Source organism: Wolffia australiana, chromosome 7 (assembly GCF_029677425.1).
Source record: "Wolffia australiana isolate 7733 chromosome 7, ASM2967742v1".
Classification (NCBI taxonomy): Eukaryota; Viridiplantae; Streptophyta; class Magnoliopsida; order Alismatales; family Araceae; genus Wolffia; species Wolffia australiana.
In genome coordinates, this window is record NC_135841.1 from 16,084,505 (window position 1) to 16,155,097 (window position 70,593).

The window sequence follows — 70,593 nt, forward strand, 5'->3', positions numbered from 1 at the left end:
TCTATAACTTCGTTTTTTTAGAGTAAATATACACGCAAGGAATGAACGTCTATCTCCTTTTTCTATAATTTTTTTATTCATAAAATATATTTTGTTAAATATATAGAGTAAAAAACCTACACCATGACTTAATAATTAAATATTATCCTAGAAAACCTCTCTATCATGATCTTGAAATGGATGACCTGAAAAATATCTTAATGAAGAATTTTTAATAAAATGACCTTAGATTATATTAAGTAGTCAAAATTATAAAATAACATCAATAATATGTTATTGAATCAAATTAAGTTGTGCGGCAATGTCTATTGCATCTCAATCCCCATGTGAGGAGTTGCAAACAATTGTAAAATCCTGTTTGAGCTTTGTCACATCCTAAACCAGAGTAAGAGACTCAAGCCATGGGCCAGATCATAACAAGAGGCCAGATACACAAGAAGATCTTTCTTAAAGTCCATTTAAGCTATTTTCAAGAACCAGATCAAATAAGGGTAAGAATGGTGGAACTAACCAAAAAAACATATTTTGACAATTACATTTTCAATAAGAAGACATGTGCATCAAAGATGGAAATAAAGTGATCTAAGCACTCAAAAGCCCTAGAATTAAATCCCGAGGCTAGGAGAGTTATGGTACTTATATTTAAACTCCTCTCCCCTAACTTTGTGTCTGATGTTTTATTTCTATTCTCAACTTGTTGGCCATCTAGTGCATCATATTTATTTGACCCATTCTTTTTTTGGATTATGGGAGAGAGTTCAAGTTTGATCAGGATTGTATTAGGAAAAAACAGTGTTTGGCCCTTGGGGAAGTGACAACAAGGTATGTGTCGGTATGTTTGATTTGGACTAGTAGCCTCGATGACAAGGTTTCCAACACATCAATCATCTTAAAAATTCCTTATGTAGAAAAAAATATAGTTTTTTTGTTCACTACCTGTTGCTGCCCATTCTGCCGCCCACAATTTCAATACATGCCAGCGTAATTGCTTGCAGATTTTGCTGACCAAGGGTATAACTACTTATTTTAATTTATTTTATGCTCTATTAAATCTCAAAAAATCTCAAAAAATCAAAATGGATTAATACTATCTATTAAAAAATATTGCATTTTAAAAAATAGTTTTGATAAGTTTTCCTTTTTGTGATTTTTCTCAAAAAGAAATATATTTTAAAATATATTTTTCTCAAATATAAAACCACCTCAACAAATATTTTAAAAATATATTTTAACCATAATTTACTTCTCATTTCCTGCTCCTTGTGGATTCTACCTTTACTTTCCCTTTACTAAGTAGGGAAAATTTATGAATATTGTTGCATAAATCAAAGCCTTAAAATATCATATTTTAGCAAAGTTTCTTGTTTATCAATATCTTATCAGCCACAAGTGTCTGCACATCCACACCAAGGGAGTGATGATTCAGACAATTTTAAAAAGCCTAAATGTTAATGGACAATATCAGGTTGGCGTTAGGAAAATATATGTTTTAGGGATAGAAAAATCTGTTAGTTAATGTGACAATGAGAAATCCTTACCTAGCAAAATTTTTTTTTATATAATTCCCAAGAATTGGCCATGGGAGTAGACCCGTCGTTCGCGGATGGGGTGAGACCTCGAGTCCCACTGCGGGATGCAGTCAATGCCGGCGGGCGAGCCACCATTTTTAACGGCTGCGGATTCCCTGGTCGACGGGTGACTCACAAGCAGAGACACAGGGGGGTCGGACGGCTTTCCCTGGCTTCCTGTTGCCTCGCGCAGCGGGTGCAATTTTCAACTTGCAAACACCCCAACGTTTGGTGTCGACGGGAGAGTCCGCCTGTCGTAACGACTAATGACTCCTAAGGGGCTGGCGGATCACAAACAGAGGCAGTCGCACGACGGGGCAATCTCCAACCCACGAGCACGGGCGGTGATTGGAGTCGGGGGGCAAGTAACGCTTCATGGGGGGGTGTCGGTGGCTCCTGGATTGTTGGTGGTTCACGGGAGGGGCAGGGAATGGGGTCTGAAGCTTCTATCGTTAACCCATAACAGCCTCCTCTCCCGGCTCGATGCCTCACCCTCAATCTCCTCCCCTCTAGATCTTCCTTTTCTCAAGGGGGAGGTGCGACCAAGAGAGAACAAACAACAACGAAATTTTCCTTCTTCCTGGTCTGATTGTTAAGGGCGCCCTCTCTTCCCTTATAAAGGGGAGAGGTCAATGGGCCCCCAAATTGGGTCAAAGGGGAGGGAAGAAGGGTCCACTAAGGGGGCCCTTATATAATGGGCCCCCTGATTACAAAATAGAAGGGGAAATAAAGAAATAAAAAGAAGAAAAGAAAACAGAGAATACTTGAGCACAAGGGAGGGGTTCCAAATTGGCTAAGGATCCCTCCCCGTGATGACGACGAAGGGGAAATAAGTACAGTACGTGTCACGAATGCGATGAAAACACACAATGAGATGAGAAAACATAAAACACGAGAAAGAAGGACGAAAACAAAACATGATAAATCAAGAGATTTCACCCGATCTTCAACGATGGTGGCAGACGGCGGGGACGATGTCGTCTACGATCTTTGATGGTGTGCGCCATTAGAACCCAAAGAAAAACTTGAATGAGCAAATCATTATGTTAATCGTAAGAAGGAATAATATCCAAGGGTGTCATTTTTTACAAGGATGGGATATTCTATTTATAGATCTGAGGTGGTAGATAGGTAGAGGAGGTAAAGATGAAACTACCCTCAAATTTCAACCCAAAATTCCTATTACTCCAACACGTGTGATGGATTTCTAGCATGGCATGAAATTTTAGGAAGTCTTGAGAAATATTTAAATAAAATATAAAATTACATTTTCTGAATTATATAATTATTTTCTTTATGAATTTAATGTTAGAAAAGTATATAAAAATACCATAAATAGAGAAAATGTGAACTTCATTCTAAGAAATATAATACATAAAATTACTATCAACCTTAGAATGTTATTTGTGATTAACACATGGTGATGAGGATTGAGAATGAACTAAATACTAAGAAAGTCACGTAAAATTAATCACATAGACTAAACTAATCTTTTGTGCCAAGTCCTTCTATACTCACATAACCATTATGAGAATAAAATTTAACAAAAATATGATAATATTTTTGGGATTTGTGGCCTAGGTCAACTTTATCTGAAACTGATACTGTTGATAAAGATAAAATCATATACAAGTCTTATGATAAAAAGGTTGGATTGATCATATTACATTTGTACAGATCAAATCCACAATTTATTGGTTCCTTATACGAATCTGTTTTAGGCGTTCATATCTCCGGACTCTAGACATATCCATGTGATATTTAGAGCATTGGATCTCTTTGTCCTTCCCTCAAACTGTGCTGTTTGACTAAGATTTCCTCACCATCTCGTCTCAATAAAAGTAGCACGTGGAAAGATCAAGAGAAGAGATGGGAAGGAAATCGAGAATGACTCACATGAATATAAAAAAGTTGTTGACCTTGACAATTTATACTCTCTGAGATAATTTCATAAAGTCTTCAAGTAAACTTCGTTAAAGTCCCTGAACTTGGAGTATAAACACCAACATCCAAAAATCTTGTGTGTGATCCTAGGCTCATGTATCAGTCTAGTTATTAATTATAATTGTCTAATAACTTTTATCGCTCGAACATATTAATTAACTATATCAACATGAAGCGTAATCACTCAAGAATTGATTTAACCCAATCAAAAGGTTGATCTCCCCCACGGGGATGCCAACTTTCTCATGGAATATTCTTCTATGCCAACTTATGGTATGAGTAAATGAAGAAAATCTAATAAATAAGTCTAGCTATTACTAATATGTGGAGAAATCATCAAATAACACTTTATATGATATATTTATAACATAGTCCAAGGATTTGAGGATGTCTTATTCGTTGAGTCAATGTCCTCTTAAACCACTGGTAAATAATACCATATTGGCCACTCAACTACCTTGATGAACTTCTTGTTTCATCCAAGTGAGGATTTATTTGGATCTTGTCATCAAACACCCCCATGTCATAGTCAAAACACAATTGATATTAAGTTTCATACCATTCAATGAATTATACACATTTATTACATGAACTCTCTCCCCAAAGATAGGTTGTTATCTATCCGTATTGTCTCAACCCTAATGGTTAAGGGATCAATCATTTTCATCATATGAGTGGGACTGAAAAACCATTTCCTTTGAAGATATTATGGTCCCACTATTATTCCTTTAGTCGTTGCATGCATTGATGAACTTCATTTATAATCATCGCAAATGCATTACAAGGTACATCGAAAAACCTGAATGTAAAAGGTAACTATAACACACATATATTAAGTAATCACATAATGATATAACTCAATCAATAGGTACTCTGATAACTCAATATAAAGGTATTAAATAAGAGTTTACAAAGGCACATTTTATTCAAATTTCATATTAAATCATAACTTGGAGCAAGTGCATTTAGTGAAATATCATGTTAGAACTCTCCACATATATTCAAATTTTGAATAGTATAAAGATATAGTTTTTTGTCCTTAATGCGACCCACTTGGCCAATCAGCCAAGTGGGCTGAATCTAACCTCTTCTTTGGAGAATTTTGGACCTTTTTCAAGACTAGGAAAATTGCTCTCATGAAAGGACCAAGGGACTCTTCATAAAGCCAATGGAGATCTCATTGGACTAATGGGCCTCCCTCTTGAGAGAAGACCCAAGAAGGAGCTCCAAGAGACCCTTTAAAAGGATTCAAATCTTCTGAAGGGACACTAATGGGCCTATGGGTTGGCCCAAATCTCACCCATCAAATTGATCCATTATCTAAGGCATGCCTATAAATGATTTAGTCTCCTTTTTAAAAGACATCCTGATTTTTCATTTGGAATTTTAGTGAAAGGGTGAGAAGATTCTTTTGTTGCTCTCTCTCGCTATCTTTAGAGTTCTGAGAGTTAGTAAAGGCCAAGTGGAAGGTGAGGCCTACGAGCTAGGTAAGCCAATTCTTTCTTTCTCTACCCTTCTCCATGACTAATCTTCATTTCTTGTGGTAGAAATCAATATTAGTGGTTCTTTCTCTCTAGACCATGTGTCCTGTGGGAATTGGGTGTTCTTAGTCCAAGAACACACCCAATTCCATTCACAAGACTTGGCGGATCCCACAAGTGTGGGGTGAAACAGAATCATGTAAATCTTGGTCGAAATTCATTTTCGACCAATATTTGTTCAAGAAAACAATTGGAAATTCATTTTCCTCTGAGTCTCTTCCCGATTTGATTCTGACAAATTAAATCAGGCAAAGAATATGGAAAAATACCTAAAAATCACCAAAAAGTATTCTGAACTTATCTGAATTTTTTTACACTCATTAAAAATCATTTAAATGGATAAAGTCATAATTCATTGTCTTTCACACTCCATTTAATCAAAATAATTCCTTCAATTCTTATACACCTCCTTTTAGCTTAACTCCACTCAGATTTGGTCTAGTGCTCTCTGTGGTTCAACCCTCACCTCCCTATCAGCGAGGAATATAAATTTGTTTATTAATCAAGGGAACTCCTCACTCGACCGAGGTTAGTGATACCTGGGTATGAATTTGTTTATAAATTTGTTCCTTCAAATATCTGATACCCATTTGATATATGTCCAATATTAGACAACTATTCTTATATCCAATATTTGATATCTGGCAACAATCAAGGCGGTTTCTGATATCAAATATCCATCTCATATTAGATATCGGGATGGATATAGTACACCTTTGGATGTGGCGGATGCCTATGCCAGATATCGAATCTGGCATTCGATATCAAAATCTGATATCTGGGTAGCAGATATTTGAAATTCATACCACAAATTTGTATCCAAATAATGATATACAATATCAGGATACTAGTAAAAAAGTAAACATATAATGTCCCATATGGAAAAAATATTAAATTTAGAGCAGTATAAATAGTTTAGATCATTTTATTAGTAAAAAGAATCTTGCACTCTACCCATTGTAGTCGCAAAATTTTAATGGACATATATTGGGCCCCACAGTGGGAGTAGTTTGGCCCATCTTGTTATGTTTCAAACTGATGGAGATTATGTGGCCGTCAAGCCAAATCACACCACCATGTTTATTTAAGTTCATTGAATAAAATATTACATTCATTATTATTCCAATGTGATATTTATAATGAAGTCCATGAATACGGTCAATGACATAGTGAATTATGATGAGATCATAATACAGTGATCACTAGTCTTTAAACATGTACTCGAAATATTCCTATTCGATGGATAGTCGAGATGGACATCGAATTATCCTGATAGAGTAACACTAACATACCCTACTTATTTGATAAGTATAGCTGATCCTGTGGCTATTACTATGGCGACACTAAAGACATATAATGGGTGCTCTTTCAAGAAATAATTCACTGAATTGATCCATATGAATCCCTGAATGGTATTATACATAAACGTCATTCAGGTTGATTCATGGCACGATGGTATAAGTGATCCATTGACCTAAGATTCCAAGGACATCTTGTAGATGGATGACTACATTTTGACTACAACTTACAAGCCTCTAATCATGGGATTTAAACAAGTCATAGCTCGGATGTAGTGTGAAGCTCACAGAGGTGATTGAGTAGTCAAAACGGGATCATCCACCCTCGATATAATAGGAGATTGACTCATGGAAGATGATGCAGTAAATATCTGGCCAGGATAGTGAGGATATTAGACAAGGTGTTCTTCAATGATCCCCGTTACGCACTAGTACTAATCGAATGACGGATTAGGGTTTGACGATCAACCATACCCTAAGTCATTTGAGAGTCTCGTGCAAATGATAGATTATACATATATGGTAACCGATGACAGTAAAGATTCTATGAATTAGAAACATAACCTATAGATTGGGTCAAATCTATCCTTAATTAATCTATTTATTGTTATAGTGAATTAATAATGTTGGTCAATAATTGTCATTTAGCCACTAAAGTTATTAACTAGAATGATACAGGGGCCTAGAGAGTCACACACAAGATCATAGGGGCATTGGTGAATATATTTTACTTTATGGATTTTTGAGAAAATTGAAGTAAAATATAAACAGGGAAGGGGCACTCATTTCAAGCACCCAGGCCAGTCAGATTTGAGACCCCCCTTTCTCCGCTCTGTTCTCTTCTCCACTCAACCAAGGACATTGTCTCATGGTGAGAAGATCTTGAAGGTTTTCAAGGAGAGTTGAAGAAGAAGAGGTGGAGATCCTAGTGCCACGTGATCACGTGGATACTTCTAGAGGCCAGCCACATGAGCGACTTCAGAACGATCTCAACGAGAGCAGGTCAAAGGTGGAACAAGTTCTCCATAAGGTACATTTGATGTATTAATTTTAAAGATCTATTAAGAATCGATTCATGCTTCCGCATCATGAAACCATGTTTTCCATGGTTGAACCAAGGGAAATAATCCAACATAGACTAAGTTCTAATTTATAAGCGTAATATCAATTGCTCACCTAAAGGATATGAAAAAAATGCACAAACTAACATTATATATGGCTCTCATTAGCTTAGTTAATCATCATAATATATTGTAAAATAATTCATATGTCAGATATTTAAGAAACTGATATCTGATGTTGATAACCAATATTTTCCTCCAATCTTTCATACGAGGATGGATACCGATATCGGGATGGATAAACGTATCGAACATTGGTACTGTAGAAACCAATATTCAGTATCATCATCCGATATCCAGATAATGGTATTGACTAATATCAGATAACCCATTTCTGAGATCTGATTCAGCATCTGTCCTCCAATATTGTCATCCAATATTTTGCTCGAGATCTAGCCAATCAATAGGTCAACTTGTCAAAACGTGAGGTGCCAAGCTACACGACATGATTTAGGAGCAACTAGGGGTTCATCAAGCCTTTAATGAAACCTTTTTATCATTAATGATTGATCTATGTGAAACTCCTAGAATGAACTAGGGCATGTTCAAATATCAAAACCTAATCAATCATGTTGATTATTACTAATGTGTTTGCAAAAAAACTAGAGAACTCTTTCTATCATATTTTTATCACCTAGGCCAAAGACTTCATCATATCACCTTCCTTGAGTTAGTCTCTTCCTATATAGAGAGCAAACGATTCCATCTTGACCATAGAATCAACTTCGTGGACTTTTTTTTATATCAGAGCAAAACTATTTGGGATCCGATGATTTGAGGTTCATAGGTCATAGTTAAAATACACTCATTTATCTACAAGATGTCTTTGGTGTCTCAATTCAAAGGAGCCTAATATAATCATGACACAGAGAGAGGGAGAGAGAGTAAGAAGGAGAGGGAGAGGGATGAAGAGAGGAAATGAGAGATAAAGAGGGAGAGGGATGCAGAGAGGAAATCGGAGATAAAGAGGGAGAGGGATGCATAGAGGAAAAGGGAGAGGTAGAGGAAGACATGGAGGAAGAGGGAGAGGGATAGGGCGAGGAAGAGAGAGATAGAAAGAGAGGGAGAGACATATATATAGAAATAGAGATAGAGGGAGAGGAGAGAGAGAGGGAGAGAGGGAGAGGGAGAGGGATAGGGATAGGGAGAGGAAGAGAGAGATAGAAAGATAGGGAGGGACATATATATAGAAATAGAGATAGAGGGAGAGGAGAGAGAGGGAGAGAGGGACAGAGAGGGAGAGAGAGAGGACAGAAGAGGAGAGATGATGCTTGTCATAGAAAATGCTAGAAATTTCAGGGATAATTGATTTGATGGCTAATACTCAATAATTATGCTTGCGACATAATACAAATACATATAGATAGAGAGAAACACATATATAAGTACACTTCAGTTGACACAATGTTTTTACTCCATTAAATATATATTCTATCAACTAGGTAAAAACCCCGTAAAACTTAAAATCATTTATCCTGAAGTATACATATTTTCTATGGTAACAATGTGAAAATAAGATGAAGAAATAAATTAAGAGTTAACCGTCCCCTTTATTACCCACATTCTTGCATGTTTTGAGTGAGTTGTCCAACATATTTCTTTAGAGTGAAAGTCTAGCTCTCGAGAACCAAGACACGGCTGTGGGATCTAGCCAATCATGATGTAAAAGATGGACACATATATTCCACTTCTCTCAGATTCTCCCCACTTTATGATGACATTATTTCTACACCCTTATCTCTCTACTAGATATTCTAACTAATATTTTTTATTTCTCTTGCTTGGCCTAGCCTCATGGTTCAATCACCTTAATTTTTATTTTTCTACTTATAGAGCTTGGTTTCTATACATGTATTTATAGAATATAGGATTTCATCGTAGATTATGTTTTCAATAAGGTAAAATTTTAAAAACTTTAATACATTTTATGAATGGTTATCTGAACTTAAATGATACAGCCTTAGTAGCATATTTTTTATAAATATTCATTTTTTGGGGGAAAATGCATACATTGAAAAAAAATCAGTATACTGAATTAGTTTGTAAATAATTTCAATAAATATTCTAGTACAAAAATTCCATGAAAATAAAACATGATTTTGGAAGTTGAAAGAATAAAATTAGAGCTAATTTTGTAAACATCACTTGATTAAAAAAAAGTACCTTTCTTTAAAAACAATTCATCTGGACCAAAATTATGATTTCTTGCTATTGGAGTTTTCTTCACAGGGCCCTTGCCAGCTCACCGGGCCTGATGACCTATCCAATCTCATGGTTTGGTCAGCTAGATTATAAACGGTGCAGTGGAGCTCATTATCTGGTTAAGTTTCATCTATGCCTAGGCGGGAAGACAATCAGCTTGAGATAATCAAGGTCCTAGTTCGTTTTGATTTATTTCTATTCAACAAAAAATAATATTTAGTTATTCTTGACAGAAAAAACCATAAAAACTGAATCTAAAATACAAAATAATTCAATAGAAATATGAATTATTATTGTCAAACAAGGCCTAGTATGGGCATGTGTAAGTGGGCTCTAGCCCTCTCTCTCTGTCTCTCTCTTTCTCCTCTCTACTTCTATTTCTCCCCCAACGTGAACGTAGTCACATCAAGAATTATGACCTAATTTGTAACTTGGTATCAGAGTGGTGATCGCTGCTCCTCCCTGAGAGTTCCGACGACCCAACGACACCAGAACTCTTTGGCGCCCAATCTCCTTGGCGCGGCTTCTGCCCAGGTGCCAACCTCTCCTAGGCTCTCTTAGGCTCGCCCAGGCACCACCCTCGCCCAGGCTTGCCTAGGCTTGCCTAGGCTCGCCCTCTCCTTGGCATCGTCTTTCGCCCACGCACTACCTGCGCTTAGGCTCACCCAGGTGCCGCTACTCGCCCAAGCTCACCCAGGCGCCGCCCTCGCCCAGGCACTACCCTCGCTCTGGCACACCCAGGCTCACCCAGGCGCCGCTCCTCGCCCCTCCTCAGCTTTGCCCTCGCCCTAAGCGTTGTCCGCCGAGCCTTCTCCCAAGCGCTGCCGAGCATCGTCTATCGGGTGTTGTCCTCCCTCGGCACCGCTCCTCCTCAATGTCATTCTTTCCTCGGCGCTGCCCTCTCCTCGGGGTCGTCCTCCTTGGTGCTGCCCAACAATCACCTCCTCGGCACTGCCATCCCTTGGCATCGCTCTAGGGCTGCCCGTCCAGCTTATCTAGCCCATCCAACTCATCCGCTCTCTGTCTTGAAGTATGGACAACTTGAGCGACTCAATTCCCTTGACATGAATTATTTCTACAGTCGAACAACCTGCTCCGAGACACCCCATCACAGTGAAACTTACCCGGCTGACGTACATCTTCAACGACAACAACTACGGTTCATGGGCATCAGGATTCGAGCACTTATTGACGTCTCAAAACTTGAGTCACCACCTGACGATGGAGCCTCCCAGTCCGACATCACCAGAATATGCAGCGTGGAAAGTATCTGGATTCAACTATCTTATTGTGGATGCTCCAGAGTATGGAGAAGCCAATCGCTGAACTTCTCACTCGAATCCACCCCGCCAAATGACTCTAGGCGATACTGGAGAGTATGTACGCAAATCGGAGTAAGTTTGGCCGCACAGTGGAGATCTTTGAAGCACTCATATCGTGAAAGCAGGGTGATTCGATGCTCTAGAACCACTTCAAATGCATTCAAGCGATAATCCAATAATTGGCTATCTATCAACCAATCACAACAGACATACAGACACTAGAGCGTTATCGCCAGGAGTTGATCGTAGGTGCGTATCTAGGCAGACTAAATCCATCTATCTCCTCACAAATCATGGGAACTATTCTCTCCATAGAGAGCATTCCTGATATCACTTAGATATTTTTTCGCTGCACTTCGAGTGTCTACTGGAGCACCACAGGTCTCGCCAGGGACTTCTCCTGCTCCATTTGCACTAGTCGTGTCTACACCGTCTTCTCCACGGACGAACGGTGGTCAACCACCTCATGGAAAGGGACACAACTCCTTTCCACCATGTTCCTATTGCAGCGAATAGAATCATACTTTCAACAAGTGATGGAAGCAATTTGGGTGACCTCAATTCACTCAAGCAGCAGTGGAGACTCCGGCCACTCTAGTCGCACCTCCACCATCAAGCCTCCTCTCACCTGCCTTTCAAGTAACACTCACACCAAGCGAGATGGATGCAGCACGACAGTATCGAGGACTCTCTGGATCTTCTCTTCCCTCGGCGACGTCTGCTCTGTCCACTTCAGGTACACACGCCTTCCTTGTGTCTTCATCTTCGTCGTGGATTATTGACTCATGGGCCTCAAAACATATGACCGGTACATCCTCTATCCTCTCCTATACTCCTACCTCTCTCTCTCTCTCTCTCCCTTTGTCACCATTGCTGACGGTTGGACATGTCCGATCAAAGGTCACGGTGGTACCATGGCCACACTCACGTACTTCATGTTCCCAATTTTCCGATCAATCTCCTCTCTGTTAGCAACATCACTCGTGCTCTCTAGTCCTTCGTCACACTTTATCCCACCTATTGTGCTTTACAGGATCTGCATATCGAGCTGAGGATTGGCTTGGGCAGTGAGAACGGAAGGGGGGATGTACGAGCTCGTCACTGATGATATACACTCTAGCCCTCGGGCATTTTTGTCTACCCCTTCTTCAAAGTTATCTTCTCTTTTGTGGCATCAACTTTTAGGGCATCCATCCTTAGACAAATCACAGAAAATAGTTCCTTCTCTCACTAAATCCTTGTGTGAGTCATGTCAACTAGAGAAACATCATCGTTCCTCCTATCCACGTTGTGACGAACCACATATCTCCTCTCCATTTGATCTTGTCCACTGTGATGTCTAGGGTCCTTCCCGCACTCCATCTATTGCTGGCCAACAGTACTACATCATCTTTATTGATGACCATACCTGAGTCAGTTGGATCTATCTTCTCCACGACCGCACCGAAGTCTCAACTATAATAACTCAGTTTTTCAATGAGGTACAAACACAATACTTCACTACCCCCAAAAGTTTTCCACAACGATAATGCCTTGGAGTTGGTTCAATCTTCAAGTCAAAGCTTCTTTGCTGATCGTGGTACCATTCATCAGATGTCCTATCCTCACACCTCGTAATTGAATGACATATCTGAACGAAAACACCATTCTCTTCTTGACATCGCTCGCACATTCCTCATTGAGATGCATGTCCCTCCGTATCTATGGTCAGATGCCATCCTCACTGCCACATGTCTTCAAAATCGTCTTCCCTCTTCAGCACTTAATGGCGACATCCCACTTTGTCGTCTTCATCCCACCACCACTCTTTTCCCTTTGCCTCTGCAAGTGTTTGAAGTGTTGCCTTCATCCAAGATCACTCACCCTCTCTCTCTAAACTCGTGCCTCGTGCTAAAAAGGGGATCTTCATCGGTTACTACCAAGCGCAAAAGGGGTATCGGGTTCTCTTTCCAGATACTCGGACCTCCGTTATTTCAGCCGATGTGACATTCCATGAGGAGTCTCCCTTCTTTTCTCCAAAAATGGCTCCTCCTCGTGTTCCCATAACACCTCCATCAGGCTTCTCTCCTCTGTTTGATGTTACAGATACCCCTCATTCTCTTCTCATCTATCCAGATTCTACTTCGTCGGCTTCCTCTCGTTCATCCTCGACTCAGCCCCCTTCACCAGCGCTAGATGAAGATCCTCCAGCATACGATGGTGACTCGACCATGGCCTCTCCGGCCCCAGTGCCTGCCTCTTCAACCTCATATCCATCTCCTCCCGCCGATGATGTTCACCTTCCCATTGCCTTGCACAAAGGTACACGTACATGCACTCATCACCCCATCTCTAATTTCCTTGCGTATGACCGCCTTTCCCCCTCCTTTCGCACCTTTGCCCTGTCTGTGGCCTTTGAGTCATTACCTAGGACGTATGATGAAGCCACACAAGTACCTGCATGGAAAGTTGCCATGGATCTTGAAGTACATGCACTCGTCTCTTGAGGCACATGGAACTTAGTCCCTCGCCCTCAAGATGCCAATATTGTCACTTGCAAGTGGGTGTTCACGTTGAAACACAATCCCGACGAGTCCATTGCCAAACACAAAGCTCGATTGGTCGCTCGCCGCTTCACACATGTCTATGGGATTGACTACTCAGATACTTTCTCTTCGGTCGTCCATCTGAGTTCCATTCGTGTGATCCTCTCTTTGGCGTTCAATCAGCCATGGAGTATGCATCAGCTGGATGTATCTAATACTTTTCTATATGGTGATTTGGAGGAACACCTGTTCATGTAGCAACCTCCGTGGTATGTTGCTCCGAGGGAGTTATCCAAGGTGTATCATCTACGGAAAACTATTTATGGTCTCAAGTAGAGTCCTTGGGCATGGTTTGCCAAATTCGGTGGTCTTCGCAAAACCTTTGGTTTCACTCAGTGTCAGGCTGATCCCACTGTGCTCACCAAATGCACACCTATATGTATTATCATCCTTGCCGCCTATGTGGATGATATGCTTATTACAAGCAACGATACCGCGGACATTCTGACAACGAAAGCTTATCTCCAGTAGCACCTCAGTCTTCGTGACTTGGGAACTCCTCAGTATTTTCTTGGCATTGAGTTCACTTATCAAGGCGATAAATTTTCACTCTCCCAACGCAAGTACGCTCTGGATATACTTCAGGAGACAGAACTTTTGGGGTGTAAGCCTGCATCCTCTCCGATGGAGGCACGTCCCTCATTCTGGGACACATCTTCACCATTCCTACCTCATGCTGACCAGTATCGACGACTAGTTGAAAAGCTCATCTATCTGACACTGACGCGTCCTGACATTGTGTATGCGATTAGTGTTCCCAGCCAATTCATGCAGGAACCACATCAAGTTCATTGGGCAGGAGCTTTACCCATACTTGCTTACATGAAGAGTGCACCTAAGCGAGGGCCTCTTTATCGAAGACATCATCACCTTTGCATCGAAGTTTATTCAAATGCATGATATGCAGCTGACTCAGGGGATTGCAAATCCACAACTGGCTATTGCACTTATATCAGCTGTAATCTGGTTACATGGCGCTCTAGGAAGCAGAAGGTGGTTGCTTGCTCGAGTGCGGAGTACGAGTATTGTGTCATGGCCTCCACAATGCGAGAGATGGTATGGCTTCAATTTCTGTTGCAGGAGCTCGACGTAGAGGCTCCGACACGTATGTTTGATGTGCTGTGACAACCAAGCTGGTATCTTCATCGCTAAAAATGAAGTGTTCCACGAGCGAACCAAGCACATTAAGGGAGACTGCCATTATATTTGTGACAAAGTAATGGCAGGGATGATATCGACTCCATTTGTTGCATCGTCCCAACAACTTGTGGATGTCTTCGCCAAGAGCTTGTCGGGCATCTCCCGTGACAGGATCAGCACCAAACTGGGCATGTTCGATTTAAATGCTCCAGCTGGCGGGGGAGTGTCATATAAGGCCTAGTATGGACCTGTGAAAGTGGGCTCTAGTCCACACACACACTCTCTCTCTCTCTCTTTGTGCCTCCCTCTTTCTCCTCTCTCTATTTCTATTTCTCCCCCAACGTTAACGTAGTCACATTGAATCATCACTTCAAGACCTAATTTGTAACTACTAATCATCAACACAGTCACTGAACTTCAGTTAAAAGGTCAAGAAAAGTATAGGTAAATTGAATCATCACAATTGAATATAACATACAAAAAATTCAATAGAAATATGGAAAACTTTTATCAACATAGTCTTCAAATTTCAGTTAAAAGATCAACAAAAATAAAGGTAAATTAAAAACATGGATTTATATTTAATAAAATGTGCATTTTAAGTTATAATGTATGCATTTTACTAATTAAATAATTAAGATAGTTAAGTCGTGAATTTTGAATGTTTTAGAATAAAAATCTTGTGAGAAATGAATCTATTGTTTCAGAAATCATATTTTACCATCTTTTATTTAGACTTTGCTAAAGATAAAGCCATATGGGCTCCAGGGTTATTATTTTATGATGATTAAAATATTTATGTCATGATAAAGGTAAAATTAGCCCACAAATGCAGCACCAATAATTTAAAATAAAGGAAAATTAAACATCACTTGGTAATTGATAATCCTAAATTTGGTGTTGTTAAATACAAGTTTAGAAGTGTCGTTTTGATTTAAGCTTATTCAATAAATTTATAGAATTCCATTTTCCAAAATATAGAAAGTTTAGGATGAGAAAGGGGTCTAAATACAGGGAGGCACTTTGCAAGAATTTTTATCCTAATTCCAATGAACTAATTCAAGAACGAATTAATTTTTGCATTTAATGGGCCTTTATTTTATTAAATTTTGTTTTGTAATTAAACAAAAGCTTAATAATGATCTTAATATTTTCGGTCCAGACACTCTAGATAATATAATTTTGATTCTTATATCAGATTTATTCGGAATACTGAGATTTAAATCAATCTGATTTATCAACATAATTTTTTTGTATTAAAATTGGGAATTTATAAGCAAGAAAGGGGTTTTGAAATTGGGCTTGAAGATGGACGAATTTTTGGATGAAAATTTGGATTAAGGTATTTTAAATGTTGAATTGAATTTTCAAACAATCAATTTCTAGATATAGAGAGATAAAGTAGGCAAATTAATCTAGAGAGAGAAAGTAGAAAAAATTGGGGGAAAATGAATTAAAGATGAAATTTGACTCTAATCTAGGGATCTAAGATGCAATATGAGATGAAAATGAATGTATGACTAAGAATTGAAGTTCAGATCCTACAGATTCAAATTGGAATGCTAATCACCATTCAAATCAACTCCAAGGTCATGTACATTTTGCCCATACCTTGGCATTTGAAATCGTTCAAGAAGAAGTTAAAATAGTGAAGAAGAAACTTACAACTTTGATGCTTGAACCAAGATCTGTCGACTTCAGAAGCAGCACGTGTCCTTCCTGGCCAAATTCTTGAGGGTGAGCTTCCTCAGTGCATTTTTCCTTCTTCCCGACCTCAATTAAAAGATCCAACAATATGGATCGTAGAGGGTTAAAAGATAAACCTACCCTCAAAATTTGGGCACAGTCGGACGGCTAGATCTCAAGAAATTACCATTTTACTAGTGCTTAATCCTAGCCATTGGATTTTTTATCTCTCCACACATGTAGAAATGGCATTTTCTGATTTGTCGCCTTCTTTTCACTGCCTCGGATCACGCGCTGCCACATTTTTGCGCGTTTCCACAGGGCGGAATAATTTTTTGATTTTGATTCCTCTTGATTGGCTAGGATGGCACCACGTCTCCTAATCCGTGTTCCTATAAAAAAGTTAGAAAAAAGAAAAACCGTTTTCTTACAATAAATGCACACGGGTAATCAAGTCCGCGTGTATTTATTACGTGGAATAATCAAAAGTACAAAAGACAAAATTTTACCTTTTCTCCTCATCGTCCGCCAGGTTATCGACATAATGATTTGCTCATTATGGCATGGCACATTGCGATGCCATAATGAGCCAATAAGTGCTCGTTGGACGCATCCAATCATTTGCCCAAATTTCGGGCGAATGACGTGGATGCTTCGTAATTTTAACTAAAAAAGATTTTTTAAATGTCAAATAAATTCTAAAATATATTCTTTTAATTCTAAAAATTATTTTTTGGCTATATAATGGTTAGAAAATATAAGAAATTTGGAAAAATTCCATAAAAATTAGCAAAAGCATTAACAACCTCTAGGCAAGTATTTTATGCCCTGAAAAAAATAATTCTTCAATGCACTGAGGTTAAATGTCATGTGAAAAAAACTAAAAAATTTAAAAAATAATCATAAAAAATAGTGCACGCCATTTATGTCCATTTAATTATGAAATATGGCTAGTAAAACACATATATGTAATGTAATTTTCATCAATTTAACATTATAATTTGCAAGTTATCAGTAACTCAAAATCTATTCAATAGATCTATAGCCTTATTTCCAGTATATGAAGCATATCAGCTCAACAAACTACTTGCAACTGAAGTGACATGATGTAATGGAGTTGAAAGTTAAATTAAATCTAACCACGCCATTTGTGTGCACCTTATAAGACAAGATTTTCTCCATCTTATCACTGATCCTCCAATAATAGATCCCATGGGACTTTTGTAAATGGCATCATGATATTGGCATCTTTCCTAAAGTTAAGATTTTTTTTTTGGGTACAGAACCAGTCTAAAATCATGATAAGGGAAGTGGGTCACCTTAACTAGGAAGGTTATTGTGCATCATAAAAATAATGATGATTGGAAGACATTATGGGCCACTTCTATAGAAATGAAATCACCTACAAGGGCATCGTACTGCTTACCTGTTCTTCCAGGTCCTTGATTCATAGAGGGTGTACCTAATCTTATCGAAGTCCAAACAGAAGACAATGATCAAAGAAGCTTCACATTTGTTCTGGCAGTTCATGTTCATAGGTCTTGATGAGGCCATATTACCTTTTGTCGTATCTCCCAAGTTCTCAGATTCTTGTCTGCTAATTGCAAAAAAAATTTTGCTGCTGTTTCATGAAATAATGAATCTCTTTCAAAATTCCATGCTGATTTTTGGGAGCTTATTTTTATTCACTTTCCCAAAAGCCCTCCACTTTCCAGATGCCCTGCTATCCTGAGGCAGTTGGAAACCTCATTCCATTTCCCAGTGGCTTTCCTGTTTCTCTCACTTTTGGGCTGTGCTCACCATGGGTCTAGAGCACAGTCCAACGCACCATTTAAACACATTGAAGCCAACCATGAGCCAGTCGAAGGGCATTTGGGGTGAACTTTGGGTCAATTTTGATGGTTACTGGCCAAATTTTCCCTATTTTAATAATTTCGGCCCTGTGTTAATTTAACCATGAAATTAGTTTCCAGATTAAACATAATATCAACCCATATGGTTTTAAATGATTCAATGGCTTATGAGAACAATATAAAATTCTGAGTATGGGAGTTCGGCTCATATTTTATTCAAATATTTCCAATTTTTTATTTCTTTTTCATGTTTTCAATCTCATATTTTATTTAATTTTAGCCTGAAAATTTTGCTTAAGTTCATTTCATGCAATGAACTTGATAGCTTGTGGATTCTTCTAAATGTTAATGTTTATGTTTACCCTAGTTGCAACATACGGGCATGCATGGTTGCAAAATTTGAGAGGACATGTAATTTTGGCATTTATTCAAGACAGTTTAGGAGATCACCTACCTGACATTAAAAATGAGAAATTATTTGTAGAGCAACATTAAATATATTTACCATATTCCAGGATTTTAACTAAGCATGCTACTAATTGAGATTAGTATGTATGTGGGATTCTTTGCTTGTATTAAGGTGGATGGAATATTGAGCATGCACACTAAATACAAAATAGCTTGTTACCCAATAGCTTGACGCCTTACACATTTTTGCAAAACCCAATAAGCAAAAACTCAAATTTCCCTATTTACTGATAAGACCATGTAACATGAGTTATTCAGTTTTTTTGGCTCACCCTATGATCGCCCTGCTATTGCATTTCCAATTTTTGTAAAGGGTGGGGATAAAAAAATACTAACTGAAAATCCCTAACCCCTAAACCTTAACAAACCAAGCCGATTCCGTCGGATGCAATTAACAGCTTGAAAGAAAGGGACAATACTGTTTTGCAGTGTGTCAGGAACGGCTCAACTCTCTTCCTCTTTCTGTCACAAAATTCCAACGCTCAAAACAGAGTAGAGAGGAGGATATTTTAGGTAAATCATTACTACACCAAGCGGAGGACTTAAGCATCAGTAGCTAAACAAACCAAGCCGAGGACTTAAGCGTCGGTAGCCAAACAAACTAAGCCAAGGACTTAAGTGCCAGTAGCTAAACAAACCAAGCCGAGGACTTCAGTGTAAGTAGATAAACAAACCAAACTATTCTGCCATGGATGATCAACAATTCACATGTATGAATCGGCAATCAGGAAAAAGAGAGACAAGTTATTTACAGAAAGAACAAACTGCTCAGAAATGGCAGTAACTAATATACAACCCAACACCGAACATGACCACGGATAGACGGACATTAAAAGCATATGGGCAAATAAAGAGGCAAACCAATGAATGAATATGCCATGCTGGTACATGGTCCTGTATGAGCAACCAAACCTACTCCGACTTGTCAAAACCATCATCTATTATAGGATTCTTAGTTTCCTCTTCTGCCTGCTGTGTGCACATGCAATCCGGCATGGGGAATGTGTAAACTGATGCGTCCTGTCTCCTTATCTCAACACCCTTTGCATCACTCCTGCGTAGAATCTCCTGCATCTCGTGCTTGAACTTCTCCCATCTGTTTCCCACAAGTGAATTGGTCAGGTCACAATTAGCGAACTGCGATCTGATTATGATAAAATTGGATTGCCTTCAATCGTCAGCGCCAATAAAAAATTTTTAAAAGTTGATCTGATCGATCGGTCCATCCATTAGATGGGTCGGATCTCGATAATATCATTGACCTGATCAGAATACTACATTTAATTGATCAAGGACTGTGGTCTGATCGAACTTGTTCTACCTCATTGGTCCGTCAGTGGATTACATGGGAGGACTGTGTTCATCTAATGGTGCCATGTGCCAATTACACTGCCATGCATCAATGGAAAGCTACCACATGTCGATTGATAAATAGCATTTCCTTTGTTTTGAAAACATTTTACCTCTCAATGGAGCCCACCAATTGGGGAATCTGATTGCAGATCCCATTAACTTGTGATTGGCTTTCTCGATCAAGCCAAGCAGATTGATCGAGATAGCCAATTGATCTCAATGGCCCTGATCATAGACCAGACCCACCCCGGATCGACATGATTGAAGACTGGATCAGATCGTCAATCCAATCAATAAGTTCAATCAGATTGAAACCCTGAGGAATAGTTACAAAGCCCAGAATTTTCTTTTTTCATAAAAATGATACGGGAATTTAACCTGATCTTGGGGTCGTCAAGGGTCACCACCAGTTTCCTTTTATCAGGCTTGATTGTCTTTGCATGGCCGTAACGATACCTCCGGTGGCCCATCATGAAATGAGGAAAGTTGCCGCCTTGGGTGGTGAGGAACACTTCACTCTCAAGGCAAACAGCATAGTCCAGCGCTGCCATTCTTGAAGAGTGGCCCTGCGTCACAGAGTAAACTTCAATTGTTAAACCAAAAATGTCAACTGGGTTGATTTTGGACCATTTCTTAATTTACGTGTGCTATCCTTGCTCAGGTGTCATGCAAATCTTCTCTGTATTTTCCCAATTTTATTGTATGTTCCCAAAGGGACGGGTTGGCTTTGTAGAGGAGGAGATACCTCAAAAGGGGCGAGCTCTTCAGGGAACGCCAACGTGTACTTAGTCTCCAGCCGGGGGAATAACTGCCTGAGCGGCGCCATGTACTTTTCCTCCTTGTAAATCTTCCCAGATGCCACATAGACTGATGTGGTGTTGTCAAAGCCCATGCCCCTGAGGATCATACCGACCTGCAAAAATTGTTGATTGTTGTTTGAAGTAATTTCTCTGTTTAGGAAAAAAATATTTTGGCGGTGGAAGAGAGTTTTACCTCCAATGGGGTGAGAGGACATTTCCCATCTTTGCGTACAGCGCCAGGCCTGACCATGCGATGTGGCCGCCTGAATTTCCCTCTCCAACTCCATTCCCGGGCATCATCCATTTCTTTCTTCTCTTCCTTTCCCCCGTCATAAGTACAACAGGAGAAGGCAACCATGTCCTGAGAAAGATGAAGGCTACATGTTAATGTTTGAGAGACAAAGAGGGGGGAAAAGAGAGAGGGAGAGAGAGAGAGAGAGAGAGAGAGAGAAGATAACTACGTGAATTGACTGAGGGAGAAAGAGAGAGAAAGATACAGAAGATAACTACGTGAATTGACTGGGGCAGAGAGTGAGAGAGAGAAAGATATAGAAGATAAGTACGTGAATTGACTGAGGGAGAGAGAGAGATGGAAGATAACTACGTGAATTGACTGAGGGAGAGAGAGAGATGGAAGGTAACTACGTGAATTGACTGAGGAAGAGAGAGAGATGGAAGATAACTACGTTAATTGGCTGAGGGAGAGAGAGATGGAAGATAACTACGTTAATTGGCTGAGGGAGAGAGAGATGGAAGATTACTACGTTTATTGACTGAGGGAGAGAGAGAGATGGAAGATAACTACGTGAATTGACTGGGGGAGAGAATGAGAGAGAGAGAGAGAGAGAGAGAGATATGGAAGATGCCTACATGAATTGATTGGGGCAGAGAGTGATAAAAACAAACAAAAGATAAAGGAATTGATATATATATATACATAGAGAAAGACCTTTTCAAAACGTAGATGCACTGAGACAAATTTCCCACCACTGATGGAGCTGTTCCTGACCATTCGATCTATCATCTTGTCGGAGAGCGCTCTAATTGGCTCAGAGAACTGTAAAGCTTCATAATTGGTAAAGCATCTGAGCCGTTGGATATTTGCAGGAACAGTATGGGCCAATCTACTGGAGAAAGGTGCAACACGGACAGCCCTTCAAAAAGAATAAAGTAAAAGAAGACAATAAGAAAAAATATAAACTGGAATATATCACTTGAATCTGAGGAAAAGTAAGCGACTGTACCCAAACTCTAGCAATTTGGGAAGAACCTTCTGCATGTAGTAGGCTTTCGATGACCAAGCTTTGACTCTCAAGTTCATGATGTTGCTTAGATTCCTGTCAAATTTCTGAAATACATCGTCGGGAAGCGCCCTCACCACCCGAACTTGGTTCTTCAACGAATCGATGAAGTAATCTTCATCAAAAATCTCTCCAAATTTGCTAAAAAAGAAAAGAACTATTCAGATAATGTATCCCGTTCCGTGTCGGTGACTGAAACGGTTCCATATTTCATTAATTAACCATTTTATAAAAAATATAACCTAAAAAAGAAAATCTAAGAGTACCTGGAGTCACGCCAAACACTGTTCAGATGGAACATTGGACTGACCAGAGTGGCATTCAATAGCCCTGCCACGGCAACTGCATCACAAATCTGCAATAAGAACAAACAATTAACATGACTAAACTTTTCTTATCCGCAATGCATAATTTTTGTGATCATCAGACATATCAAAAAGCATATGAAATCTTTCTGATCCAGTCGCCGTATTCAAATAGAAGAATGATTTCTAATGGTACTTACTGATAACCGTTGCTGATTCAATCCTCCATTAGCCTCCACGATCAGATATCCAGTCGAGACGGGCAATTCTGAATGAAACAAGATTTTACCGATAAGGCTCGCCAGAAACGCATCGGGACATTTTCAAGAAGCCGAATGAAAGCAATTAAAAGGTCAGAATACTAAAATAAAACTAATTGAAAATTAGTGAAGAACCCATCAAAAGATTCAGAGTTTGGAAGGCGAAACGAAATTGGAAATGTGATCTTTGCGAGAGTACCAACCAGCTTCAGATATTGCCTGTGAGATGCAAGGCTTCCATGATTGATCTTCTTTAACGTGCCACGCAGTCATCATCTGCATAAATCATTACGACAAAAATAAACGACAATCAAGACGACACCCATTTCGTTTTGTTTGTTCACGAAATACCGTCTCCTAAGGCCTACATAAGAAATTCAGAAAGTTGTTTTGCCCCACTATCTTGTTTATTTAACAGCTACATCTTATGCGGGAGGAAATTCAGTGCCAGGTATAGAGTTATCGGGATCGACGATCCAATTGAGGTTCAGATCTTCTCGATCGGGACTGCCGGGAAGCAATTCTTTGAAGAAATACAAACAACCGAGGAATTCCGAAGAAAAAAACCTCATTTGAGACGGAAAATTACCGCGAGAGAGCTGTTGCCGCCGTCAGCCTGCATAAACGGCCAGAGATGCTCAAACAACTTAGGACTCCGGTAAACAGAACCCGCCGGCGCCCTTCTCAAGATCGAATTTCCCACGCCTTCCTGCACAGCTTCGAGATTGAACGTACCCATATACATCAACATACCCGTAATGTACATCGCGGGCGCCAATAACAGCACACTCTTCCTCCGAAACGCAGTCGAAATCACAAAATACACGATTCTCTCAACCAGTTTCTCCCCGCCGACTCTGATTCTTCCTCTTTTGAAAATCGAAGAATCCTTGGAGAACCCATTGGGCTTCCCGTTGCCCAGACGACCGCACCCATTCATGCCGGCCTTCGAATCTGAACCCCGATTTCCTCATCGACGCGTTCTCTTCATAGCTCACCGTTGGCAGTGAAAACGCGCGCCGCTGCCGCCAAACGGAATTACTGCTCTTCGCGGTGCGGACTTCGAATCGAAATCAAGGAATTTAAACGAGTAAGAACGCGGTCGGAGCTTCAGAAATCCTGCAGATTTGAAGAAAATCCCAGTCTAACACAGATCGAAAAGCTTCGTTGCAGGTAGAAAAAAAATTCACTTCCTTCCAGCTAACCGCTGACCTCAGCGGATTAAACAAGGCGGGCCAGCGAAGAACCCGGTGTGGTCACCTCCCTTTGTCACACGTGTCTTCAATAGGCCTCTTACAACTGTTCCGGTCACCTCCCCCAACTGGATGAGACGGATGACGGATGACGATGTCGGATGGATCTCACCTAGAAGCCTTTAAGATGCCTAGAATGAAGGTTCCAATTGTAGGGATGGATGACGGATGACGGATGGGTCAGACCCAGAAGCGTTTAATATGCCTAGAACGAAGGTTCCAATTGTAGGGATGGATGATGGATGACACATGGACCGAACCCACCGACTCTAACGAGCGTTGAATAACGGCTATGAGACTAGGGAGTATAATTTGGGGACGCAGACGGGATGATCTTTTTGTCCCTGGACGAAAAAATCGTCCCGTCCAAGGATACAAACGAATTTTGGAACAAAAACTCGTCCCGGGGAGCACCGGACGTGACGGTTTTCTTCCCGTGGGATGAAAAAACCGTCCGTCTAGAGGTCTTGGAAGATGGACGGAGGGATGTGGACGAAAAACCGCCAGATTCATATCCAACGGTTGAGATCTCGCCATGTGGCCTTGCTATGACAATTTGCATCAAGGTCCCTGTATTTTTTCGCGCGAGCAAACTGACGCCTCTCAGAATTAATTGTACATATGTCCATCTGCATTCTCTCTCCTCCATAATTCCCTTAAAAAACTTAGAAAAATCTATATCAATATATTAAAAATATAAAATGGGTTTTTTCATCTGGGACAAATTTCAGGACGAAAATTTGTCCCGAGAGGACTGGATGGGACGAAAAACCGTTCTGGTATGATTGGACGAGACGGTTCTTTTTATCGCTGCACGAAAAACCGTCCCGTCCTTCGTCCCTGAACTTACTATGGATGTCGGACGGGACAAAATTCCTCCTGTCTCGTCCATCGTCCACGTCCGGGACGATCCAGAACTATACTAGGGAGGGATGACAATGAGAATGACAGTTGGGTCGAACCGGGCTAGGAATGCGAAAAAAAGTTCTAAAAGGTCTGACATGGACAGTGTTCAAAATTTTCCGCTTTTTTGTGGACTCAGCACTCAGCAGGCGGCTAATGAATGTTAAAAAAGTCACAGTAAAACCGTAATTGGGTTAATCAAGTAGAAACAGAAGACCAGATCTCACAGCACCAAGAGGAAAACAACCCACAGGAGGAGATGAATTGAGGGTCTGACTCCCCTCTAGAAATCCTTCAGTTTAATTTGCTTATTTACTCGTCCTTCCGATGTGATTTATGCACATTCGAGAACGAACCAAACACAAACACAAACACAAACACAAACTTGTTACCTCGGTTGTTTGTTCGCCGAAGAATAACGATAGTTTCGATGTTGAAACACAAACTTCCCTTCCCTAAATCTCCTCCGCCTTTAATAGGCCTAGAATAACGGCTCCAATGGAAGGGAGGATGACAGATGGCAAAACCCCACTCCCTTTAATGGACACAAGATCCGATAGCAAAGACGGACGACGGATGACGGATGGGTCGAACCCTGTGGATTTAATGGGCCTAGGTTGGGCCGGAAGCCCATTATAAAATATTCTTCTTATCGGTGTCCTATATAAGGCCAAAGGAGAAAGACAAACGAGAGGAAGAGCTCTCTTATCCACCCAACTCGAGAAGAAGAAGAAGAAGAAGAAGAGGAAGAGGAAGAGGAAGAGGGAAGATGGCGACGGCGCTGGGCGGGCTCTCGTCGCCCTCCGCCTGCGTTGCTTCAGCGAACCGAATGCTGAATGGAGTCATCGCCAAGGCGCAGCAGCTCTCCTTGTCGACGGCCAACGGTAGCAATTTCTCTTCTCGCTTGGCAGTCTCTCGGAAATCGCCTACCCGCGTTGCCGCGGCCGCCGCTGAGCCGCTGCAGGCCGTGGAACCCGCGCCCGAGCCTGTGGAAGCTCAGATTGCCTCCGTCGTCGCCGGGGAAAAGCCCAAAGGGGAGGATGTCTTCGCCGTCATTATGGTCAGCGTTAGATTTGAATTATTTATCCGCTGCGTGGATTGAGTTTTTTTTTTATTATTTGGCTCTGATTCGAGCTCGAAATCGTTGAATTACTCGATTTCTGCGGTAATTTTATTGTGCTGGTGATGTTTAGGTTGGATCTCATCAATACATCGTCGCCCCCGGAAGGTACATCAACACGCAAAGGCTGAAAGGGGCCAATGTGGACGATAAGGTTTGAATCTCTTGTTCGCGGTGCTTGATTTGTTCTCAATTGTTTAATTTCTTCTGAATTTTGTGCAAGAAATCATTTTGCTGCATCTTATCAGGCGTATTGCCTTGTTACTCGTGTAATTTAGTGGGGATGTACAGTCTTTCTCTGTTTCTTATGATCTCTATGTTAAGACCATGCGAATTGATTCTCGGATGGCGTCACGAACAGCTCTTTGTTCTCCATGTGCTGGAAAATAGAGTATCATAATCCTACGTAGTTAGGACGATAAGTTTATCTATCCGATTGAGTCCAGTCCACAAGATGTGGTATTTATCCCTCAAGGAATCTCATCTCTCTCAGTGACGGATACTGAATTGTGAATTCTTCTTTACAATTAAAATTCATTAACTCTCATCGATTCAAGAAAATTTAAGAGTCACGCATGTATCTTGATACATTTTAGAAAATTGAAGAAACTTTTAGGTTGCTCACTCCTTTGTGACAATTTGGTGGTTGATCACTACTATTTTCTCGATCTAAAAATAGGCAGTCACTCATACTACTGACAGGGTCGCCTTGCCTTGTTAAATCATCAAGATTGGTTGAAACTATCTTCTTTATGAACAGATTAAAGATTAATTGATTGCTTCTTCATTGCCTTCGACATGTGAAAATCAGTGTCATCTATTTTCAGCTGCATCTAATGAACCCTTTTTTCTGTAGATTATCTTGAACAAGGTATTACTAGTGGGAACCAAAACCAATGTATACATTGGGGAGCCGGTAGTCCAGAATGCTGTTGTCCATGCTGTGGTTGAGGAACAGGTAGAAAGAGAATATAAATACCATGGAACCTTAAACATATCTTTCTTAGTCACTCTACTAATCCAACCCCTGGAATTTGATTTACTTGATCAGGGTCTGGATCCTAAAGTGATTATTTTCAAGTACAAGAAGAAGAAGCATTATAGAAGAACAGTTGGGCACCGCCAGGTATATCATTGAAATTACCTCAAGTTTTATTATTATGCAGCCGATTATGTGACATGGGTTGATAACAACTTCTGCAGCCCAATACGAGAATCAGGATTACAGGCATCACCGGCTATCAAGATGCCCCTTCCGAACCCATTCCTCAGTAGGAATGGGTTTTCAAAACTCATTCCTCATCAGTTGGTGGGTCTGAGGTTGTTGAGTGATCTTTTGTAGGATAAATTTTCTCTTCAAATCTTGTGAAAACTGAAATTGCGTACCATGAAGTTGTTTCCTTCAGTAAGTCTGCTTATTTATGACAAAGAAAAGAGAAAAAAGGGTGTTTAAATCCCAAAAATGTTTATGCTTTGAAAGTGTTGAAGCTCAACATCCTGATTAAAGATGAAAAGAAGAGCCCTTTACACAGTTGGTAAGAGCTTGAATCTAACAGAGAGAAAGAGCTTGAGAGCGATTTTCTTTTTTATTTCTCAGCATTGGAAATACACAAGTATTTGTATACATAAATACAAATTTCTTCTTTTGACAGCCATCTTGGACAGCAGACTTCTGTGTTTATCACTCTTTCTTATCCGTCTCTGGAAATAACTGCAACACTTTCATCCTGACAAGAAAAAAATAAAAATTGGCAGAAAATAAGTCGTAGAACTTTTTCTGTAGGGTAATAGTCACAAAACCACAACTCACGGAAAATGATTTTAAGTAGGAGCATAAAATAAATGTAATGAGAAACTTACGATAATATATTTGCTGCATAAAATATTGGCAATTTCCTTGGGCCTTCTCCTTTCCATGCTATCTGCTGCAAGCGAATGACTTCTTCCTCCGGGACATCAATCGCCGCTAACACAAACTAAAGAAAGAATGATAATTTTTTTGAAAGGGCAAGAAATAATGATAAAATTTTCAGTAATATAAAATTTTAATACGTACCAGGGGAAAGAGGATGGCCAGGACTCCGTAGCTTGTGAGAGGGGAAAAAAAGAAAATTGCGAGGATGCATGGACTTCCTAGAGTACAACCCCAAAAAATCAACGCTTGAGAATATATTTAAGCTCCATAGGTTCATAAAATATTCAAATTTCTAATTAATAAGCAACATGAATAATCATTTCCGAGCAAAAATCTATAATACGCAAAGAAGACGGCAAACTTTACCCAGAAAAGTTTAATTTACTTGGTGAAATCAAGTAAAAGGTTCTGCTAAGAAGTCAATTTAACTCGGAATCAAAATTATCTTTTTGGGAAAAATCATTATGTTACCAAATCCAGCAAAAAAAGCCCAGTTGGATTCAAAAAAGTTGAGTCTTCTTTCCAAGCTGAGCTCTGAGAAGTTCCATTTATATCTGGAACAAAGGAGGCGTGACATTAGAGTTCTGATAAAAAGATTCATTTTTAACTTCAGGAAATGCATCACATACTCAAAACAATAATATGCATATATCCAAGAAAGTAGTACAAAATTGATAGCCTTGCCAATGACGGGTATGAACCCGGTTACCACAACCTGAAAGAAAGGAAGAAAACGAAAATGAAAAATATATTCAATTTACTTTTAGTATCTGGCACAGAAGATAAAATCAGAAATAAAATGAACCTCAACATAAAAAATAGACAATAGAAGCGCAGAATAGGCTTGTTCGCTCATTCCAATGATTACCCTGTTGAAATAAGAAAAAAAATCATCTAGAAAGGACACGGATATAGCAAGAGAATTGATTATGATTGGAAAATGCTTACCCTTCAATACCTGCTGGCTTTTCTACGCGATCGGCATTGAGTTGATCAAGATGTTCCTGCTCGTTCACGGTATCTCTAAAACGTTGTCTGGATCTTTCAAAAGACAGCCTCGCGATTTCATTATACCTTACATTAGGGACAAAAGTAAATCATTAAAAGCAAAAAATGCAAGAAAAGAGAAACAAAACAACGAAACTTAAACTGACAGCTTAGCTCGAAGATTAAGTTTAAGGAAAGTACCAAATGCTGCTCAATATGAAACTGAGGATATAAAGCGGGTAGAACCAAAACACCTGATATTAAATAAATAAAGTTAAATTATAAGGTAACATGTACAGCAGCGTAATTGTCTAAAAGAAATTCTCTTTTGTCAGCAATCATAAAATGTCAGGGTCCTTCAACAAAAACTGTGTGATTAATACCGGTGAAAGATAATTAAGTATTTCCTGCTGTCTTTCTGATTAATTAATCATTCGCCCCAAAATGTATTTCCAAGGGTGAAGGAACAAAAAGTAAAAAAGCTCTAAGCCTGTTGCTCAATGGAAGACATGTAGATAATCGAACCCCTAATTCACTTTGAATTGAAATTTCGATGCCGTGCAACATACTTCAAAGAGGAGAAACATTACATAGAAAAAGTTAATAAGAATAGAACGGATGAAGGAGTAGAGTCTCATGACACCAGCACCGTAGTATATTTCTTGACACACAAGCTCCTCGCATTGATCGGGCAATATCCACGTTAACATCGGAATTACAACTTTATGTAAGAAAAACAAGCTGCAAAAAAATTAAGAAAGTGCTTCAGCATGTTGGCTCACGTCCTATCGATCTATTAAACGAAACACAGCCTTCTAGATCTGTTATGCGAGAACATTGAAACTTTGAATTCAAAATATTCCATGAAAGTGATCTCTGAATACTACTAGACGTATGACTAGAAAATTAATTATTTAAAAAAAAGCTCCGGGATTTTCATCATTATCCATATTTTTTCCTTCAACAGAGATGGATGAGAAAATCGAGCTACATCAAAAACCACAATTATTGGAGGAATAGTTTGCGTTGAAGAACAACATCCTGCTTAAAGATGAAAACTAGCGCCCTTGCTATCAGCTATAGCTTTTAGCGCAATTGGCAAGCAATTGAATCTAAATTTTTTTTGTTGATGGAGTATATAATCTCGGAATCGAGGGAATTTTCACAGAAAATCTTCAGTTGAATGAAGTTGCTTAATTCTTTATCAAATAAAAGGACAGCTTGTTAATTTCCCATTCACGGAAGGTTCCCAAAAGCGTCAATTTCCCATTCATGGGTGAGGCAAATTTATGTGGAATGAAAAAAATTATCTGAGGGCTAAATTCGCGTTTCAGAGAGCCATAAAAGAGAAGAAAATCATTATTTCCCGAAGAACACAGGCGGAAAAAATCCGAATAATGGCTCCCTTCACGACAAACGAACAGCAAAAGTTGGGAAGAAAACTACAAGAACGTCGGATAGATAGCGCCGGAAATAATCCGAAAAATTGGCATCATGGTTTACCTCCCCAGGAAGATGAGCCCGTTTAAGAGGAAGCACTGGCTCAGCCTTATCAGAACCGTCCGCGAACTGAGGAAGATTAGCAGCCATCAGCAGTCGCCAAAGACGCAGAGAAGAACGATCAAAGCAGAAGGAGAAGGCCAGATGAAGCAGAAAACTTGAGCAAAATCGGAATTACGGAGAGAGAGGAAAGCGACGTACCTGAGAGAGAAGGCGACGACTCTGTGAAGGCAGCAGGCCTGCTTGAATCCCTCTATCCACTGAAGCGCGGCTCTCCCCGCGCGTGCCATCACACCTTCCGCCATGACCAACAGTTTGCGGCTTCTCTCCCTTTCCCTCTCTTTCTCTCTCTTTTCTCGCTCTCTATCTCTCACTATTTTTCTCTCTTGGCTCTCTTTTCTCTCTCTATATTTTCTCTCTAATTCTCCCTCTCTTTTCTCTCTTCTCTCCCTTTTCTCTTCCTCATTCTCTGTCTTTTCTCTTCCTCATTCTCTCTATCTATTCTTTCTCATTCTGCCTATCTTTTCTCTGTTTCTCTCTCTATCATCTATTTCTCTCTCTTTCTCTTTTCTCTTGCTCTTTCTAATTGTTCTCTCTTTTCTTTATCTATTTTCTCTCTCTCTTCTCTCTTTCTTCTCTCTTTTCTCTCTCTTGCTTTCTCTCTCTCTCTCTCTCTCTCTCTCTCTCTTCGCTCTCTTTTCTCTTTCTCTCTCTCATTCTCATTGTTCTCTCTTTTCTCTCTTTCTGTTTCTCTCTCTATCATCTATTTCTCTCTCTTTTCTCCTTCTCTCTCATTCTCATTGTTCTCTCTTTTCTCTCTTTCTGTTTCCCTCTCTATCATCTATTTCTCTCTCTTTTCTCCTTCTCTCTCATTCTCATTGTTCTCTCTTTTCTCTCTTTCTGTTTCCCTCTCTATCATCTATTTCTCTCTCGTTTCTTTCTTTTTGTTTCTCTCTCTCTTTCTTTTTCTCTCTCTATCATCTATTTCTTTCTTTCTCTCTCTCTCTCTCTCTCTCTCTCTCTTTTTCTGTTTCTCTCTCTATCATCTATTTCTCTCTTTTCTTTCTTTCTGTTTCTCTACCTATCATCTATTTCTCTCTCTTTCTTTTTTTTCTCTCTATCATCTATTTCTCTCTCTTTTCTTTCTTTCTGTTTCTCTACCTATCATCTATTTCTCTCTCTCTTTTCTCTCTTTCTGTTTCTCTACCTATCATCTATTTCTCTCTCTTTCTTTTCTCTCTCTCTATCATCTATTTCTTTCTCTCTCTTTTCTCTCTCTCTATCATCTATTTTCTCTCTCTCTCTCTCTCTTTTCTCTCTACATCATCGATTTTCTCTCTCTATCATCTATTTCTCTCTCTCTTTCTCTTTTCTCTCTCCATCATCGATTTTCTCTCTCTATCATCTATTTCTCTCTCTCTTTCTCTTTTCTCTCTCTATCATCGATTTTCTCTCTCTCTCTCTCTCTCTCTCTCTCTCTCTCTCTTCTCTCTCTATCATCGTTTTTCTCTCTTTCTCTTTTCACTCTCTAAGTCTCTATCATTTATTTCTCTCTCTCTCTCTCTCTTTCTCTTTCTCTTTCATTCTCTATCATCTATTTCTCTCTCTCCTTCTGTTTTCTCTTTCTTTCTCTCTCATTCTCATTGTTATCTCTTTTCTCTCTTTTCCCTCACTCGCTTTCTATCTATGTATCTCTTTCTCTTTTTTACCTCTATTTTCTCATATTCTCTCTCTCTTTCTCTATTTTCTCTTTCTCATTCTCTCTCTCTCTCTATTTTCTCTGGTGACAAAAAAATGCGCACACGCCACGGCCAACGGGCCAAAAGCCTTTTTCATCTTCTGTTCTTCTACAATAATTAATTAAAATGATAAAAATTATATTCGCGAGCATATAGAAAATTCGCCAAAATGTAAGCCATTGCAATATTTCAATGGTATGTGTGCATTTCACATCTTTCGGAGGTATCTAAGACCATATTAAATTTCTACCCAAGGAGAATAATTAACTTTAAAAATGGGAAAGAGAAAAAATCCTTGTGAGATTATAGTCTAGGAATGGGAAAAAAATTAGTTCGTTAAAGAACAAAAAAATCTCCTGAGTCTTTGATATATTTCTTGTGTGATGCAATAGCCAGAGAAAGGTTTAAAGTGTACAACTTAAAAGAAAAAAAAGTGATTTTAATAAAATCTAAAAACAATCTTGAAGACGATCTTTCAAGAGGAAAATAGTATAGCGAAAATTTTGAAAAGTCTTCCCACATAAGTTTCATAATAGTGTTGTGTTTGAATCTAACTATTTATGCAAAAAAGTGACAGCTTAGCCCTTTGATTTCTCAATAATAATGGGTATTTTATAGTGGACAAAGATTTGATCTGCTATTTACCATATTAGAAATGTGAGAGATCATGATCATGGAAATTTCAACTAATATTAATCTCTATGTTAGTGTTGCCTGTTTATTCAAAATGGCCTTGATCTCATCTCTTCCTCCTCGGGATGTCACTGGAGTCTGTATTGTGCCTTGCTTGTGGTCACCACCATCGCCATTATAGAAATCACCGACGAGGCAAGTCTTGCAAGGAATCTGTAACACGGATGATGGCCTTACTGCTTCTAAGAGCATCATCTTTCGATCTTTCCTTTGAAAAAAAGTCATACCTTAGTGAGTGTTACTCTGTTTACAACTTATGATAATATGAACTATTTCTTCGCAATTGAACCGAATATGAACACAAACCAAAAAGTTTTGAGTATTTGCCCATACGAGTTCATTTGACTCCAAAGCACAAACTTCCCATCCCTAACTATATGTGCATATAAAAGAGGATAAATTCTAAAGACTTAACCTCTCTCAAGGAAATGTCATGGTCTAGTCTCATCTGGTTTAACAAAAATCTAAACCTAGCTCTGAAGTTTGGTCCGATTGTATTGACTAATCAACATCAAAGTCAAAGTTAAAAAGTCAATTGAAGGGTTTGAACACAAATTAAGAGCTTAAGGTTAATATTAAAAGATAAACATGCATTTTTTCTTGTGGAACCAATACAATGAACCAAACAAAATCTTGACATGAATTTCCACAAGAGGAATTAATGTCTTACAAGTTTAAGTAATCTTGAAAAACAGTACATTTACGTTTAAATGGAGTCCACTAAACTTGGTTTCTCTTTCAAGTTTGTTACATTTCTCAAGCTGGATAGAAAATAGCTTATAATTTTGAATTATAATGGCGTCAGAAACATATGTTTCAATTACTAAGGGAGAGATAGAGAGAAGAAGGGAAATAAATATCCGGTGGAAGAGGGAAAGAGTGATAGGGAAAGATTTCAGTAAGAGTGTAGGGATGGGCATAAGCAAAACCATCGTAGGAAAACAACTTTATTGAATATGATTATTGATAAACAAAAAAATTAGGGTTTTTAATTTGTTTACGTGTTTAATGAATAAAATTACAAACCTACACTTGTGTAAATAATCTTGTTGGTGAAGAGCATGGATTCTCTCCACAGGGATTACTTAAGGATTTAATATTATTTAATTAATGATTAATGAGCTGAAGGGACTTACTTATAAAATACAACGTCAAGGGATGAGGAAAATGTATGGCGAGGTGGTGATAATCATTACTAAGATCAAGATCATTATACTAGATAGTGATAATGATGGTATTAGAAGAATGAGTGAGAAAAAGAAGGGTCTGAATATAACAATATACGGAATTTAAGTAGAAAGTAGAGAGGTGATAAAAATATCGAGTTGTGTAAGGGGCATGATGGTAAGATGATGAAGACATGGTGATGTGAAAGGCATGATGATTGAAAGGTGTAAAGACCTGATTTAATGGCAAGCTGTCATGATGAGAAGAAACATTGTAACGTGGGGGCACTAAACAAAGATCCTAACATTCTGCTAGGATTACAGCGAGTTGTGAGTGCAGGAAAGTTCCATCTCTTCTCTGATGACTTTGCTCAAACATGCGGGGACCCAAGTATGAGCTTGGTAGATAAAAAAATTTCTCTCTCTTTCAATCACCATACACATGCAGGAAGCACACTGAAGGATGGTTTTATAGATTTGAGGGTTGGATGGAAAAAGAGAGAAAGACAATGTGGCCCAAACAATTGCAGCTCAGGCGTTCTTGATTCTCAGATATCAAGCTTTGAAGTTGGATAACCTTGGTCATCCATATGATTAAGTATTCTCTCTCCTTGTCACCCCCATTGTCGATTCAACTTTTCTGTTAATGGTTTTTGAATCTCACTATAATCTCTTTTTAATGATTCTCACATTTTTCCTTGTCACTTGGAATTTCTGAGAACGACATATGCCCTACGCAGAATAAGAAAAAGAAAATGTACCTTAAATAATTACCAACCATGTGATGTGGTGACACATCACTACTAGCCATGCAAAAGCAACTGACCTAATGTTTAATGACAGGAGGGGTGTGTCACTCTCACTATACTAAAACATGCATATAATGATTCTTTGAACAAATGCCACATACATGCATGCGCATCCATCTGCATACACCATGTAGGTTGCCACAAATTTTCACTTCTCTTTCAATAAAATAATGAATATTTTATAATTTCTTTATCCGTCTCTACACCTGCATATATAATGATTTTAGCTATATTTCTTCATATTGGCACACATTATCCCTGTGGGTTAAAAATAACAAGGCATTAGCTATTTATTGGTCATTAGGGCATCCTGATTTGTGGTGTCATAGTGGCATCTTTTGGTTATAATTATCAATGCCCAAAATTTATGATTGTTCGCCATTCAATCAAATATAATGGCGACATGTCGGGGCACACCTTTAAGAGCAGAAATATTAAATAAGTTAAATTTAAATCAAACATAACTCATCAAATAAATTCTAACATAGAAAATTGGTATCTTCCTGAATATAATGTCAGAGCATTCTGGCAGTCATTCACCAATTATAATAAAGTTCTATGCATTGAGAATAAATAAATGGTGGACAAAAGACAACCCGGGTGAGATTATACAAGCATAAAACAATGGGGCGATAACTCTTTTAGAAAAACTGTACTCTCTGTCATTCCTCTCTCTCTCACCCACTCACTCACTCTTTCTCTCTCTCTCTCTCTCTCCCTCTCTCTTGATAAATAACACTCCAATCTCATGAACCAACAGAGAAGCGGGTCGAGCTGAAGATTCTCACCCACAATGTAGACGTTGGCGGCGACTCCAGAGCGACATCTGAACGAAATGGACCAATCAGATTCCATAACTTGCTATACCCCGTACATGGCGAGCCGCTCCCGAGCCCGGGGATCCAGCATGCCCATATAATGCTCCCATCCAGCGTTTCCCAGCATCTGCTTATACCCATTAAGAACCTGGCCGACTTCCTTATGCAAATCCTCACTCCTAATTTCCTGCATCAATACAACAAAAAAAATTAAGCATCTTATTAATAAATTGGAATGACATGGCTAACGACTTACGCGCCAACTAGCCACTGCTCGGAACAACATGCCGAGCGAGTTCATTGCCCCAGACGGGTTGGCTCTGACCATCGCACTGAGTCCCCTGAACGCATCTTCTTTCTCTACATCGTCCCGTATCCTGGTGATTGAACATGACAATGATGATGATGACGAGGACGAGGATGATGATGAAATGAGGAAAGAGATGCATACGAGCATAGTGCAGTGCACCAGCTCTGCATGAAGTGCTCCATGTGCGGGGCTACAGGCTCGGGGCAGACCCATGCAAGCCTACCCAGAGTGATGGCGCAGTTCTCCACCAGTGATTTGTTCAGGCCCTGATAAAAATAATGATAATTTATAAGTATTTTCCTCATATACAAGGTGAGTATTTTCCTTTGGCTTACTTCAGGGTTCTGGAGGACTGCGACCAGACTCTGTATAACAGGCAGGACGATGGGGGAAACTTCCTGACCAACCTATAAAAGCAAAGAGAGAAGGCAGAACATGATAATGATATTCTGCACCTGCAGCATAGGTAACCCGGGATTATGCTGACCTTGATCGCCAGTTCTCCTATTGCCCAACAAGCATTGTTGGCCACCGACACATTTTCCTTGAGCTCATCGGCATTCTGGCCCACTTTTTCAATCAGAAATTGTAAGAGGAAAAAAAGAAGGGTTTTTTAAGAAAATTTACCAGCTGCTTGGCTGCGACGTTGAGGAACTCCGTGATGCGGGGGCGCAGATGCATGGGACAAACCTGTTTAAGAGCTATAATCATCAGGGGCGTGAAAGAGTAACGATTTAACAGAAGAGACATCTTATTTATGGTAGCAACGATGATGTCAACTGATGGTTTGCTGAGGACGTCTTCAATGCCATCATCAGCTAGGCCGATTGACATTCAGACTACATTGATGGGTTAGCATTTTGTACTCGAGTTTCACTAAGTAGACGATTGACTGATGTAAACGGTCTGTGATATCCCTTAAGCATCAACATCATCGTCATCGCCAACCATCCTAAAATTCATCAACCCTAATCTAAGGTATTTTCTTTGTCACGCACCCTGGCGAGATCTCCGAGGAGGGCATGTGCGCTTTGACGAATATCAGGGGTATTGTCCACGCAGCAGAGCAAGAGGATATCGCTCAAATTGCTGGCGCCCACCTGCGCACATCAGAATTCCGAACAAGTTAATCCCTACCTGATCATCATGATATTCATGTCTACGAATCTGTCTCTGAATCCTAGTCAAATGATTTCAAGAGCGTGCTATGAGAAGAAAGTAGTTTCCAGCGAATTTTTCAGCTTGCAACTGGTAAAATTAATCGAATGAAGGCATACCAGAGTCTCGATTCCACCACCAAGACCTTCCACAAGTCCTGACAGAAGGTCCAACGAATACACAATGAAGTCTTTGTCATATTGACCCCCGGCTGAAACAGGATCGACCTGAAAAAGAATACATTAATAATTAAAAAGCTAACACGTCAGAAGAAAGACACTAGTTAGAAACATTGTTCAAAGAAGGCACCTTCGCCAGCTGATGTGTTTGGACTAAACCAATGCATTTGTTGAAGGCGAATTCGGCATACTGAGAAAATCCTGATCCCAAAGCCTGAGATAAGAACGAAAACATGTTTAGGATAACTCTGGAGAGATGACAAAACACCTCCAGAGAAAATTACAATAAATATGTGGAGGTTTATTCAATTTATTTAAAAGTAAGAAAAAATCGAAAAACCCACAAAAATTCGAGTAATATAAAGAACATGCTGTTCACTTGCCAATTTACCCTCACCCTTTCGTAATTTGGCATTCGTTCTCATCTATGTTGGACTTTAATCTGTTGCTTTATGTATCTTCCTAATTTCGTAGAGGTCTTTCACTGGCATAATATTTCAACCGAAAGATACAAACCAGAAGGTATAAATCCCGGAAAAGGCCAAACTAACAATTAAATTTAGTTCATCTCAATGACTGAGAAAAACCCTTTCGAAGGAGACCTTACTTGCACTATAGAGATGAAACATTCCAACAGAGGAAACAAGTCCTTGTCACAGTTTGAAAGTTGCTGCCATTTCGATATCAAAGGAGGCATCAATACATCAAGATACTTGGGCTGCATAGCACGAGATAGAGCATTAGGCCAAATCAGACAAGTATTAGAAGATTTGCGGGGACATGAGATTTTCAAAAATTATACCTGATTCAGTTCGGCGCCCACTGCGTCAGCTAGAGTACCAATCGCATCATACACAATGCGTAAATTTCGTCTCTGTGTAATGAAGGAGACAAGAAAAGAACATAAAAAATTAAAATAAATTAATGCATATACCATCTAATCGGTGCGCTAATCATTTTCAGTGTATCAGTCAAAAGAAGCTTTCCTGTACCTGGTATTTCCCAAAAGCGCAAAGAAGATGTTGCAAAATGATGTCGAGGCGCGGTGCAAGCTCCTCAGCAGCTTCCTAAAAAAAGTTGCATTTGTATCAGATTGGATTAATTGATAATTGTATTTCCAATAAAAAAATCGGATTCTCCTCATCACCTCTTCAAGTGTTGCAAAGGCTGAACATGCAGCCTCTTGCACTCGTTTGTTGGTATCCAATATTCTTCGGAGAATCCCCATAAGTACTTTATCAAACTGTTCTTGAACACCTTGATGGCTAATGTGCTCCTGAAAAAAAAAAAAAAAAATACATCTTAAGTTGTGATATAAAGAATAATAATACACAAGAAAATGACCCGAGACGAAACGTAGATGCATTCAAATTGGATTTTAAAAATTAAGAAAAATGAGGCCGATTACCTGAACAATGAACTTGCTGTAACGTGAAAGTGTCCAACAGGTAATACTCCGAATGAGAGGAAATTTATCATCTAAAAGTGGCACCAAAAATGCAACGATCTGTATTGAAGTAATAATAATTATTTATCCATCACGAGCCAGCACAGATACTTTTTAATTAAACATCTACAAAACATTTAAAGGGGTGGAGACTCCAAGGAAAATACCCCAGGCAAATGAGGATAGAGACCCTTAATGCATCCTTCTGCCACCGCGCCAAGAGCCAGAACAGCAGCTTCGCGGTCTTTCCAGGCATGATCCCCGGAAGTGGCTAAATTTTTCTGACGAATGAGTTGATTTCAGTCAGAGGCAATCATAGAGCACAAGTAAGAAAAAAGCCATCATGAATAAATTTAAGAAATCCAATATTCAAGAGTAAAAGCATGTAAGGTAATTGTTAGAATGTAGAAGCCTGATCCTCATAGTTATCCCGTTTTTTATTTTTACCCTTCTTATCTGTGTATTTTGCTCCATACCCTTATGTAATGTTTCTTTATTTTGACCGTTGTAAACTGGGATTCGGATCTTAAGATCCTAACCAGATATGTACTTTATACAGGAAAATTCTCCATATGGTAGGACACGGGATTTTAAGACCTAAACCGTAAACTCCCCCACTTTTGCTTTCTTCCTCTTCCCTGTCACTTTTGATGCCCTAATCTTGCTCGCCTGCTTATCTCTTAGACGACGGTGTGTCAGGAGCATCAGCACTCCAACAGTAAGAGTTAAATGAAATTAACATCTTAATTTTTATGCAACATTTAACAATAACACCGAAGAACTAGACATAACTTCAACAGAAACTTTTAGCAGAAATGTTAGCATAAGGTACTGGTCAGGTTATGTTGCTCGGTATGCTCTTCTGGATCAGCAAGAGTATGGTAGAAAAATAACTCAAACATTCATGAGCGAGACCACAAGATTTCGAGAGACTTCCAAACACTCCTGTGGGAATATTTGTTCAAATCTTCTTTACAGTTCATCCTGCATCTTATTTTTACATATAAAAGTAGTTATAACCTAAACGGACGGCCTGTATCTATATACTCAGCACTGGCACACTTAGAAGAAAAAAATACCATCTCAATTGCAGACACATGATTACAAATGGACCACGACTAATTCCATCAGCCAGTGCAGAGGTATATTGAACGAAAAAAAGATGAACCCTAACCATAATAAAGTTACCTCAACCAATGGCATCAAGGTAGGAAGAATCTCATCGCCAAATACATTGGAGAGAATGTCTAAACCAGCTGCACTACATTTTCTCAAGTTCCAAACGTTTACAGGTTCATCATCCTGTATAAAATATCGCAAAAAGTTGGTCAACATAACTTGGCCAAGTAAACAATTCCAAGGAGAGTGTTAACCGATGATTGAATATCATAGCAGATTTAATAACGGCAAGATAAAATTCAAAAAGTGATTTGAAAGAGGAAAGAAAAAAAACTTACATCTTCTTCATTATTTTCAGAAGCGTGAAAGCGTGATGTATGAAAACGTGGCTTAAGATCCTGAAAAGACATTCTAAAATGTAAGATATATATATCGTCAAAGTAAAAGCAGTTAACACATAGAGAGGAAACAAAAGGACCTCATCACGGTCAGGCACAGATTCGTCATCCTAGACAAAGAATTAAAGTCAGCAACCGTAAAGACAGCTAGATGATAAAAGAATGATTCACATCATAAATATTTTATCGAATTAGTAACCACCTCAGCATCAACTAATGCTTCATCATCATCAGCATAAGCCATATTTGACAACAGCACCTGGGGAGAAGGGAGCCGTTTCATGTTGTTAACATATTACAGAGAACATATACCATGACTTTAGGATAATCTTACCGGAATCAATCGTGGAAAGAATTCTCTCAAGCCTTCAGCCGATATGTTACCATCACAGAATGCTGACCTGGTGCATAAACCAAACAGTTTATTGACACGACAAAAAATCCAAAAACTTACAAAACAAAGCTATGAAGAATGGGAAAAATTTTAGAGTCTTAAATAGATGAGCACTTTTGACTGCTAAATTAGATGATATTCTTTATAGACAATGAACTGACCCCACTTTAAACGCCAAAAGGCAACCTAAGAAAACACGACCCAGAGATCTGAACAGCCAGAAAGAGCAAATACAGGAATATATGAATCCAACGATACTAAAAAGAATAAGAGATGGACAACTCAAAAAGAAACTCCAAATAACGTTTACAAACAATGTATCTGTCAGTGACGCTTGGTACTCATTATAAATAAAATTTTCAAAATAAATAATGAACGCTATTGTAAACATGACAAAAGTTACTAGGCGTATTTGAATCGGGTGGTTACCGCTTTGTCGGGTGACCACCTTAAATCACTTTTCAAAGAAAAAAAACACTAGGCTTATTTGAAATCAATAGCCGAGAAAAGAACTTCTAAGTCAACATATATGATATGATACTGGGCCACATCAACTAGAGAAGCCGGCTCAACAAGGAAGCCAGGCCCATAAACCTCCAAGGCCCTACTACTTAAAGCCTAAGGGGAAGTCTGATGGTGGCATCAAACATTTGTCCTCTGACCTTCTCTCTCTCATCCTCCGGAAGATGAGCTTCCCTGCGTGAACAGAGGGTGTTCCTATCTTCCCAGAAGTGATCTTTCTATCTCTCCCTCTCATCTCTACTCTCCTATTTGCTCTGTGTCTGCTATGAGATTTCCATCTTGAGAGACACATTGAGACACTTTCTAAAGTTAATTTGAGCAGGGTCTTATCAATTTGGTATCATAGTACAGGCAATCTCACCACAGGACCAACGAAAAAGGATCATCATAAAGAAAAACACGAAAGGAGTCCCTAAGAGGGGATAAAGAAGTTGGATTCCCGCATCACTATCCTTCAGGCAAAGATTGAAGGTAGGGTCACCTTTGCACAGGAAGGTGGATGCATTCTCACTCAGAAGAGCTTGTTCAACATCCTCACCATCGTCCCAGGACTTTCATCCAGCCTCCAGCGGTTCAACATCCTTGACGCCGCTCAAGGCAGGTGAAGAAGACCGGGACGGGAAGACCACAGCTGACCTCAATGCAGAACCCCTCCAAAGTACCACTCCCTCTTGTCAGTGGCCTGATTCTGTCAGGTGGGTTGGCACAGAACTGTTGGGCTGATGGTCCTTGAGCAGCATCACCAGATGAACCCACCAGCTGCAATAACTGTCACCCTGATGGTAGGAAGGGGGTCACATGTCAGGGTGACAAGGGCAGACCTGCCATATTTTAATAAAGCCTAGGCGCTCCCATGTACCAGTACGTCCCACTAGTCTGACGCAGCATCTGGTGCCACGAGGCCCAAAATTGAACCCAATGACACTCAAGAAGCCCAGTAAGTCAGACGGTCCACTAGTCACCAGCTGCTCTGCTGGACCTCAGTCTGACACACTTAGGGCCCCAAACTGAGGGTGTTTCTGGGATGGTCCATCACCCCAAGAAGCCAGTTGCCTCCTGTCCCGTCACTGTAACCAAAGAGCACATCCCCTTTCTAGGCTGAGACGCCGATCAATGGGGCCTGAATGAACAACAAGAATGGAACTAGGCAGGATGACGGCAGCTGGATCAGAACAATTACAGAGGTCTGTTGCCTGAGCAATGGGAAGTTTAAGGAAATTCACAGCACCCTGTTGACGCAGGGCAACACAAATGACTCCTGGAGGGTCCAAATCTCCATGACTCGTTTCCACCAATATTGCATAAGCATGACGGGACGGAAATGACGTCACTGTGGATTTTCAACAGAATCATCATGATTAGAAAGGGGAGCAATGAGGTCCACACCATTGCCACCAAACAGCTGACATTCCTTTCTTTTCCGGGGCCCACCCAGAAAGTTGGCTGTGGAAAGTCGAGCATAACTTTTGGTTGTATCCAACCGATGGCCATCTCAGGGTGGCCTCCTCGTATTTGGAGGGTAAGGCATCAAAGTGGTTGCTACAAAGACGACCATGCTGGATTCATGAGTTGGGAAGAGTTCAAGGCGAAACTCTGCAGGCAGTTTGGTCTCAAACCACATCAAGCTTACAAATGCGTCAGAAGGGAGCATTGATGAGCTGGTGGAAGAGTTCGTGAGCTAGCTGGGTCCATTCCTGACCTATGTGCTGGCACCAGACTCCCATCCTTTAAATAGACATGATGGCAGAAACATCCCCAACAACATCCCAATTAATGGTAGCACACAACCCACACAGCCCACACACATATGTAAATATTTTCAGGGCAAAGGAATACCAAAATTCACATGCTTCAAGAGCAACTTCCTCGTCTGCGTCCTTATTGGCTTGTAGCATATATTCTATAACATTTCGCAGATGAGGCTGAAAAAAGGATGAGAAAAGCAAAAGAGGCATAAAGGAAGATGTGGGCGGAGACATTTAATTTGAAAATTGAACAATTGTAACCACAACTACGGAAAATGAACATAGAGCTTCAACAAAATATTCAAAATTAGGCTTGAAAATGGAAAATCAGCCCAAAAATGGAGACGAAAGAAAATGCAGGAATTCAGACTCTGTAAAAACCAAGGAAACAAGATTTTCCAAAACAGAACAAACAAGCTAAGTAATAAAGGGGTAAAAAAGTAATAAAAAGGGAACAGAGAACTATTAAAAAAGTGAAGCCATTCCACCTAATTTAATGTTTCCTCAGTGAAACATCCCAGAATTTAGGTACATCCCTCAGTTTGATAATTGCATGGCTATGCTTGTTGAAATCTAAATCACGACGCTACAGCTCTTCATCCATAGCCCTATTTATCAATGCTAGACTTTACAATAACCAAGTAATAACCTGCTGTGTAAGCAGAAGTCACTTGGACGGTATGATGTGTTTGGTTATTGTCTTGATAATTCAGCAGAGTCAATAAACCTGAGGCGACAACTTTGGGTTTGAGTCCCATCATCTCAGAGTATGATACACCTTGGTAATGTCTAAGAAATATGTATCAACTTCGAATTCAAGGAAACACCAGAAATCACCGATTTATGTCTGGATTCGATCAATAGAGATGAGAAATACGAACGACAGGACGTAGAGATGGCTCCTCCCTCCAAGGCAGAGCTTCCCTCCTCCCAATCAGCAGGCCAACTCCCGCAGCTCTAGCCCTTCCGACGGTCGTAACCATCATCCTCCAGATTTCAAGAAAGACCCGATCCCTTTCCCACACTCCTCTTCTCTTATTCATAGGGGTTTCATTCCCCTTTAGTCAGCATGTGCGGTCAATGGCCGTTGACTGGCTCTCATCTTATTCCTTCTTTTATATTTCTTTGAATAGAACATATCAAAGTATCACCTTGAATCTTGATAATAAGAATTGACATCATCTCATCGTAATAATTGAGTCAATTTCTCTTTTCTAGCTAATGAATAATCTATTTTCTCAGCAAGAAAATCAGATTCATGCATGACTGAACATCATCCCAGCATAACAATTCAGCAAGAGTTTGGCAGTATGTTGGAGATATAGACCATATTGACGCAGGACACCAAATCCAGCGATTACACTCAGACACAATTGAGAAGATGAACTTTTTGACTCATTATTGGAGCTAAGAGTCATACCATCTAAGCATAACTGAGTATACAGCTTCAGCTTTACATCATCTCGGTGTAACAATGGAGTTCAGTAAAGATTGGTTGTTTGAATATTTCGGACCTTAAGATATCTTCTATTGAGATGAAGAGAATCAACGCCCCATCATACGAATTTTCCTCATCTAGCATCTATTGCAGAACTAAGATTGGGAGCTTGCAATGCATACACCGTAGAAGAGGTTTCGGAGTTGCAGCAAATTGTTTTCCATAGATATCTTTCTGAAAATTACTCAATGTATGTTATATGGATACACTAAAACTAAAGCAGTAAAAGACCTCCGAAGTCAAATGCTCGTTATGTATCATCAGAATTTATGCTTTATACTATTTCAAATTGATGATTAATCTTAAGTGTTGTTTACATTAAGAGAGAGGAGATATGAATTAGCAACAATTCGAAATGGCAGATTGGTTTTTTTATGGAGAAGAAAACATAGAAGTGTACGGTCTGCAGATGACATAAAACAGAGTTCTGCTAGGGAAAAAAATCAGAAACGTAAAAGTAAAACGTGAACATAATATATACACTCCCCAACCCAAAGGTCCAAGCACATACATCCTACATGAGATTTAACTTTGTTAATGGGGCCTGCCGTTGCCATATGTCTTGTAGTTCTAAATCTACCCTGTAAGGGACAAGACAGTCTTTCAAACTATCCATTTACATTATTCCATGATGTATCGAGTCTTCCCCAATTTCTAACTTACAGAGCAAAAGATGAAACAAACCGCCCAGTACTCAATATAATAACCATGAGCTGAACTCCTATCTTCTGGATATTTGGCCTTCACGAATACGCATAATATCTCAACGCGCTGTCACTGGGATTTATGTGATCCTTTAGTCAACAAGTTTGCATGGATGATCAAGCTCTGAGAAAACATTGAGTTCCCTACGCCAGCGCTTTAAGTTGTATACCAAATGCCTCTTAACGGAACAACAAACCAAACGTTGAAGAATAATTCATGGAAATAGATAAAGAGAATATATCGGTGCCATAGAGTAGAATGCCGATAAACATTTGGACAATATGCTTCAGAACAAAAGACATGAATCAGGCTAAGATCAAATTAAAAAATTCTAATTGATCCTCAGTAAAATCTTCCGACAGTATCTATGACAGAACCTTTGATACTTTTCTAATCAGAATATATTCCTGCGGACAAGCTATGAGTCATCAAAAGGAGAAAAAAAACAGATGAAATTCAGACATTCTGATCTTAACTCAAATGAAAACAAAGTTTAATTTGATTCTAAAAAAAATAAAATGCCCGAATCAAAATGAAATTGGAAATCAAATTTCTTTAGAAATGACACTTATTAAAGAACCACTGGGCCATTACTATAACATGTACGAAGACAACAATAATAGAATTCTATGCAGACGGCAAGTCAATAACATATCAAACCTCCAAGAAAGTGGGCCTAACTTCAATCAGTTGCACAAGAGCCGCACATACCTTCATAAAGAAACCGGCTGTGAGAACTGAACCGAGAAAAACACCACAATAAACCCCATAAAAATACCACAAAAAATAGACGATGGTTATCTATCGTGCGATGCCTGTAATAGATCAAAATTTATGAAATAAAATGCGATCCTGGTTCATTCTGAATATTTGCTAGAAAGGCAAGTACTGTGAATTGTCCGCCAAAATGCTATTTGAACGAAAAATATTAATTATCAGTGAACGTTCCAGAGAAAAAACATTATAAAATTTAGATCAATTAATATTTTCGAAACCAGAACAATAAAAAAGAGGGTTAAAATGTTTGCCGCGCACCATCGGCTAACCCATTCACAAACAGGATCAACTGATACTGAGTTACTCGAGTAAGACAATTTCTTCCAAAAAAACATGAGGAAGGCAAAGTTAACCACGTTGGTGCTCTCATATGAGAGCCTCATTTTAAAAAATCACAAGATGGAGCAGAGAACACCCAGAAGACTAATGACAGTTATTTCTTGGCTCAATTGGAAAAATTGGTGGCCTTTGATGCACCAGTTTCGGGAATACAGTAGAGAACAAGATATCTAAAAATTTTGTGACCATATTTTTAATGTTGGATGTACCACAATGAGATGGGCCAAGTAAAAAATGAGAGCATAATCCCAAAAAAAATTACGAAGCGAAATAAAATAAGACGCACTCATTGATGTAGTTGAAGCAGCAACGGGAAGTTGGAAATATACTACGTGACTTTTGGCCTTTACAGCCTCAACATAAATTTTTATTGGCCAGTGGATTAAGTGTTTAATAGTGCAGATCAACCCCAGAGTAGTAGAGGAAGCAATATTATTCTGGGCATCACGAACTTGACAGGCCCTTCATAACGCTTGCTCAGCAAGGAAAGTAAAGTGCACAGACAAAGTGCTGCCGCCAGAGGATAAAGTAAGAAAATGCATACCAACTTTCGAACATCTGGTGAAGGATCACTTGCTAGACTAAACAAACCCTGAAGGTATTGGTCCATAGATACAAGCAATGCCTGCAGAATAAACGCCAAAGGAGTGTAGCACGTTAATACAGATGCAGTTATAAGTATCTAGCGTGAAGATCCAAGCAAGAGGAATTCATTACAAAGTATAAAAATAAACTATGTAAGAATTGAAAATGAAGGACACAATGTAAGACAGGAAAATTTACTTACTGTAGGCATAGCAACAATATATTGGTTGATAGAAGCCAAAGAGAGCTTTCTAAGTGTGGCATGCGGTGACTGGAAAAACTGAGAGCACAATCATAGAACACCTTTGTGTAAATTTCAGAAAAAAATCAACCGTCAGGAAGATAATATAACTTTACAGATTGAGTGGCTGAATAACCTGTAGCAGCCTTGGCATAAATATATTAATGGGCCGTTCAACTAAGCCAGGGACATCCGTGTCAAGCTCCTCTGGCACGTCTTCACTGATCTGTACAGAAGTAGAAGTAGTTTAATAATCAGAAATCAAACAAAACCAGTGAGTATATTATGGTGTACTAGAATAAAAAAATTATTGTCAAAGAAAACAAAGGCTAGGACACCGAAAAACACTATCCATTAATCAAATAAAAAGAATCCCATCACTGGATTAAACTCGCGACTGAAGGCACACGAACATATTTTCCTTTTTAAGAGTCAAAAGGGGTGAAATAATAATCAGTCTGATCGGTAGGTCTATATCATCGACTAATCCATTGCCAGCTTATAAGCGGTCTTCTGTCTTCAGGGAAACAAATAATGGAGCTATTCATAATCAAGAAAAAATAGGAATGGAGATTAGAGTTTTGACATGCCACATTGTATTTGAAAGTCATACGTTACTACACCAAGATAAAGCAACTCAATCAAGAATGAAATAAATGAAAATATAGAGGCCCGATTTATAGATAGATGCCACTTGGAATTCCAGATGCCATTCGCCTAAAATCATAATCATACTGAGGATTGCATTTTATGGCAGCGACTAAAAACCAGAGCTTGGGAAGAAGACGAGCAAACCTTAGACAAGGCGTCCAGAGCACCATCCATGTGATTCAGATCATTACTTTCCAAACAATTAAGAAGAGTTTGCAGCAATTCAGGCCAGCTTAAAATCCGCCCTTGTTGAACAATAACACTGATAACTGTACCGACCGTTGATCTAATATGCCTCTCAGACGCTCCCAAACAAGGCAAAAGTTCAGACTTTATAAACTGCAGGTAAGAAGGAGAAAAGGTGCCGAAAGCGGATTTCAGGTTGTTTTTCAGCAGAAGACCAGCCGCCTGCCGAATTTCCACTGATTTCCCCTGTTGTGATAAGAAAACCTAACGTTAGTCATGAAAGTGAAACTTCCGTCGATTTGGCGAAACGTATCTTTGACTTAAATTTTGATTTTGTTTCAACATCGTTTGAAGCAGCAATGCTGTACCATATAGAATGAAATTGAGGTAAATGAAATTTTCACTTTGATCCAACAATTGAATTGATAAAACGGCCCCGCGACTCGAATTCAATGCTAGAAATAAAAACCGCGTTACTATCCAAATCACGCAGCATTTCATACTCGAAAATATGAAAAAAAATTCCTCTCCTACGACAGAAGATGCCAAAGCCGTTGGCAGGCGCAGATAAGGTCAAAAACAAATCCAATCAATACCTCGCCTCGGGCAAAAATGTAAACAAGATAGTTGTTGAAATCAGGAAACTGGCTGTAATGCTGAAGCTGCTGCCATATGCGATGTTGATCAGAAGTCGGGGAGATTTGCTGATCTAGAAGCCCACAGATCTCTCTGAGCCCCTCTTCCTGCGGCCGCCACAGTGCCGCAGCAGCCGCCGCCATCAATTACAACACCTTCCACAAACAACAAAAAATCACACCGCAGACCAAATCAATCTCCAACGATCGAAGACCGATTCTTCAATCACGGCGATGGTAGGGCGGCGGGACGAACAACCGAGTGCCAACTCTGGCCTGCGCTCCAGAATCCTCCCGCTCTGGCAAAAAACTCTACAGCCGATGTTAAAAATCTCTCCTTTACAAGGCTATTCACACAAGAAAAAGAGAAAAAAAACTCATTTTAAAATCATATTTTATTTATAATATTTATTTTCAGGAGTAAAAACCTCAGTTTGCCGACTCTCCGGTAAAAAATGGTATATGTGGGCTGTTCCCAGCTCTGCTTCTGGACTGATGGGCCGGCCCATTATTCAAGTTGGCTTAGGCCCATGAGCTTACGTTCAACATCTCAATTCTCAACGACGCTTGTTTGTGAATCCTGATTTTGCGAAGGCGACGGAGCATCTGCGAATCTGCGATGGCCATGGCTCACAAACTGCGATCGGCGATAAAGCTTTCGGCGTCTGCTGAATCGGCGATTTCTGGATCAGGTTTGGGCTCTTCTTTTTGCGCTGAATCTTCTTGAGATTTTGATGTTAGTCCTTTGTTTATCTTTGAATCTCATTGCATCCACTTTCTAGGGTTTTTATTGACCTTATATTAGTGGTAGTCCAAATGATGTATTGTTCTTCCTTTGTTGAGTGCATAAAAAATTGGAGGTTAAGCGTTCTAATGTTGTGTTTTTTTCTCGGATTTTTAACGTTGTTATCTTTTTGTAGTTATCATCGGATTTGGTCGAGCGTTCTTTTTTTATTGTTTTGTAGTCATCCCGCGAATCTTTTTAGTCATTTAATGTTTTTTTTTTCTTTCAACCGCTAGACGTTTTTTGCCTTCAGCTGACAATTGTTTTGTGCATTCCTTTGCTCTTGGAAACGTTGCACCTAAAATTCAATTTAGCAATCCTTAGCATACCTGAAGGAGGTTTCGCACACGTGTTTTCTTTGTATTCTGACAATGTATGATGATGAATTCCGTTTTTTACTGCTGCTACGGCAGAATCTCTAATCCGGTCTTTGTTTTTCATGCGCCCAAACCTTGCGTGTCCGAAAGCTTGCCTAATTTCTTGTGTGATCAAACAATATTAATGCAATCTTCGGGTACAGAGACACAACATTCTGTTGAAGAAGGATGTTTATATTTGAGTTTTCATTATGCGAGACCATTGATTGAAAAGTGCGCTAGAAAATTTCTTTTGCCAATTACCTGAAGGGTTAACTCGTGTTAAACGACAGTGACATTCATAAAAGTAGCTAAATTTCACAATAACATCACTTCTTTGATTCATTAAACGTTTTTTGTTGAGCTTGCTGTTGCGTTGAGCACATAGTGAAAAACATCTTTTTTTTCTCATCTAGGTTTGCTCCGTGATAATGTAAGGATATTGATTATTTATGTGCGAGGATTATTTGAGTTGGCTATGGGTTTTCCGCAAAGGTTCTAAGCGTGTAAACAACCATAAATAAGTGTAGGCATGTTGAACCGGTTAAGAATAATTCGCCTTGCTTTTCTTTTATTCCAATTAGTGTCACATATGGGCGATTTTTTTGCCCTCGAATTCACTGCTTAGCAGCGTTGGACTGGATTATGGTCTTGAAGCTCACATCTTTTTCTTGCGTGGAAACTTAAATCTAAAAGAAATAACTGAACTTATGGATGCATTTTCCCTAATCCCTTTGTTTCCCATCTAAGGTTACCTCCCATCAAATTTTTAAGTAATTCTTTTCCTTAGACTTGATATTAATTGGATTATATGTGGATGCAGTGTCCCGAAGCATCCATTCTACAGGATTAAGGGGGATGGGTGGCGGCCATGGCCATGGTCATGGTTCTGAACCATACTATCTCCATGCGAAACACATGTATAACCTGCACAGGATGAAGCACCAGGGCCTCAAGATGTCTCTTGGTGTCCTCTCCGCCTTCAGCATCGGCGTTGCAGTTCCCATTGTTGCCGTCATCTTCCAGCAGAAGAAAAGGGCTTCTGGTTGATCCTTATATTCCTCTTGTCGGAAAAATAATGCCCACATACTTTTCACCGTTCTTACTCTCAGGTTTGCTTTTCATTTGGCTTGGAATCTTTCTCTTACGTCTAATTTGCTTCTTTGTAAACTTGTGAGAGTTCGACTGAGTCTTCAAGAAAATTATGCTCCAATTTGCGTGTTGTAGGTGATGTTCCTTAAAAGGGATACTGTCAATGGGTACTAGTTATTTCCTGTTGCAGATGTCTTGTCAATTGAGTTTGGCGAGTAATAGTTGAACTGGGTTTCTTGACATGTTCCAAAATAAAGTGACAGCTCAGTGGATACGAAGTCTTGCTTTTCACTCTAGCTTTTTATGTAGTTTGCATGTTAGCCCTTTTGCAGGAAGTAGACATTATTGTTTCACTAATTGTGCAAGTTCTTGAAGTTTCTCTCTAGCTGTCCGTGGTTTCACCGATAGCTCTTCATAGAAGTAGTAACTACTGTTTGGGTTGGCGGTCGATGATGAGTTTGTGCTTGTCGTCCTCATCCCCAAATTTCATTATTTGTTCCTGGTACAAGTCAGAATGTGTGATGATGATGATGATGATGATGGGATGATGACGTGGTGAGATACTGACTAGATGATAAGTGCGAATGATGATGGCACCCAGTTGGCACCCAGTTGATAAGTGCGAACGTGTCAGTTGGTACCAAGTTGTTTTAAAATTACGTTTTAATGTAAAGGAATTATTATATTGATTATATTGAGATGAACTGTGGAGACAAAAGAGAGATTCAAGGAAGAATGAATAGGGGGAAATGACTAAATTGTAAATTCAAATAGATTTCAATTTCTTGTTTGTTTAACATATGGTTCAGTTTCTAAGGATATCATATCTATTTCTTACAATTGTGTCCGATCTATTGATGACGAGGGGCCTCAGATGAGTGATGTGTCAGGACGGCCATGATGGATTTTAAAAAATGACCAAAAAAGCTTAAAAATTGTCAGATTTAAGTTTTTCAACCGCCAAAATTTTGCCACGTGGTGTCGCTAACTCAATTTCTTGGCATTTTACAGAAAGGTCCATGCATTAATTCACGTGCACAAAACGATGCCGTCCAAATATAATTGGAGATATGCCCCTCTAAATCTCTCTCCTCCACATCGTTGTTTTTCCCATCACACGTGATGGTGACGCCATCAGGTGACAGGGACGTGACGGGGACCCCACAAACCATGACGTGTGACGCGAACGTGATGGATTTTTTCGAAATCCTCGGACGTGTCACGGATCGTCATCCATCCTGTCACATCTGGGATGTCACGTCCCAGACATGCCGTTTCAAAATTCCATCTATAGTTCATCACCTGTTCAGGAGTTTAGTTTGTTATTTGACACATAATTTAAGTTAATGAGATTGACAAATACCTAATTCCCTCCCCATCGTATTTCATTTCTTTGTTAGATAAACCAACACTTAAGCAAGGTACTTCAAACTAGTTGACCCCTTGAAATATTTTGGCCAGGCCTAGGTCAACTTTACCTGATTTCCTCGTCTTTATTGAGTGCAATTCTATTCAACATGGAAGAACTTGAAAATTGTTTGCATGAGGAATAGATTGGTCCACTACAAACTGCTAGTTGATGTAAGAATATTTTTTGCTTCGCTGCTAGAATAATGAAGGTCACAGAAATGAATAAAATGATGGGTATCACTATATTATCTTTGCCTTTCTTTTGTGAGAGATTATTGTTAGGGAGAAATTAAAGTATTCCAGCTTGAATCTATTAAATTAATAGATTATTGTCACGTCAGCTGCAACAAAAGTTATTAAATTATATATTTAAAAATAGACTAGCACCTGTGCGCGGGCCAGATATTTCTCAATTCTTTGAATGAGACTTATTAACCTGTTCATTTGCCTCATTTCTAGACATCCACACAATCTCTGGCATGTCAAATAGGGAAGGTCGTGCGGTCTGGTCCGATTATTTCAGACGGCGTGTGATTTTTCTGATTGCACAGAAGCACTGATCGATGTGCGGTCCGAATTTGTGCGACAAAATCGGACCGCACATCGCACAAAATTGAACATTTGGAACATAAAGGGACGACGTGCGATTTTATTTAAGTTATGCCCCTCCGCTTCTATCTCCTCCATATTTCCCTAAGAAAATTCATAGGAAAAAGGAAATTAATTAGATAAGACCCTTTAAATATTTTTATTGGATTTATATGCCTCGCAACAGACGGCTGAGAGCTTTTTTGAGGGTATATTTGCAACAAAAATTTAAAAAGAGTCCCTCTGACTTTAGAAATTACTCTAAACTCTTATTTTCCTTAGAGTTATATCTTTTTCTTTTTAAAAATTCATTTTTCTTCAAATAAATCTGAAATAAATTGAATAAAATTCAAGAAAAATTGAAACAATTCAGTAATTTATCCCCACATTGTTTAAAATTAATTTTGTTTTCGAAACTGCCATTTTCATTTAAATAGGGTTATTCCAGGCTTAAATAAATTCCATATAATTCATAAAAGAAGATAAAAATTATAATAAAATCTGAATATACTTGGAATAATGATTAACATGTAATTAAAATCCATTAAATGGATAAAATTGTGCTATTTACTTGAATTGAACACTGAATTCAGGGAGTTATCAGCATTACACTCACTGAGTTGATAAGACCCTTCAAATAATGAATTAAACACTGAATTTATGATAATTCATTAATTCTATTTGAAACTAGATAACAATTATCGTGGGTGTAAAGCTAAGGACATTATGTTAAGAATTTTAGGAACATTATTCATTGGGCGTTGGGTGGGCTTATTATTAAGAAAAGTAATATGATTTCGAGATTAAATTGCTCATTAGTCAATTATATCTAAAAGTATATAATAATTGTAATGATTGTAAATCTTATTCCATTATGTTAATATTTTAATAATTATCGTCCCTGTAAATCTTACGAAATTATGTCATGAATTTTAGGAACATTACGTGTTAGGTGGGATTATTATTAGAACAAAAATTATGATTTAGTGATTAAGGTATATGTTAATTTTATCTGAAACTAGATAACAATTATCGTGGGGGTAAAGTAATGACATTACATAATGAATTTTAAGAACATCATTCATTAGGTGTAAAGTGGGTTTATTAGTAGGAAAAATAATATGATTTCGAGATTAAATTGCTATTATGAGAAAAAATAATGCTTATAAATCTTAAGGCATTATGTTGAAAATTATGATTTGTTTACAAAAATGAAGTCAAAAAGCCACTGCATGTGACCAAAAAGTATACAACACATTGTTCCAATATATCATCATGCTAATCAACCTTTGGATCCTCCTCGCTATCTTCGTCATCTCTATTGCTACCATCATTGACATCCTCATCCACACTTCAGTGTCATGAGTAGCTCGATGCTTTCTATTGTCAATCTTGTTCGCTTGTAGTTGATGACGGTGGCACGACTGGCAGAGAAAAATTTCTTTGAGGGCGCACTTGTTGCCAAGACTGATAAGAACTCCTTTGCAATTACCACTAAGCTAGGATACCAGTGCTCACCTATGACCTTGCACTAGTGTAACGGTTTCGTCCCCCTGATAGGGGGTGAAGTAATGTAGTCATCTAGTTCGTGCACTAGATCAGAAGCTCGTGCAACAACTCATCAAGTGCTTCACTGAAAAAAGCTTTCGTTGTCCAAGCAGGACGAAAACACCTAGAGGGAGCTGAATCAGTCATAGTTTGATCATTTCTGCCGTCAGGTGTAGCTAATAAATTCCTTACATAATTGATGACTTCGTCTCGATAGTCACAGTCGATTAATCGTACCTTCATGGATGGATCAATGAGCATAGCAAAGGTGAAGGCCTGGTTATGATTGAGGATGGTTGAATATTTATTCAGCTTGGTATTCATTGCTTAACAAGCACTGTAGACGAAAGTCTGTTGCCGTGATGATATAACACTATTCACTTGAAACAAGGTTGATTCTCGGATTTCTCGCATGACACTATCAAGATATTTTGTCATATCTCTAAGGATGACAATTGCTTCATTTGCAGATGGTGACTTAGATTGACAAGCAAGGGCCATGGCCATCACGAGGGCCTGCAGTATCCCTGTAAAATCTTTGGTCATCTGCCACTCATCATCAACCAACACAGGCTTCTTCAAGACATTTACCGCCATTACATTAAAATATCCCTCTTTTCGATACTTGCGACAAGCATCTCATAGGTTGAATTCCACCGTGTAGTGCAATCTAAGGGGATCTTCTTATGGTTCGATAATCCAAACTGCTTGCATAGTGATACATAGCACTCGGTGCATTGTATTGACCCACGTATTGTAGTTACAATGTTCCTCAATCAGAGCATTGCATCACCCAGAGCGGATGAACCGAAGTCATCAATTGGGTTGAAATCGTCATTGTCATTGGCACCAAAACTATAACTATCATCCAGGATGACTTGCTCAGATGGTGCCTCCGTAACCCGTAGCAAGCTGAGCCCTGCCTAGACTACAAGGTTGATTACGTGTGTCTTACATAATATGTGCCTACTTGCAGTGAAATGATGGTTCCCTTGCTTCAATTCATCTTCTAAAGTAGCCATCATCTTCTTGTTATTTGATGCATTGTATGTGGTCATTGTGCCCACCTGCTTAAAAATACATCAGATGTGAGAATGCCGTAGCACAAACTACTTCTTCCTAACAATTGCCAATAGTGAATAGGATAGACATATGAAGCGCATTAGTTCTTCCTTCGTATTCTCTCGCGTACAAACCATATAATATTGCTTCTTACTACTTCCTGCATCAAAATATTCAGCCGTTGACCTCTCCCTTCCGACGCCTTTCCCCTTGCCCATCAAGGATGTGAAAACCTTTCGATGAGCTTTTCCAGATGTTTCCACATAGGAGTGCTGATCAGATATTTGTTGTGGTCCACAATTACAGTACATAATTTGCATCTGAATTTTTGGCGTCCTTGAGATGTGAAGTACCTCAATGCATAGCACGTATCAACGGGGGGCTTCTCTTGTTCTCTGTTTGCGCCACTATCTGATGACTCATCCTCCGCATACATAACTAGGAAATCTAGGCCGTGTGATGATTCACCGTCTTCCATCCTAATATTTACTAGGAAAGTGACATGGATAAAACATCTGTCAAGCAGTCAGTTCAGGTTCTCTTTCCCTGAGGTTTTGTTATCCACAAAGGAGGGGGCAACTCCTCCTCAATGATGCTTCTTTTATGAGGGGTAACTCTTTCCCAGTAAATATCTAGTGAGAGATAGTGGGAGTAATTGAGAGAAAGAGAGTGAGAGAGAGAGGGAGTAATTGACAGAAAGAGAGTAAGGGAGAGTAGGAGTAATTAAGAGAACGAGAATGAGAGAGAGAGAGATGAGTAAGAGAGTAATTGATAGAAAGAAAGTGAGAAATAGGGGTAAGAGATAGTCGGAAAATTTGAGAAAAAGAGTGTGAGAGAGGAGTAAGAGAGTCATTGAGAGAAAGAGAGAGAGAGAGATATGGAAGATGAGATAGAAATAGGGGTAATATGGAGTAAGAGAGTGAGAAATAGGGTAAGAGATAGTGGGAGTAATTGAGAGAAAAAGAGTGAGAGGGAGTAATTGAGAAAAAGAGAGTAAGAGAGAGTAGGAAGTAATTGAAAGAAAAAGAATGAGAGAGAGAGAGGAGTAAGAGAGTAATTGATAGAAAGAAAGTGAGAAATAGGGGTAAGAGATAGTCGGAAAAATTGAGAGAAAAAGAGTGAGAGAGAGAGGAGTAAGAGAGTCATTGAGAGAAAGAGAGTGAGAGAGGGAGGAGTAAGAGAGTAATTGAGAGAAAGAAAGTGAGAGAGAGAAGAGTAAGAGAGTCATTGCCAGAAAGAGAGTGAGAGAGAGAGGAGTAAGAGATTACTTGAGAGAAAGAAAGTGAGAAATATGGGTAAGAGAGAGTAGGGAGTAATTGAGATAAAGAGAGGGAGAGAGAGAGGAGTAAGAAAGTCATTGACAGAAAGGGAGTGAGAGAGAGAGAAGTAAGAAAGTCATTGACAGAAAGGGAGTGAGACAGAGAGGAGTAAGATAGTCATTGACAGAAAGGGAGTGATAGAGAGAGGAGTAAGATAGTCAGCCTAAATTTGCACCGGTCGTACCAAAGGACCAACCATAATGTCAAAAATATTTATTTTTCTTGATAATCCTATTTATTGATCCATCGTCATTGTTACGTCTTTCATATCACATGGGGAGCGGAGAGGAGCCAACAAGGAGGACGGTGGACACCTAAAAAATTCTGGTTTAGATGATTTTCATTCAAGGACTTCTCTTATTTATATTTAATGGGATTTTTTGGTGAAACCTCTTATTTATATTCTTGATGTAACACGTAGTCGGCCGGGATCGATCGGCACCTGTTACAAGATAAGGGGTACAATGCGTGCAAAGAAATGCAATATTAATGAGACGCAACCTTTTAAAATCAATGACAAGTGCGAGATAATTCTGTTCAATTCAGACAATCAATTAAGTTGACGAAGTTTGATTGGGCCACAATCAGACTTCTTAACGTCCCTTCGGACCAATTAGATGTCTACGAAAATGAGGGGTAAAATGAATTACCCAATGATGTCCAATTATTTTGGTAAAGACTAATGGCACCACAAAGAAAGTTCCTATCTCTCACAGAAGGAGGTGGTTAAAGTCTACATGACAATGGAGCTCTCGGCGGCGATAGAACACAAGTCAACAGTACTAAAAGAAATAAACAAACTGCGAGTGTTAGGGAGGGAATTGAACCTGAATGGATGAAATCTGATGTCCGCAGCAGAGAGAACTTGAGAAACGGTCAGGCTGGATCTGAAGTTCTCTGGCATAGACTGTGAGTAACAAGACAACGGAAGAACCCTGGATGAGCGTGGCCTGAGGGCACTCAAAGTGCACTCAGATCGATGTAGAGGGCTGGCGTGCGCGGAACCACTCAAAGGGAGGGGGCCATTGGCACGCGCGGATGCACACAAGCATGCGCAGATGTGGCGTCTTGCACGGTGAGGGCGCGTGCCAAAAATAATGACCAGACGCGGATGGGTTATACCTGAGCAGATTCCTGGGCGCGCGGATTGGTTGCAATCGAAATGTATCAATGAACGAGCATGAAGAACGACGGGGAAGCAAGATCTGAGCACGTTCTTGACAGGTTTTTTTCATAAACACCGTCTATGAGAACACTATAATGTCAACTGAATCAGCGGCAGCAATTGAACGCAATGGTGGCAAAATGCGGAAGAACTGTGTCGGTGGGGAACACAATGGCGAGACTTTTGGCGATGGCGGGCCAAGAATGCGCTCAAAGGAAGGGCTTCTTGACGTTTTCTTGATCAAGAACTGATCAAGATCAATCTTCTTGATCACTTGGCTAAAGGAACGCTTCGGGGCGCTGGTGATGGTTTCCCCATGGAGTCTTCGACGTGGCAGAATACGAGGCGAGCAAACTTCCCCACGATATAAGCTAGGAATGATAAAAAACTATCTCTAGAAGGAGAGGTGGGAGCCAAGATGAAGAATCAAATTTCAAATTTCAAATCAACTCTAAAAGGATCTCTTGGGCATGTCGTCCTTTATATAAGGTCGAGGCATGCCCAATTGGGCCAAAATGGAAGGAATCGTCTCTTGACGAGCGGCCTTCCCAACATGACAAAATTAACATACAATTCAAAGGACGAGGCCCAAAACACGAATAGGCCCATCCACAATTCGAAAAGAAATTACACTTGGGAATATACGAGAAAGATAAAATAAATGCCCGATGATGTGTCGTTAAGCCGAATACTTGAATGATGGGTCGTGGGCATCGGCTCGTGCTGCTCGGTGTGGCTGCTGGCATCTTTCCGTGTCAGAGGTGAGATGGTCCTCCATTAATTCTCTTATTTATGTATATTATACGCCCTTAAAAAGGCAATTTGTGTGTGATTCTCTAGCACTATGTGTCTGTCTAGTTAATGACTTTGGGTTCCCAATAAGCTTTATTGTCCTTATAAATTAATTATATATCATCATATAGAGTAATTAATGAAGGATCGAACTAACCCAATCTTTAGGTTGAGTTTTCACTAGATGTTGTAGAAGACACAAAAAGTTTACTGGCTCAGCTATGGAACATTTTTTTCATTAATTATCGTGTGCGTATAGTTTTTCATCTAATTAAAGCTCTTATGATGACTTAGGTATAATTAATGTCAAACCCTAATTCTTATTCTGAGTTAGTATTAATGTGCTAAAAAATATTAAAGAATTCATCTTTAATATTCCACTACGTTGGCCAAAGACTTCATCACATCATCATTATTGAGTTATCTCTTGTTATATCAAGGGAAGATGATTTCATCTTGACCACTCAATATGGAATGTGATGGAGAACATCGTCTGAAATGTCGTCCGGTCGACACTGAGTATGATGACTCGGTGCCGATAAAGGATAATGGTATCGAACATCGATGGTGTCATCGTACGACGGATGGAACCCTAATGGGTTATGTAACTACGGTATGATGAATGGGTGTCCTACGTATCGTACGTGCAGGCTCCGACTCGAGGGAGGCACCGAGCTCCAAGTTAGGACGGGGTCACCGGGTGACGACGACGGTTGCCTCTCGAACCTCGTCGGAGCGACGAAGGCACCTACAGCCGAATGGATTCTATCTGTAGGGCTTGCACGTAACGGACGTACTCATCCGTACCGGTAAGACACTCACAGAGACGTAGTTTTCTCTCAATTTGTCTCTCTCACTTACCTAGCTCGAGTGCGGTGGGGTCGAGATGAAAATATACTACAAACGGTAATTAAACGAGCGTCGGGAGAGGATGGCGTACCTCATCGGCGTGGCTCGAGATGCGTAATTTTGTCGACGTCGGCGGCGTTTCAGATTGGGTGGGGCAGAGAGACGCCGGAGAGCAGATGACGACTCGACGAGCAAAGGGTGATGTCAGAGCTCTTGGAAGAGAAGAGAGAGAGGCCGAGAGAAGGCCACGAGCTCAAACAACTAACCAAGCTGGCGAAATGGCCTTGGGTTGAGGCCAGGCGGTCAGAAGACCGAAAAGGAGCCAGAAGGTTGTTGGAGCGCTTGTTGAAGGGTGTCGTTCGCACAGATAGCTCTGGCAGGTCGAGTCAACAGTCGGTGGAGTACCCAGGCGCATCGTCGAGGGACGGATCCGACGTTCAAGGGGAGGGTGAACAATCACCTGGGACAGTATCCCAACCACGGACCTCTCTCGCTGAAGCAATGAACATGGGATGCACCCACGGCCAGGGCGTCTGGACTGATTGGGAAAGTGCAGTCGCCCAGAGTTTCGGTGGACTGATCAGTCCATCAGTGCACACAACACGGGGGCTCAGGGACCAGAACGTCACAGAGTGGTCTGCTGTCATCCAGTGGATCACACTGAGAATGTAGTCGCTGCTTGGCGAGGGTAGTAATTCAGGATTTGTAAAGGACCGTCGACTGGTCAAAGAGAACTATGCCCAAGGTCATCCATTGTGGCAGAACCACCAACGGGACGGTTCCTTCCGCCAAGCAGAGGGGATGGCCGCAAATGGCAGGAGTTCTGAATGGTGAACGTCAGACCGGGCATGGTCAACGGACCCACGTTGGCCAGGTGCATTACCCGGACCACCCATGTCGTTACCCGCGGCCGATGATATTCCTCCCTGCGTCACGTACGCAGAAGGAACACAAAAATGGACGCTAAGGGGCGGCAATAAAATCTTCAATTGGGTGGCCACGGCAGATGGATGGAGAAAACGGTATCCTCCTCGAGTCTGCAGGCGCCGCTCAACACCTCCACTCGCCCTTCCCCTCTCCTCTTCTTGTTCTTCCTTTCTATAAGGGGGGCGAGACCAGACGAAACACACAAACACATTCTTCTTTCTCTTTCGGGTCTGAGGGGCTAGGGCATCCCCCCCTTCTCTTATAACGGGGGAAGAGGTCAAACGATGGCCCCCACCCTAGTGGGTCAAAGGGGAGAGAAGAAAGGGTCCATAAGGGGGCCCTTATATAATGGGCCCCCTCATTACAAAAAAGGGGGAAATAAAGAGATAAAAAAGAAGAAAAGAAAACAGAGAAGACTTGGGCACAAGGGAGGGGTTCCAAATTCGCAGACGCAACGAAAACACAATGACGAGACGAGGAAAGCACAAAACATGAGAAAGAACAAAGGAAACAAAACATGATAAAGCGAACGATTTCACCCGTTCTTCGACGACGGTGGCGGGCGACGTGGACGACGTCCTTGATGATCTTTGATGGCGTGTGCCATCAGAATGCCTGATTGGCTTTACAATCACATATTGTGTGGTTGTGATGGACCATTTACCCATAGTACAAGATGAGACATCTCAGGGAAGATGGCGCGACGATGGTCTTGGCCAAAGTAATAGAATATTATAATCATAGTTCTCCACTAATTTCCCAAATACATCAATACTAAATAGGATGGCCAATTATGGTTTGATAGTTGACTATATCTTAAGTTGTCCTAAGAGTGACATACAGGTTAAGGATTATACGCAGACTATATTTGATGATGTTCAAGCTTTCATGAGAGAGTTGACATACTCCTATGTATCTTATAGAGCATGAGGTGTACAAGGCACCACATAGGTTAAACCTATTGATTAGGTTACACTAAACGATCACTAATTAATCTATATGTTGATATAGTATATTAATATGTTTGGTTGATAAAATTTATTAGGTCATTAAAATTATTAACTAGTCTGATACATGGTACTACGAGTTCACACACAAAAGATTTTCAAAGGTTGATGGATGTTCGCATTTCAGGATTTTTGTAAAAGTTGTCTCATAAAATATAAATATGGGTTCACCCATTTTTTATACCCATGCAAGTCATTATGTAGTACCATCTGTTGGGTTCTAGAGGCCTAGATCTGGATGAAGAAGAGGATTCCATGTAGCCGAAGACTCGTACGGGGATTGAATGACATCAATAAAATCATTGAAAAGAAGTACCTTCGCATGGATCACATCCATTATTTCTTGGATCCCAGAGTGAGATTAGTCGAGCTGCTCAAGTGTGCAGCTTCTAGACGTATCCACGTGGTCCCCGACACATCGAATCTCCTCCTTCTCGTTGACGAGCCCTGTTCAACCTCCATTGTCGTCGTTACGCCATCCCGATCGCATTGGGAGGGGAGAGGAGTCATGGGGAGAAGGGCGAAGAAGGGGAAGGCCCCTGAACAATTCCGGCCTGGGTGAATTTTGTTTTCGGTCTTCGCCTACTTATACTAAGTGGGTATTTTCATAAAACCCCCAAAACTTAAGTATATCTTCCGACGTCCAAAGACCATTTGCGTGTGACCCTCTAGACCCATGTATCAATCTAGTTAACAACTTCATCGGCCCAATAACCTTTATTTTTATTCCAAATTAATTAACTATATCATAATATATATTAATTAAGGTCGAATCGAATTAACCCAATCAATAGGTTGAGTCTCCAACATGTGGGGTGCCAAGCTACACCTCGTGCTCTAAAAGATACAAAGGAGTGTGTATCGACTCACTCATGGAACCTGTTTGTCATCGATTACCGTGTACATATAGTCCCTCACCCATTTGACGCTCCTATGATGACTTAGGGTACGGTCAACTATAAAACCCTAATCGGTCATCTGAATTAGTACTGATACGTTTTGAAATCATTGGAGAAGTCTTCTAGTAATATTTCACTGCCTTGGCCAAGGACTTTATCGCATTGTCTTCCTTGAGCTGTCACCTCTTATACCGAGGGTAAACGATCTCATCTTGACCACTCAATCATCTTTCTGAACTTCTTGATACACCCGAACCAAGACTCCCATGATTAGGCACACGTAAGTCATAGGCAAAATACAACTGTCCATCCACAAGACATCTTCTATGTCTGATGTAACATGTAATTTTCGGTATCTATCGACACATGTTACAACAAAATGAGGAGGCAAAATGCAGGTCAATAGTGTAATATGATGCTAGAACGATGCACGTAAATTCAATGAGACAACACATGGAAGTGTTGATTGATCGGAGGATCAATTAAAGATACAGAGTTTGGTTAATCAAACTCAGACTTCTCAATGTCCATTTGGATCGACTAAACACTTTAGCAATGAGGGGTATTTTTAATACCCAAAGGCGTCCAAGTCCTCTACCGTTAAGGCCTAGCCGTATTGCAAAGAAATATCCTATCTCCTGACAAGTGCTGGCTAATCCTATCACGACGTATCAAATTTTCAGTCAAAGGAACATAGATCCACATCTCTGAAAGAAGTAATTTGGCTACAAGTGTAGGGGAGAAGATGAAACCTGTATGGGCTAAGACCCGACGTCTGTGGTGATGTTGATCTGGAAGTTCACGCGAGATCGAGGCGCGCAGGTGTTGGCAAACTAGGGAAAATTGTATGTGGGTAGAGGCATGGGCGCGTGCGGGTGTGCGACAGGGCAGGCCTTAGCGCGCAGGCAGATGCGCACAGACAGGTGCGTGTTGGCAGACACGCGTAGGCGGGCGCACACAGGTGGGTGCACGCGAGCAGGTGCTCATAGGCAGGCACACGCAGATGGGCGGACGCAGATGGTGTGCGGACACATGAGCGCGGGTACACATGGGTGCAGAAAAGGGCATGTGTGAGGCTAAGACCACGTGGGGTGAGGATGTGGGTGTGCAAGGTATAGGCATGCGGGGGCGTGAGGCGCTCGAGGCGTGGTGTGCGAGAAGCAAGTACACAGCACGTAGGCATGGTGTGAACGGCAGAGACGGCAGCGGTAGCAGCGACGGCGGCGGTGGCAGCGGCGGTGGCGACAGCCGTGGTGGAGGCAGCAGCAGCGGCGACGATGACGAGGACGACGGCGGCGGAGGTAGAATATATTAAGAACAACTCCAAGAAAGGCATTTCTTGATGATTCTTGCACGATAACACAATTAATAAATCAACTTCTTCATGCAGATTCCAATTCTTGCATGACAACATAATTGATAAATCAACTTCTTCATGCAAATTCCAAGAAATGGATACGGAGTGGGCGAGACGATGCCGGTTCCTTCCACAGAGTGTAAATGTGGTCGGAGGCGATGTGTTAGGGCGACTTCACAATCTCTCCAAGAAACAATAAAAGAAACTCCCAAGGGTAGGTGACGGGAGCCAATTGTGAAAGAAATTTCAAACTTCAATCAACTCCAAGGGCTTCCTTGAGCATGCCCCCCTTTATATAGTGTAGGGAGGATGCCCAATTGGGGTGAATGGGGGGGGGGGAGGAAACCATCTCGTGACGACAGGTTTCCCCTTAAACGTAGATCAAAGTAAATAACAAAAGCACCGATGGATGAGGCCCAAACATGAAGGCCCATCCAAAAATTCAAAACGAAAAAAAAACATGAAAATAAACAAATGCTCAGGACCCATCGTTAGACCGTGTACTTGAAGTGGTGGTCACGGACGTCGGCTCAAGCGGATCGAAGAGGTTATTGATGTCCCTTGGTGCCGTTGACGAGAAGGTCCCCCATCAATGTCTCAGGTATAAGGACCACTTCCACAACCATGACATGAATGAACCTGATTGACAGTATGGTAGATTCCCATTCAGGGATTCGTACCGGATCAATTTAGTGAACTCTTTCTACTAAAGAGCACCATTATCTATCCTTAGTGTCTCCACACTAATGGCTACGGGACTGTCCATACTCATTATATGAGGGAGACTAGATAGTGCTATTCTATCCGAATACTTAGATGTCCTCTCGTATCCTTCGAATAGGAATATTTAGAACACATGGTTAAAGACTTGTGATCTCCGTAGTACAATCTCATCATAATTCACTAAGTCCGATCATGTATTCATGCACTTCATTATAAGCATCATACATGCACTGTAATGAATATGTTCTATTAATGAGCATGGAACGAGATATGGAATGTGTGATTGGCTTCCTGGCCACATATATTTCCATCACATTCATCTTGGGTTTTTCTTTAAATAAAGTAGTTTACTACATTTATAATGATTTTACTCCATTCATCTTGAATTATTTATAATCTCATATTTAGGGGTTTTGAATCGTCATTGGTAATTGAGATTTTTAATAAAAATATATTTCACCGCACTTCAGAATATTTAGCTAGTGATGAGTACCTATCGTCTCCATAGGGAACGATGATCAAGGATTTAGTTCTCTTACTATAGTGATTATCACCATGAGAGGAGATAAATATGAAAATAAAATGTGTGAGCTAGTGATGTCGAGTAAAAGACGGTAATAGTTATATTTTAACTTAAATTAGTAAATAAAAGAGTAAGTGAACTTAGATTTGTGCGAAGCAATATGGGGATGAGAGAGAATGTGAAGGACACAATGATGATCAAGTTTGTGAACGATGATATGGTAGGGACGAGATATGAGGATATTAGGAAGTGAAATGATAATGAAAAGATAATGATAAACCCTAATTAAGCTAACTATGATGTTGAGAAAAGAAACAATGTAAGGCGAAGACGCTTACCTTAGATCCTTACATTCTGCCAGGATCATGGTAATTTGCGAGTGCGAGTAAGTTCCCCCTCTTCTTTAATGTTTCTCACACCCAAGACACCAAGAGTACACTTGATGGATATCAAAATTCACTATCTTTCTATCAGCCGACACAAGCAGGAAGTAAGTTCATGACAAATTTTACATTGATCTAGGCCTTTATTTATAGATCAGACAGTATGGATGGAAAGAGGAGGGGGAGACGAAGTAGTTTGATGTTGTAGATTGTTAGATATCATCGTTTGAAGTTGGAGCAATCCTGACCCTTAATTTTTCTCTCTCCTTCCTCATCATCATCTCTGGCGCTTCCACTTTTTATGTTTCCATTAAACTATCAAATCATTGAAATTCCATGTCTTCTCATCTTCCGCGCTCGAGCTTCTTGTCTTTCGCACCACATTATAAGCATCATTCATGCACTACAAAACCGAAGGGAAATCTTTACCATCATTTAACAAAAAATTTCATTTCGAATCATGAGGTAACAGACAATGATGTCCTACATTTTTTCTGCATACATTTTACTACATGTAACATGTCGGTTGTAGAGGTCTGAACACATTTATTACAATTAAAGGATATCATTGGGTCTCATATTACATAATCACGCATATATTTCATTGGGTCTCATATTTTTGTTTTAAGATGAATTTAATACAAATTACAAAGAGATTTTTTTGATTGGCTGGAGTGTTTTGTGGAAAAAAATTGTGATAATTATGGTTACATAATTTCACTATTCCAAAGAAAATGGACGAATGTGCCAGGTGTCTCTCAGAATTAGAAAACCAATAAAATGATTGTGTGATTATGGCATCGCAATTTGTGATGGTATAATGATTCCTTTACAATGATTGGTGGATCTAGTCATTGGTCAAACATGGGACGAAAGATGACTTAAACTCGTAAAAAATTAAGAAATTCATTTATTGAATTTAGAAATACATTTCCTGAATTAAAAAGTCTCTTAATGAATTACTCATAGTAAAGTTCTGACAAAATGTGAAAAAATAAGAAAAAATAATCAATGCTTAGACATTCAACAAAATTAATATCTGAAATGTAAAATTAGTTTCTTAATCAATCTAAAAGCATAAATATTTTAAATAACTCACATAAATGGAAAACTGGTGAAATCGTACAATATGCTATTTTTATGATAACATGAAAATAATGTGATTTTGATACAGACATTTATGTCATGTGCATGATATGGTAATTTCTATGTTATCAAAAATAATAATAATAACAAAAAATGAAGAACTTAACTATCTAAACTAAACAAGGGTATATAATTTTTTAGCTGCTGAATATCTCTGCAAGAAGCTGACTCATGCTTGAGGACAAGCTCTGGGATTAAAATAAAACCTTTAATTGAGAGTATGAATAAGAGATTGAGAAAAAGTATAAACCGCTATGCAGAAAATATAAATATTTTGATTACAATATGAAATTGTCATAGATCATTGGTTGGTTATTGAGTAAATTGGGGAAGAAAGAAAGAGATTCAAAAGAATTGGTTACTATAAAGAGGGGATTAAAAATCTAACATGCAAATCTGAGAAATATATACTGCTTCTGATTTAAATAAACGCAGAGGGAGAGTTCATTTGATTTTACGGAGATAAATATGAATCTTGTCGTGGTGAAAAATAAATCAGAAAATAGGAAGATAGAAATAATACTGGATCAAATGTAACATATTTTGTGCATATTATTTTGAAACATTAATCTTAGATACTTTAGTGAATGGATTACATTTTATACATCGAGTTGTGGATACAGCTGGTTTGAATAAATATTGAACTTAAAATCGAAACTTATTTTGAGCAGATAACAGATGTTGGGTATGTGAACATTATGTTGATTATGGATTCGGATTGATACTAAACTGTGACAGGATATGAGAAAAAACAAATAACTAGATCTGGGTTAAATCTTGGAATGAAACGAATTAAGAGCTTGAAAAATCTTGAAAATGCGTTGATTCCATGTGAAGCAAATCTACGTAAACCAATTTTATCAAATAACTATTTAGAAGGAAACATGTGTATTGGAAGATCACGAGGAAGACCTGATCTCTTGGGCGGGCCTTGGTGGCTGAAGGACAAGAAGGAGAGAACTTCAGGGACGGGGTACGCAGCTGTTAGAGGCAAATAAGCTACATCTTGAACGTTCAAATCCAAACTTGTTTCTATTTGTTAGATAAATTAGTGCCCATATCCTGAGAGCCAAGGGTGCAGTTTCCTAAAATGTACAAATGCTTTGATCATCTCCTTATTTCCTATCTCATTCATACATCGGATATTTTTTACTCTTTAAAATTTTTAAAAACTTTATACATCCCTCCTCCGGCTACCCACCCCCCACCCACCCAGGATCCCAACAATAATGCGGGACGCAGAGAATTAGCTCTCCAGCAGATAATCGAGTGGTTCAAAACAGAAGGCAAACATCAATCCTAACAGATTCGCTTCCTGAACAATCTGTTTTTGATGTATTTCAGCATTCCTCTCGCGAGGTTTCTTTTGACGATCTTAATCTTTCCCCCTACTTTCTTCATGATTCTCTACTTTTATCGCCCCATCCAGGAGAGTATTTACGATCGACTATATGCTGGTAAATAGTATTTCCACAAGGAATTCACACTGACTGGTGAACTCAACCAGATAACATAACTACATAATACATGAAAGAGGTGCTCGTCTTTTCACGACAGCATCCCGCATTCATATCCTCATCAAGCCTTGACGAAGTTATTCATACGCTGTATGTTACTGCACAAGCAAGAACAAGTGAGAAGGCCCGGAGGGTGGTGATTCAAGGACACTTGCGGCGCCCGCCGTGAGTCGTCAAGCTGGCGTAGCAAGGGCAAGCGTCGTAATTACCGGATGTCCCTGGCGGGATGCACCCGCACTTATTGCAGCAGCTATTACACGCTCGAAGACACATCTTTCTCCTTGACGCCTTGCTGCATCGGTATGAACACTTGGAAGTACAAGAAGCCTCGTCAAGTCGCAGCCCCTCTGCAAATAGCTCATCTTGATAGAATCAAAGATACCAATAATAACAAAAAGATACAATCTAAATCTTTGTTTAAAGTAGCAAACCGATGAATCTTCGGAATCGTCAACCAATCAAATATAAGATGACAGCTAATAAACATCTACATAAAACCTAATCTTGAGGTCTGCATGAAAGACATATTAAATATCAAACATCGCGTTAGAATTTCGATGGTACTACAAAAAGAATTATCCTGTAAATAGCATGAAGATGCAGTTGAGAATTCGGGGAATAAACTAACAATCTAGTGCTCTATCTATCCGTCGCTGTATCTCTTCACAGAGAGCGCATTAGAACGATGGCCAAAGCTCAAGACAGTTTTTGACTCTTACCAACGTTACTGTTGATGGCCGCGCAGCAGTGGAAATGCATCTGACAGAAGAAAAAGAAATTCCGGAGGTCAGATCACGAAATATAAATTGTGGGTGTTTCGAGAAGATGAACTCGCCTGGAGGAGGACGAGAAGGAAGATGATCACAGCAATAGAGATAGCTTTCGCCATGGTAAGACGATGACTGCGCAACAAGGGTGTGCCTGTGGGCTTTGTTTATACGGCTTTGTTTCTTCCTGCCAGAAGATACGATCCTTCTCGTGTGAGCACTTCCAGCACTCCCTTCCAAAAAGCACCAATCTTAAGAAAGGTTAACAGTAATTTGATCTTCATGTCTTTAATTTAATTCATGTTCATTAAAGTATAGTGGGCTCTTGTGAGTCGGAGAGGTAATGACACATTACTGAGAGTGAACAAAGAAACATGCGGAGAAAGATTTGGCTTTTATAGCCTACAGAATGAATGAGAGAAGATTGCGTGATTTCACGCCTGAAATGTGAAAATTCTGTTCCAAATGGGAAAAGAGAGAATAGACGAGCAGATTTAGAGAATGGAAAAGGAGTCAGAAAACCAAGAAAACTAGTATTAAATCCGTACCTTATGATTACAAGTGTAATGAATTTATAGTTCTGAAGGGAGAAGGGTAGTGGAAGGTGCGCCTACCTCTGTGGACACATGAAAATCTCAGGAAAAGGTCGGATCAAATGTAGACAATGTTGTTCACTCAGAAATGTGCCACAAAACTGAGCGTAGACTGATGGATCAAAACCTACAAAATTACTATGACTACAAGCCCTCATGATGTCATGCTGTTTGTCTGGATCTAAGAGAATAAAAGTGATAATTTAACTAACGGGATATGTGTGTAAACCACACTATCGTCATCGAATTGAACTCAAAGTAGTTAGTTGATATGGAACCTGCAAGGTCGTGCTCACAATGCCATGTACAGAGTGTATGTGAGGACATGACATGGTGTTAGACATACCTTACTAGTATCAACCACCAGCTATGAGATGGAAAACAAATGACCGATGCTCTTGCAAACTATGCGGTACTTATCACATCCACTATTTATTTACATCTTGGGAAAACCTTCAATGGGATGCACGTGACAACTATTATTTGAGCACCTTGGCATTCCAGCTATTCGCTCATGCCAGACCCTTGTCCTCAGTTGTCCATGGCGTCCCACATAGACACTTAGCAGACTTTGAGGGGGACAATAACCAGCTGCTAACAACTGAGGACTCCCCACTGACCTGCCAAGGTCTCACTATTGCATCTCTTTACTTTGTGCAGTGGGTGTGGAACATTTGATCTGCATGTAACTGGGATATGTAAGCTCACTCCATGCCTACAAACTCTTACAAATACTAAACCTCCACATTTACAAAACCCTGCTAGGCAGCTTCCAGGGAACGGCTGGATTGTCCTCAAGAATGAACCTTAGGTTGACTGTACTCCGCACCATGTTATTGCCAAAAAAATTATATTTTTATTATTTCTCATTCATTTCATTGGTTGTGCTAGCTTGCCAGCCTAGGTCAAGCCTACACATGATTGTGGGCCCATGTCGTCCTACACGACTCAACCCTATTCATGTCCCAGGCCAAGCAAGGAGTGGGTATCTATCCTACCACACTCCAAACCCCTTATAATTGTGATCAAGTCAAGCTCAATCGGGGCTAAAGGTTGAGATTGACACAGATCTAGGAAGACATGAGCCTGGGCATTGGCTTGGTGAGGGAGTTTGCAACTGGGTTTTTGATGGGAACAATGGTTACTTGAAGTTGCTTTGATGTCACCTGCTCCTGAACAAAATGAAAGTGCATCTTGATAGGTTTCATAATTGGGCTGGGCATGAAAGCCTGAACTTTTGATCAAAT

At 39.8% G+C, this 70,593-nt stretch overlaps 6 protein-coding genes and 1 non-coding gene across 7 annotated transcripts; 2 read left to right on the forward strand and 5 right to left on the reverse strand.

Moving 5' to 3' along the window:
* Positions 1-19,387: 19,387 nt before the first annotated feature.
* LOC144706171 (O-fucosyltransferase family protein) lies at positions 19,388-23,915 on the reverse strand. The gene is made up of 10 exons (XM_078579087.1): positions 23,337-23,915; positions 22,951-23,023; positions 22,688-22,755; positions 22,449-22,537; positions 22,126-22,323; positions 21,831-22,035; positions 21,075-21,242; positions 20,827-20,994; positions 20,460-20,647; positions 19,388-19,824 (listed from the first exon to the last, which is right to left on the reverse strand). The coding sequence occupies exons 1-10, from the start codon at positions 23,685-23,687 to the stop codon at positions 19,641-19,643; spliced, it is 1,692 nt and encodes a 563-aa protein (XP_078435213.1). The 5' UTR covers positions 23,688-23,915; the 3' UTR covers positions 19,388-19,640.
* LOC144706230 (U6 spliceosomal RNA) lies at positions 20,697-20,799 on the reverse strand. Its single transcript, XR_013582202.1, has one exon. It is a non-coding gene; the product is annotated as a U6 spliceosomal RNA (small nuclear RNA).
* Positions 23,916-25,587: 1,672 nt separating the features above from the next.
* On the forward strand, positions 25,588-27,486 carry RPL21C (Ribosomal protein L21). Its single transcript, XM_078579089.1, has 5 exons — positions 25,588-25,963; positions 26,097-26,177; positions 26,880-26,981; positions 27,075-27,149; positions 27,227-27,486. Exons 1-5 carry the CDS (start codon positions 25,673-25,675, stop codon positions 27,296-27,298), a joined length of 621 nt encoding a protein of 206 aa, XP_078435215.1. The 5' UTR covers positions 25,588-25,672; the 3' UTR covers positions 27,299-27,486.
* A 104-nt stretch (positions 27,487-27,590) lies between these two features.
* Positions 27,591-30,845, reverse strand: LOC144706172 (etoposide-induced protein). The gene is made up of 11 exons (XM_078579088.1): positions 30,627-30,845; positions 30,429-30,494; positions 29,516-29,666; positions 29,127-29,179; positions 28,887-29,012; positions 28,744-28,807; positions 28,568-28,653; positions 28,410-28,492; positions 28,080-28,156; positions 27,884-27,999; positions 27,591-27,750 (listed from the first exon to the last, which is right to left on the reverse strand). The coding sequence occupies exons 1-11, from the start codon at positions 30,728-30,730 to the stop codon at positions 27,705-27,707; spliced, it is 972 nt and encodes a 323-aa protein (XP_078435214.1). The 5' UTR covers positions 30,731-30,845; the 3' UTR covers positions 27,591-27,704.
* Positions 30,846-35,375: 4,530 nt separating this feature from the next.
* Positions 35,376-48,856, reverse strand: TRN1 (transportin 1). The gene is made up of 27 exons (XM_078577775.1): positions 48,501-48,856; positions 47,863-48,150; positions 47,204-47,293; positions 47,029-47,106; positions 46,786-46,866; positions 45,786-45,836; positions 43,014-43,099; positions 40,596-40,662; positions 40,464-40,520; positions 40,342-40,371; positions 40,202-40,261; positions 39,933-40,046; positions 38,912-39,025; positions 38,706-38,804; positions 38,445-38,573; positions 38,290-38,364; positions 38,100-38,171; positions 37,905-38,015; positions 37,428-37,511; positions 37,238-37,345; positions 36,959-37,060; positions 36,588-36,650; positions 36,448-36,522; positions 36,296-36,367; positions 36,102-36,226; positions 35,907-36,027; positions 35,376-35,837 (listed from the first exon to the last, which is right to left on the reverse strand). The coding sequence occupies exons 1-27, from the start codon at positions 48,681-48,683 to the stop codon at positions 35,694-35,696; spliced, it is 2,679 nt and encodes an 892-aa protein (XP_078433901.1). The 5' UTR covers positions 48,684-48,856; the 3' UTR covers positions 35,376-35,693.
* A 215-nt stretch (positions 48,857-49,071) lies between these two features.
* Positions 49,072-50,892, forward strand: LOC144705841 (TonB-dependent heme receptor A). Its single transcript, XM_078578676.1, has 2 exons — positions 49,072-49,231; positions 50,503-50,892. Exons 1-2 carry the CDS (start codon positions 49,159-49,161, stop codon positions 50,727-50,729), a joined length of 300 nt encoding a protein of 99 aa, XP_078434802.1. The 5' UTR covers positions 49,072-49,158; the 3' UTR covers positions 50,730-50,892.
* A 17,044-nt stretch (positions 50,893-67,936) lies between these two features.
* On the reverse strand, positions 67,937-68,888 carry LOC144705679 (uncharacterized). Its single transcript, XM_078578451.1, has 3 exons — positions 68,822-68,888; positions 68,706-68,745; positions 67,937-68,333 (listed from the first exon to the last, which is right to left on the reverse strand). Exons 1-3 carry the CDS (start codon positions 68,873-68,875, stop codon positions 68,128-68,130), a joined length of 300 nt encoding a protein of 99 aa, XP_078434577.1. The 5' UTR covers positions 68,876-68,888; the 3' UTR covers positions 67,937-68,127.
* Positions 68,889-70,593: the final 1,705 nt, after the last annotated feature.

Bases quoted from the DNA above. Each gene is read 5' to 3' on its own strand.
- LOC144706171 (XM_078579087.1), bottom strand. From the start codon at position 23,687: ATGAATGGGTGCGGTCGTCTGGGCAACGGGAAGCCCAATGGGTTCTCC. The intron at 22,756-22,950 runs GTTGGTACTCTC...TGTTTCATTCAG, and splicing joins ACAGGCAATATCTGAAGCTG to AATTGCCCGTCTCGACTGGA. The intron at 22,324-22,448 runs GTACTCTTAGAT...TTTCTTTTTTAG, and splicing joins AGTGTTTGGCGTGACTCCAG to CAAATTTGGAGAGATTTTTG.
- LOC144705841 (XM_078578676.1), top strand. From the start codon at position 49,159: ATGGCCATGGCTCACAAACTGCGATCGGCGATAAAGCTTTCGGCGTCT. The intron at 49,232-50,502 runs GTTTGGGCTCTT...ATGTGGATGCAG, and splicing joins ATCGGCGATTTCTGGATCAG to TGTCCCGAAGCATCCATTCT.
- LOC144705679 (XM_078578451.1), bottom strand. From the start codon at position 68,875: ATGGCGAAAGCTATCTCTATTGCTGTGATCATCTTCCTTCTCGTCCTC. The intron at 68,746-68,821 runs GCGAGTTCATCT...TTCTTCTGTCAG, and splicing joins TCCTTCTCGTCCTCCTCCAG to ATGCATTTCCACTGCTGCGC. The intron at 68,334-68,705 runs GTAAGAGTCAAA...AGCTATTTGCAG, and splicing joins GGCCATCAACAGTAACGTTG to AGGGGCTGCGACTTGACGAG.
- LOC144706172 (XM_078579088.1), bottom strand. From the start codon at position 30,730: ATGGCGGAAGGTGTGATGGCACGCGCGGGGAGAGCCGCGCTTCAGTGG. The intron at 29,013-29,126 runs GTACTTTCCTTA...CCCTAATGTAAG, and splicing joins TTCATATTGAGCAGCATTTG to GTATAATGAAATCGCGAGGC. The intron at 28,157-28,409 runs GTAACATAATGA...GTTGTACTCTAG, and splicing joins GGCTTTTTTTGCTGGATTTG to GAAGTCCATGCATCCTCGCA.
- RPL21C (XM_078579089.1), top strand. From the start codon at position 25,673: ATGGCGACGGCGCTGGGCGGGCTCTCGTCGCCCTCCGCCTGCGTTGCT. The intron at 26,178-26,879 runs GTTTGAATCTCT...TTTTTTCTGTAG, and splicing joins GGGCCAATGTGGACGATAAG to ATTATCTTGAACAAGGTATT. The intron at 26,982-27,074 runs GTAGAAAGAGAA...TTACTTGATCAG, and splicing joins ATGCTGTGGTTGAGGAACAG to GGTCTGGATCCTAAAGTGAT.
- TRN1 (XM_078577775.1), bottom strand. From the start codon at position 48,683: ATGGCGGCGGCTGCTGCGGCACTGTGGCGGCCGCAGGAAGAGGGGCTC. The intron at 38,805-38,911 runs GTATTTTCCTTG...ACTTCAATACAG, and splicing joins TCTATCCTCATTTGCCTGGG to ATCGTTGCATTTTTGGTGCC. The intron at 36,028-36,101 runs GTATGCATCTCT...TTCAATCACCAG, and splicing joins TGGTGCACTGCACTATGCTC to GATACGGGACGATGTAGAGA.